General features: G+C 37.3%; 2 protein-coding genes across 3 annotated transcripts; both read right to left on the reverse strand.

Annotated features, from left to right (window-relative positions):
- Window positions 1-1,612: 1,612 nt before the first annotated feature.
- Window positions 1,613-7,872, reverse strand: TMED3 (transmembrane p24 trafficking protein 3). The gene is made up of 3 exons (XM_001368323.4): window positions 7,431-7,872; window positions 4,054-4,302; window positions 1,613-3,183 (listed from the first exon to the last, which is right to left on the reverse strand). The coding sequence occupies exons 1-3, from the start codon at window positions 7,614-7,616 to the stop codon at window positions 2,947-2,949; spliced, it is 672 nt and encodes a 223-aa protein (XP_001368360.1). The 5' UTR covers window positions 7,617-7,872; the 3' UTR covers window positions 1,613-2,946.
- Window positions 7,873-17,730: 9,858 nt separating this feature from the next.
- On the reverse strand, window positions 17,731-41,722 carry ANKRD34C (ankyrin repeat domain 34C). 2 transcript variants are annotated; one of them, XM_056806126.1, is made up of 3 exons: window positions 40,960-41,722; window positions 38,128-38,309; window positions 17,731-22,449 (listed from the first exon to the last, which is right to left on the reverse strand). In XM_056806126.1, exon 3 carries the CDS (start codon window positions 22,408-22,410, stop codon window positions 20,806-20,808), a length of 1,605 nt encoding a protein of 534 aa, XP_056662104.1. In that variant the 5' UTR covers window positions 22,411-22,449; window positions 38,128-38,309; window positions 40,960-41,722; the 3' UTR covers window positions 17,731-20,805. The 2 variants fall into 2 exon arrangements, with proteins under 2 accessions (XP_056662104.1, XP_007479354.1); XM_007479292.2 differs by having other exon boundaries at window positions 41,435-41,541.
- Between the last annotated feature and the right edge of the window lie 30,367 nt (window positions 41,723-72,089).

Genomic DNA, 72,089 nt, shown 5'->3' on the forward strand with positions numbered 1-72,089 from the left:
ATCATGAGGAAATATCCTCAAGATTGCTTCAACTTGGGTACTGCCAAATGAAGCAGCTAATCATTAGTGACCTTGCTGCTTGGGACCATCAGAGGATCTTGCTCAATCCCAGAGCCACAGATTGCCCAAGGATGGATCATACCACTCTCTGCCTCTTCAGCCTCTGCCATAGCCACCCTTCCCAGTCTAGGGATAATTCACAGAGCCCCAAATGCCTCCCTGTTCCCTGTGTTCTTTCTGGGTACCTCAAAGCTTCAGTGCTGGGAGGACCCCAGTATATAATCTTCTTGCCTCACTTAAAGGCCTTTTATTATTACTACTCTTGTATTTTTGTCTTATTCAGGTTGACAGTACTCATACCTCATCAGTACCCTTATTTGCTATGTAAATTACAAGTTTTCTGAGTCTTAATAAGCTCCTCTCTCTCTCTCTCAAAGGGTAGACTAATGGAGATAATACAGATATAAGCACTTTGCAAACTGTAAAACACCACACAAACCTAAGCTATTTTAGAGGGTCTGTTAACTTCATTTTGCCCAAGAAAAAAGTAGAGAAAACAGGACCACAAACCATAATTGTCTTCATTCTCAGAAGGAGGTGGAGTGGGATAAAGAAACTTCTTGGCCTGTTACAGCATCATAAGGATGGAGCTGGAATGAATCATATTCAATATAAGGAAGCAGAAGCCCAAAGGAAATTGAGTGACTTGTCCAAGGTCACAAGGGAGGCATATAAAACACCAGATGTGGAAAGAGGACTGAGGTCCTCTGACTCCAGAGTTGATGTATTTTTCACCATACCACACTTCATCCTCCAGTTTGTCTTACAAGAGGCCATTATATGGTTTCTCATCATATTAGTTGTCAATGTGAATATTTAGATGACTCAGTTTACCTCTGAACTTTAAGAAACCCCGTACCAAGCACACTTATTTTGTTTGAAAGTTAAATACCTGTTTGTTTTGAAAGGTTTCTCTATTGGGTAAAAGTTTCCTCTCAAGAAGTCCAGCTCCTGGGTTTGACCCTTGCCTTTAATTTGTTACAGGTGACCATTCCCTAATGCCATAGCTATTGACTGCAAAGTGGTTTATGCCCTGTTTATGGTTAGTCTTTGGAGGCTTCCTGAAAGATATAAAGAGACTCTGAGGTTCAGTATCTCTTTGGAGAAAGCAGCCAGCATGGTGTTCTCTCCCAGAGAGGAGCTGGTACTTAGCACAGGGCTTTCTCGCAGGGATGTGGTTCCCAGAGACTCAAAGCCTTTGGTTCTGTATAGTATTTAGCTTTTGACTCTGTGTAATGACTAAATGATAAGCCTATCCCTTATTCCTGATTAAAGAGTGGGTTTTCTAACTACCTGGAAGTTCTGTATTTATTTCCAACTTAACATAGTTATGAGAACTATGATTGTCTTAGCTCTCTCATGCATAAAAGGTTTTTCTTACCATTAGTTAGCAGTTCTGAAAAATGGTTTCATAACATAATAGAGAAAAATGTAAAAACAAATTTCTAGTCCTAACTGGTTTCCAAATTTCCAGAACATCACTTTTATAAAAAATAAAACTAAGAATTTTTAGGATACCCACATAAAAAATCACACAAACATTAGGATAATCTATTTTGCAGTATGATTTTTATATGGATCTTTTATAAGAACAAAGGCAAAATAAATTGAGGTTCTTTATTAAAAGTTTGAGGTCTATAGCCCTTTGCCAAAACATTCTTTGATTTTACTCTTACTTGATAACTTCCTATTCAGTAGTATAAGATACAAACTCTTGTCTTATAATAAAAGGGAGAAAAGTGTTCTATAAATGTATTAGCTTTATCACACCATCTTTAAAAAATAGGCTTCCATCCTACAAGAATGAAAAGAAATTAGCATAAAGCTATAGTACCCCTAAAAGAATGACCATTGGAAAAACTTATTTACAGATTAGGCCTGCAGTATTTCTTCTGTTATAAACTTTGGGGTATAAAGACTTCCAAAAGCACCAGGAGATATTTTCCTAGATGATTCCTGAGTGCTTCAATGAGGAATAATAACCTCCAATTTATAAAAGGAAGGAAGGAAGGAAGGAAGGAAGGAAGGAAGGAAGGAAGGAAGGAAGGAAGGAAGGAAGGAAGGAAGGAAGGAAGGAAGGAAGGAAGGAAGGAAGGAAGGAAGGAGCGAAAGAGGCAGGGGAGAGAGAAAGAGGGAACAGAATGAAGAGGAGAGATGAAAAAAGGAGGAAGGGAGAAACAGAGGGACAGAGAAAGAGAGAGGGAGGGAGGAAAAGGAGGAAGAGGAAGGGAAGAAAAGCAGAAGGAAGAAAGAAAAAGAAAGAAAGAGGAAGGAAGGAAGGAAGGAAGGAAGGAAGGAAGGAAGGAAGGAAGGAAGGAAGGAAGGAAGGAAGGAAGGAAGAAAGGAAGGAAGGAAGGAAGGAAGGAAGGAAGGAAGGAAGGAAGGAAGGAAGGAAGGAAGGAAGGAAGGAAGGAAGGAAAGAGAAAGAGAGAGGAAAGGAAGGAGAAAAGAAAAAGTTTGTTTTGTCATGGATAAGGAAAGAAAACTGAAGAGCCTTGAGGTTTAGGGCAACATTTGGGAGTGACTAAATCTGTGAACCTTGAGAATTTCTCAAGAGTGACCAGTTGCTGTTCCTAAATCATTGCTAAGTCCAGTTTCCAATCAGTTAGCCAGGTTCATTCTCTTCTTACTTGGCTCTATCAAATCAGAAGTACAAGACAGCACAAAACAAAGTTACTGGAAACATACAAAACAGCACTGTAATAATTTATAGTGGCTTTGCCTCCACACTGTCACCTGACTTTACAAGCCAACAGAATGTAGAGAAGATTGTATTTCTTCAAATTTTAAGAATTTGTAAAACTGTGCACTCAACTCCCTAAGTGAAAGGTATAGATTGAACTTCCTTCAGTGAGCAGGATTCAAGGAACAATATGTGCCCAGAAATTATGAGTTGACACCTCGACTAGTTGGTCTCTTTTCTGTGAAGAAGCTTTTCAGAAGCACCACTTGACTGATGCTGACCACAAACAGTAAGACCGTCTCCCCCATAGACCAGTAGGAAACACGCTCATTCAAGTCATCAGCCCGGTTCCGGTCCTGAGCTTCCCTGAGTCGATAATGTGTCTGAGATTCAATCACTGCTTTCAGAGCTTCATGAATAGTCACACAAGCAGACTCCATCTGGGAGGGGAAAAACCAAACAGATTTTAAAGCCCATAAATTACTGTCAACCTAAGAATCCACTGCAGAATGCAGTGACTCCTCTGGGAAAAGAGTGTGAACTAACACAGTAATCCATAAAACTTTTCACAAAGCCATAAGCTGTAAAATGATGGGAACAGGTGTGAACCAGTTTAAACCAATCAAAATTGTCCATAAGCAGGATGAATCTATTAGAATTGAATAAAATTATTTGGAAATCAGTTGCAACCAGTTGGAATTGCTCTCAGCTATTCAAAAACTGGTCAAGAAATAATTTAGTAAGAAAATTTCAGAATGACTGCATCTCTACTTTCTTCAATAATAAAGAAAATGTTAACATTACTATATTTCATATTTATTAAAGAGATATTTTTGGTTATAAAATTGTGAATTTTAATAAATCTTCCAACATAAGGAAGTTTTCAGTCCATCCTTTAAATTTTTTCCCAGCTTTCTCACCCATAAAACTAAAGGGATTAAGACAGATGATCCTTTCTATTCTAAGTTTCCACAGCTCTATTAATTTCCTAATAGTCCCTAATTGTAGACAAGAAAGGCCTATGAAAGTCTAAGATAAAATGAGGAATAAAGCCAACTCAACTATACTGAATGAACAGAGATTTCAAAGTCAGTGTTTAGCAAGATGACAACTAACAATAACTTCTGTTACAAGAAAGTTCTATGGACTATATTCGATGTCAAGGTGAAAGACAATATGATCCAGAGACTAAGAAGGCCTGGCCCTGGTTCTCTCTAATTCAAGCAAGTAGATTTTCCTGTCAGACAGGTAAACTAGATTACTGTCACATCCAGATAGGCTGAAAGTCAAACATGCTTACATGTACTCACCTGCGTCAATGCAGTGACTCTATTTCTCATCCCTGGGAGGATGGGGGGCTCATCTCCAACTAGAATGTCAAAGTAGACAGTTTTGTGGGAAAAGGTGGAAAACTCATTACTGAAGCAAAATTTGTAGGTTCCTTTGATCTCTGCTCGGTGAAAGAAACTGTCATACTGCTTCTTGGTTTCTTTGTAAATTGTCTTTCCATGGGGGTCTTCAATAAAGCAGTCTACATCATAGTGACCACCAGTAATGACCTGTTGACCACAAATGGCCCCAGAGAGTTGATAGTTACCCAACAGGACATCAGAATTTACTTTGCTGCAAAAACATACATAGACAAAAGCAATTCCCAATATGTTCTGTTGGTGCCCTTTAACAGAATGATACCCCTGGATAATGGTTCAGAAATAAGACACAGAAGATCAATAGCATGAGAAGTTTGAGATTGTGTCTCAAAGGAATTAGTCATGGCCACGAGTAATGGCTTTTCCTTTTTTCACTTTGTTCTATGTTCAGTGGGGAGCTTAAGGGAGATTATAAGGTCTTAGGTTATAGGATAAAGATTTAAATAGTAACATGAACCTACCCCCTTGGAGAAGCAATTTAAACCTTAAATCTAATTTTCCCCAAGGCTTCTCATTCCCAGAAGGAGAAAATAAGGCCAATTGGCATTTTAAAATACATGAAAAGCATTAAGAAAACAAATAATTGAACTAACAAATATGAATACCAATCAAATAAAAGCCATCCATATTTTCATGGAATTATAGTCTTAGAGGGAACCTTATACAAAAATCTAACCCAACTTCTCATACTGTACGAATGCTTTCTACAACACTTGAAGTGGAATGAATGCTGGACCTTGGGAATCAGAAGACCTAGGTTTGAGAATTGGCTCTGCTACTTCTTACCTGTGCAAGGCATTTAATCTGTTTGGGCCTCTGGTCTTTATCCATTAAATAAGAAGGCTGAATTAGATGATCTATATAGTCCTTTAATGTTGTACTTTAGTTATACTTGTTATATTTCAACTCTTTCATTTGGGACCAGAGTTACAGACATTTTGAATTAACATTAGTAATCCCGGATTTTTGTTAACTAGAAATCTCCTAATTAGACTTATTCTGTCTGATACAAGAAAGAAGAGATGGGACCCATGAGTAGAAATTATATACAGACAGATTTTTGACTTAATTTAAGGTAACAATTCCTAAAACTTGTGACTGTTTGAAAACAGAATGGGAGACAAACTGGAGGTATTCAAAGGAGGCTGGATGGGTCTCCTGCTAACATTTTGTAGAGGGGATACCTGCTTTAGGACAGAGTTTGACCAGACAATTAATGAGATTCATTATAGACTCATAGATTTAGAGTTGGAAAGGACCTTGGAGATCACTGGAGTCCAATTTGCTTCCTCTGAGTTACTATGATTCCACTTCATCCAAGTCATTGGGTGGCAGGGCGATTCTGTATGAAAAGAATTCTGAACTTGAAGTTAAGAAACCCTCACCTAAAATAAGGTCTCTGACAGTAGTCATGTGACCACAAATCAGTTTTTCTCTTTTTCCTCATGAGTAGAATGAAGATGATAATGAATACCTAAGTACTAATCTCACAAGGCTTCTATGAACCTCAAATTTTTCATATTTACACAAATGTTGTTATTGTCCTGAGAATGTTAATCAGGCATTTCACATGTTCTTGTTATTAATGTAGAAAAAAATCAAGTTTAGGCAGTTTATCAAGAAGTCTGCTTAAACAGGCTGACAAGAAAGAACAATACAGAAAAGAATTATCATGATTATGTGAACCTGAAAGAAAAAAGGCTTTCTTTTTTTACTCTGCTCTCAGATCTGACTTTAGAGCTTTAAACTATCTATACTTAGGATTGAAATACAAATTAGGAAGCTCTTGGGGCCCAAACGTCCTTCACCAAATAATTTCACACTAAAACACAAAGTTTAGTCTCCCCCACTGTATTGGAAATCATTAAGGTAGCACTAGGAACAAGAATTGTCAAAGAGACAGTCAAAGGCTCCCTCGTGTGGCCTTTATTATCACTGCCACTCAGAAGCTATATGATGTGAGCCCCCAAATTGGTTGTAGTTTAAAAGCATTGGATGTTAGATGGGCAAAAACCTTAGAGATCACTTCCTGCATTTCCTGAATGGGGAAATTGAGAGCTAGAGCTGGTGAAATGTCTTGCTTAAGGTTATAGTTCATTTTGCACTCTGGTTATTCCCACTTCTAACAGCTTTTAGGTGCTTCCTAAGTTTCACTCACTATTATTTCAATGAAAGTTTTAAGTTACAAGTCAATAGTTGAGTGGCTGTCTCACAAGGATGAAAACTGATGTCTTCAGAGTGACCAAAGCTGTCAAAACAGATATGAGATTAATCAAATGGCTCAAATGTCAAGAAAATATAAGAGGAAGAGATGATGGGGCAGAGCATTGCCGGCAACTGGTGCCAAGTGCAGATGGAAGACAGGCAGTATATGTGCGTGGGGCACAGCAAGCCAGCCAGGGCAGCTGGATCGTAGAGTGTGTGGGCAGCAATAAAACGAAGTGAACTAGAAAGGTAGGAAGAGGACAGATTGAGAAGGGCTGTAAATGCCAAACAGAGGAGTTTGCATTTCATCCTGGGTGTAATTGGGAGCCACCAGCGTTCACTGACTTAGTGAAGAGGAGCATGAAGATCTTGGCACAGCTAGACCTGTACTTTAAGAAAATTACTTTGGCAGCTGATTCATTGGAACCTGAGAAGACTACTGTGATAGTCTTGGCAAAGGGTAATAAGTCGTTGTTACAAGGGTAGTGAAAAGGGGACATGTGACAGAGATGTTGGGAAGTGAGGAATGGAAGATGATCCCAAGGTGAAAAGAACTGGGAGAATAGTGACATTCTTGAAAACACTAGGAGACATTGGGAAATGAGTGGGGGGGGGCGGGGTCGGGAGGGGAGATAAGCTGTAAGACGTTGGGCAAGTCACTTAACATCTATGGGTTTCAGCTTCCTCTGTAAATGCAGAAGTTTGAACAGATGAATTCGAAGGTCCCTTCTAGCTCTAAATTCTGGGGTCCTATTTTTTCTTGGAATGTTCCTGCAAAAAGACAGCCAAAAGCTGCCGCGTCCTTTAACCTCTAAATTACTTATCTCTATATAAGGAGACCAAATGCAAAAGGGGAACGGGGGAGAGGTGGCACTCTAGTTTCAAGTAGCACGGTCTTTTAAAGCGGCCCAGGTCTGCCCCCTCACTCCCACACACAGAATCCTCTTCTCTGAAATAGGAGAGGTTGCAGCCTAGATGGGAGAGCCCAGCTGCAAGGCAAAGCAGAAGAGAACTCGTCTCCCAAAGCCCTTTCCAACCCCACCCCGCCTTACTTGATAACCCAGGGAGATTTTCACCCCCTTCTCTACATCCTCGTGGAAACACTGTTTGGCGCTGTCTGGCAGTTCGAAAGTCAGCTGGGCGCATCGCAGCACCTCGGCCTGCAGCAGCAGCAGCAGCAGCAGCAGCAGCAGCCGCGACCAAAGCCCCACCGTGCCAGCTGAAGCCCGGGACCTCATGTTTCTGGGCTCGGCTGAGACTCCCAGGCCAGACTCAAAGCTGGCCGGCTATGCAGGCTGGGGACTCGAGGAAAGCGAGATAGGCGGAGAAGAAGCTCCCACCTCTTCCCGGGCTTCCTGTAACAGCGGCGGCGGCAGCAGCTGGAGAAGCTTTCAGCCCCCAGCCCTGACGTGGCAGTACACTAGTCCCTGGAACCTGGCTCTTCCGGACGGCTCAGCACGCAGCCGTGAGCCCGGGGCTCCTTTCTCTGGGCGGGACTGAGCTCTGGGCGGAGGCGGGGACTGGTCTGGCTGTGGAGCTGACCAGAGTTCCCATCTCTCCACTCTTCCATCAGTCAGGTTAAAGACTTGACCACGAGAAAAAGGCGCCTCCTTGGCCTTCCAGGGTCACCAAATTAGGCGACTGTAGCTCTGGGAAGGGGTCATTCAATCCAACTCTTTCCTTTGACAAATACAACCAAGGGTCAGGGAAGTTGAGGAACTTGTCCTAGTTCACAGGAGTGACTGGCTTCTCCCAGGAAGTGAATGAGGAGGTGAGAAAGAATTGGAATGAAAAGAGAACGAACGGGGACTGCACACATCCCTTTCCTTGCCTAGTACTGTCCCAGTGGATACCTGTACGTGGAGGCAGGAAGAAATAAGTTTGCCTCAATAGACCCCAGCTGTGTGAACCTTTCTGCCTCAGTTTCCTCATCTGTAAAATTGGAGTAATAATAACACCTACCTCCCAGGGATCTTGTAAGGATCAGGTGGTATACTAGTTGTAACACCTTTTGCAAACTTTAAAATGCTATATAAATGCTAGCTACTGTTTTCTCTTCCCTGGCTGAAGCTGGGAATGATTTCTTCACCCTGTGACAAGAAGGGGACAAATTGAACTGACAAAGTGCCAAGGCCATCTCATGCCTGATCCAAGACCTAGATATTCCCCTCAAATCATTTTGTACAGGTGTATAACATTTTCCCCAAGGTCCTTCAAGGGACCCGTTTTGTTGTTGTTGTTATTGTATCTCCAGTTACTGGTACATGGTAGGTATTTAATAAACTTGTAGGATTGAATTGAATTAAAATGAATTCAAATCAATGGCTTTTTAGCTCTGTTACTCCACTTTTGGGTCCTAATTCACTTTTACATCTCCTCAGGTATGTATGTATTTCCACCTATAAATGTAAAGGTAAATGTAACAGTTAAAGATTTGTCAGAATGAGGATTTGGTACCCTGACATTGACATGGGCTTTGTTATATTGTCATCCATTTCATCATGTAATAGAAATTCTGTAAACTCAGCTCAGAAGCCACCTCCACCATGTTTTTCCTGATTCTTTCAAAGAGAAGTGATGACTCCTTCAGAACTCTTGGCATGTTAATTTTGAATTTTTAATGACTGGCCTCTGGTATTTTAGTGTTACATGTATGCTTGCTTTATCTCCTTCTAGGACAGAGGCCAAGGTGTACTCATCTTTGAATCTTCCACAGTGTCTTACATACACAGTGGAGTTGAATACAATTGAATAACCAGAAGCAGACATTAATCCTATGTTTTATTTTGCTTTCATGCACTAGTCACAGTCTGTTTGCTCTGGGGCAGGCAGACACCAAAATAGAAGTCCTACATATATAAAAATATTCATAGCTGCGCTCTTTGTGGTGGCAAAAAATTAGAAAATGAGGGGATGCCCTTCAATTGGGGGATGACTGAATAAATTGTGGTATATGTTGGTGATGGATGGAATACTATTGTGCTCAAAGGAATAATAAAATGGAGGAATTCCATGTGAACTAGAACGACCTCCAGGAATTGATGGAGAGTGAGAGGAGCAGAACCAGGAGAACATTGTACACAGAGACCAATACACTGTGGTACAACCGAATATAATGGACTTCTCCATTAATAGCAATGCAATAACCCTGAACAACTCAAAGGAACCTATGAGAAAAACCACTATCCACATCCAGAGGAAACACTGTGGGAGTAAAAACACCAAAGAAAACCAACTGCTTGAACACATGGGTTGAAGGCATATTATTGGGGATGTAGACTCTAAATGAACATCCTGGTGTAAACAACAACATGGAAATGGGTTCTGATCAAGGACACAAGTAATAACCAATGAAATTGCACCTTGGCTATGGGAAGGGTGGGTGGAGAGGAGGGAGGGAAATAATGTGATTATTGTAGCCAAGGAATAATGTTCTAAATTGACTAAATAAACTTATTCAAATGGATAAAAAAAATAGAAGTTCTATCATAGAATACCTGCCTCTGGACATTCAGCAAGCAAGACATTTTTTAATCATCTACTTTGTGCCTGGCACTGTGTTAGGATCAGGGGGACAAAGAGAAAAAGAAAGGAGTTCCTAAAAGAGCCTAGTTTATTTTAAGGGAAGCAATTTGAAAAGAACAATGAGTAGAGAGGGAAGAACACTGGCTTGAAATCAAGGGGCTCTTATATGGAGATCTGTGAATTTAAAAAAAAACATTTTGATAACTGACTTTCAATATCATTCACTCCCTTTGTAATAGAGACTATATTTTATTTTATGCATTTAAAAACAGTTCATGTGCTTCCAGTCCATACTATCAAAGGATCCCATAACACACACACACACACACACACACACACACACACACACACACACACACACAAAACCCTTTCAATCTTGATTCAGAGGGCCAATGTACAATAATACTGCCCCTGATGCTTAGGACCTTGGACTTAATTAACTTCCCTGGCCCAAGTTTCCTCAACTGTAAAATGAGAAGGGTGAACTAGTGGGCTTTTGACATTCTTTCAGACTTTTGATCTATGACCCCAAGGACTCAAAAGTGGATCCCTATTAGGTAGTAATTAAAGGTAACTTCATTATCTGGTTCTTGGTTTATTTTTTCGACTTTTCCCATACCTGTCCTTTATGGGCTTTGTGTTCTAGCCAAACTGGCTTTCCTGTCATATATCTCAAACTCAGTAAATCATTTTTTATCTTCATGATTTTTCATAGGTCTTCTGCATCCCATGCCTAAAAGGCATTCCCTCTTCATTTTGGCTTCTTATAAGGCTTAGGAGATTTTCTAGAGTCTGATAGTTGCCCTACCTATGTCCTTCCTCAAATTATCCTGTATTTAACTGTTTACATTTTGTATCCTCCATTGGAATATATGTTCCTTGAGGGCTGAAATTTGTTGTTTGCTTGCTTGCTTTTGTGTTTGAATCCCCAGTGACCATCATAGTGCTTTGTACATAGTAGATGCCTGATCAATGTTTGTTGAACTGAAATTCAAAATCAATCCCATTTTGGATCATTATATGTCAGGCTGAGCTTATTGAGGCAAAACACTCCACCAAAAGTTCTGACAGATCCATGATGCTTATGTTCAAACTTCTTCATTTGTTGCCTGGTCTACATGTACTTCTCAGCATTTTCAATGTGACAAGAATAACAGCCTTGACATCCTTTCAATAAGGCAGCTTCATCAACTAAATAACAAAAATATTGAGTCAGAAAATCTACCTTGTTAACATAGTTCACTAGTTTCCTATACTTGTTTTAATGATCATAATGAAATGTTGTTTGGAAAGAGTAATAAAGCAGTGTCTTATGAAAAAGTTGAACATTATTTTGATCAATAGAAATTTTATGATAAAAAAGAATTACACTGAAGAGCTATTTTTTAAAGCCTTAGGGAGGAGAATTACAAAATAAAGAAGAAATAAAAAATGGAAACTGCTAGATGAAAATAATTTGTTAGAAACAACTGAACTTCAATAAAACTTTCCTTCTTCCTCTCTAGCAATCTCTAGCAACCTCGCTAGCAATACTGTTTATTTCTAAATATATTCAGGTCACAAGGTCATAGAAGAGTACATTTAGAATTGGGAGAGATCTTGGCTATCATTTAGTCCAATTCCTTCACTTTGCAGATAAAGAAACTGACTTGCCCAAAGTAACTCAGTAGTACTCATCAAAGTCAGGATTTGAACCCATGTCCTAGGACTGAAAATCCATAGCTCCTCTTTATTCATCACACCCCAACAATATTCCCCATCTTAAAAAAAAAAGAATAGTTATAAAATGCATTTCCTCAAAATGTCTACCTCTCTTACCTACTTTGGATTACCATGCAATTTCTTGCTCCCCAATTCATCAAATCTGTACACTTACTACTCTGGTTCTTTTTTGAGAAGTTTTGATATTCCCTTTTTTGTATCTTTCTCTTTTCCTAACTCTTCACTTGACCTCCTAACAAAACCCAGCCTTGTAACAAATAAATGCAGCTGACCGAAGCAAATCAATACTTTGTCCAAGTCTGAAAGTCCACTAAGGGGTGGGTAGCAGTATTGGTCATTGAATTGATCAGAGTTCTTAGACCTTTCAATATTGTTTTCATTTACCTTACTGTGGTCATCATGTAGATTGTCCTTCTGATTCTATTCATACATTCTTCATCATTTCATAGGAAGCTCACTTTTCTTTCAATACTCTGTATTCCTCATTTCTTAAAATGTAATAATTAGTTATTTTACTTGAATGCTACAATTTCATTCACCCAATTCCCTTATCAATGGCTACCCACTTTCATTTCTTTATTACTGTAAATATTTATGTATGTCAAATGAGATATTTGTAAAGCTTTTAGCACAATGCATGGCAGATATTATGTATTTAATAAATTCTTGTTTCCTTCCCTTACACTAATTTGAGAACTTTTCTCCTGTTTTTGTCTTCCTGATGGGGGTAGAATGTTATGCTTAAAGAATGTATACATTGTATTGACCTATCTAATGTTTTCCAGAACAGCTGAAACAATTCACACTTCTAGCAACTATAGTACATTAAGGTCCCTGTCGTCCCCCAATCCCCTCCAACATTTACCAATTTGACATTTTTCTCATCTTTACTGATGACTGATGGATTAGAGGGAAAAAAAATTAGTTGTCTAATTGCCATTTGTTTTTGTCAGCTGGGATTTGTAGCATTCTTTCCTAGGACTGTTTCAAATTTGTTGTTCAGTTGTATCAAACTCTTTGTGACCCTCTTTGAGAGTTTTCTTGGCAGATACTGTAGTAGTTTGCCATTTCCTTCTCCAGCTCATTTTACAGATGAAGAAATGAGGTAAACACATGACTTGTCCAGGATCATACAACTATTAAGTATCTGAGGCCAGATTTGAATTTAGGAATTCTCTTCTTCCTGATTTCAGGCCTGTCACTATATCCATTTGGTATCCTAGCTTCCTTGTTTCAAATTTATATTTGTCCCTTTGAAAACTGCCCGTTACACATTTTTACCATGTATCTACTGGAGAATGGTCCTTTCTTATAATTTCCTTATACATATATCTTGGGTATCAGATACTGAAGTGGTACACTTCATAAAGCGAGTCCGGACACCCAGAAGTTCAAATTAATGGAACCAGTATTTATTTATTAATCTACTGATTAATAAATATGCCTACTGCTCAGGACAGACTTAGTGAAAGCTGCGTCAGACTGATGTTATGATGCAATTTTTATAGGGTGCAAGATACAAAGCAAACAATGTTCACTAATGAGACATAACCTCAATGAAGCAAACAAACTTTATTGTCTAGAAGCCATATTCATCATTAGTGTGGAGTATGGGACATTCCATTGTATCTCTTATTCTAGCCTGACTGCTAGAAAGTATGTTACTTTCTCATGGATCCTGATGTATATTGTTTTGGTTCTGAGCTGACTGACCTTCACAGGAAAGCTCAGTTCTGATTTCTACTTTTCCCAGGGAGAAACAGGTTTTCTAATCAATCACTTAGTTTACCTCAGTTCAATACCTTTATACACATTTATCTGAGATATTTGCTTCTTATTCATTTACACATTCCCTTCATAATGCCCTGCAATGTTATCTGTTCCCAGCACTGCACTGTCCTATCATTTAAGTTACCAATTAATTCTTTAGTCTTTATCCTTAATGTCATTTGATATTGTTAGTCACTTATTCTTTTCAAAATTTCCCTTGTCCCACCACTACCCCAAACGCACCAAAACTGCTAACTCTTCTGCCTACTATGATTTGGAACCATGTTCTTCTGCTTTAGAACATGATAAAATATGAGTCAGTAATTCTCTTTTGTTCACCCTGAGCCTCATGACAGGGAATTTTCCTCTCCCTCCCTCATAAGCAATGAAAAAGAATCTGTCCTCTTTTATCCCCCTCTGTCTCTCTTACTCTCATTACAGTGTCAACCATACCACCTGCTTAACTAAGCCTGTGACAACTCATCCCATGAAGGATACTCACATCTAGGTCCATGCTCTTGAACTTTCAAGTGTCAGGCTTAAGCTTCAGTCCATTCTTGCCCTCAAGAGAAGGCTTGTTTATCAGTCAGTCTGATCTCAATCACTCAAAGTTGTACAATAGACTAATGCTGGAAATTTCTTCCCTAGCAAAGAACATTGGCTTCCAGATTCCTTTTATATAGATAGAAATGCTGAGGTCCAGAGAAATTAAAAAGAAAATTTCCTTTTTAAATTTTAGCAGCCAGGCCAACAGACTTAATAGCTGGCTTTTGGGGTGGGGGGAATCCCAGGGTTCCTACGGTGTTGATATATGTTATCTCAAGTTTATGAGGATTTGGGGGGGTGCTTGTTTGTCCTATTTAGTTATTGCTTTTTTAAAGTCCAGAGTCGATTTACCTCTGGTCCCTCATCAAGCTTCAGTTGGTGTCCTTAGGTGCTCTAAGTGGAGCCCACAGACAGTTCTGCCACTGCAACTGTGAGCAGCCAGTTGGCCTTCTCCTGTGGCAACAACCAGGGACTCCATTCTCCTGGTAGTGCCTACAGCTGACTGAGGCCCAGAAGAATTAAGGGATTTCCTCCTAGGTCACAGAGAGAGTTAATAAGTGTTCTAGAATTCAAGACTTTTACTTCCCAATCCAATGGACTTATCATGCAGTTACCACTAATCCAAAATCTTAGCATTGCACTATAATAAGAAGGTTCGTGGTAGATAAAATGGGAAAAAATGGACCCAGATGAATCAGAGATCAAAGATTTGAATTCCAGACCTGCTATTTATTGTCTGAGTGACCTGGCTAACAAGTAACTTAATCTCTTTGGCCATCAATTTTCTCCTTTGCTAAATAATAACTTTGAATTCTGTGGTCTCTAAAGTCTTTCCAAAGTATTAAAGCCCATAGTTTTACAGGTAAGGAAATTGAATTCCAAGGGATAAATTTTGCTGCTTAGACCAGGTATTATTTTATGACTTTCTATCTCCATGACCATTAATAATACTAAGCAGTGTCAAAATAATTTCCACAAAAGGGGGCAGCTGGGTAGCTCAGTGGATTGAAAGCCAGGTCTAGAGATGGGAGGTCCTAGGTTCAAATCTGGCCTCAGACACTTCCCAGTTGTGTGACCCTGGGCAAGTCACATGACCCCTATTGCCTAGCCCTTACCATCTGCCTTGGAGCCAATACACAGTATTGACTCCAAGGCAGAAGGTAAGGGTTTTAAAAAAATAATAATAATTTCCACAAATCATTCTAGGATAGGGAAGTTCCATATAGATTATATAATAAGCACAAAATTATAACTGTTTGTGATGATATGACACCCCACAGTACAATCCAACTTAAACAACAAAAAGATTTTCAGTTGGTTTGACTTTCAGTGACTTCACTTTAAGAGTAAAAGACATTGTCTTTGGACAATGGAACCCAGACTGAGAATGGCCTGGGGAGAGGGATGGAACTGTGCAAATGGACAACCTGAAGAACCAGTGTGCTGATCTGAATATGGTATTAACAGGATTGTGAAATACCCTTCTATAAATTTGCCTACATTAGTGAATTCAGGGCTGACAACTCTGTGCAAGAGTGCCATAAAGACACCTATTTCTCCAGGAAAGTTTGGGGTTTTACGACTCTGCCTTACTTTAGTCCTTGCTTATCTCATCTCCCTGCTTTTTCAACTTGTCTCTCATCTCAAGGTACGAAGTTTCAAAAATGTTTCCTCTGCTGTAAGGTTTACTCCTTCTGGGCACAATTCTTCCCTGACTGTCTGAAAAGTCCAATTAGTTCCATGGGGTACCAGTTCTATGATTCTCAAGGAACCCAACAGTCACTTGCTTGAATAGAGGACTATAAGATCACTCCCTCAGATGATATCCAAGCGGTATTTGGCAAATGAATGTACCCCATGTTGATATGTATGAATAGATATTAGAGTATATGTGAAATACTTGTTTTCTTTTGTTCCCTGAAATAAATAAGCCTTTTACATTCTACATCTCTCCATGGGGAAATGCTAAATGCTTGTGTTACACTTCCTCTTAAAGTAGCCAATGGATAACCAATTCCATACTAGGCTGTGATTCTTTAGTTTCCATACAAATTCGAGCATTTCTGCAAACTTGGGACGCTGAAAGAAATCTTGGTGAAATCTAAAATCTCTTGCTATTTGTAGTTATTAATTTAAATAAAAATGAAAATATGAATCATGCAGAATAAGCTCCTTTGAGCTCTTACTTAAACCCAAATGATTTCAACAATCAAGTGCAAAAGATGATAAAACATGGTCTATTCCTTCAAGGAACTTATGATTTTAAGAAGTGGAAGAAGGTAACAGAATATTGCCAATAATTTTGTGCATAGATACTTTGAATCTTTCTGCAAGGCTGCCATGACTTGCTGACATTTTAGTACTAACCAAACTTGGGCTTTTTGTGCTTCCTGATGAGAGAATCAAGGACAAAGAAAGTCACTTTGGGGGACTGAATAGTAACTAGTGCCCAAGAGTGGTTACTGTACATAAATATGGTTGAAAAGTATAGTCCTCAGAAACTTTGGGCTGCACTACTTTCCTTGCCAACTGTCTTCACCTTTCTCCATCTTTGCCATGAGAAAATAAAGATCATATTTACACAATGCCAATATATTCAGTCAGTTCTGTGAAACATAAAAATTTCTTGTAGACCAAAAGATAACTAAACAATTCAGTAAGAGGATTTTTACACACTATATGAACATTTTAGTCAATCATTATTTTGGTTCTTCCTGTATCATGTCATGTCCCCCCAAAGTGGTTTCACTGAATATTTTTTTCTGAATTATTCACCAGTTGTTTAAGGGCAGACTACCTGCTGAGAAAACGTGAGAGACAGGGGAATGCTAATCAAACTGAAAATGAAGAGCTTGATCAATCATAGGAAAGTTTAGCATCTTTTCAAAGAAATAATTAATACTTGGTGGCTCTTATGATCATTAATCTAAAATTTGAAGGGAACTCAAAGGCCACCTGGCCCAACCCACTCATTTCATAGATGAGGAAACTGAGGCTAATTAGAGGTTAACTGATTATATTGTGAGTTCCTTGAGAGCAGAGACTGTCTTTTGTCTCTTTTTCATATTCCCAGTACTTAGCATAGTGCCTGGAAAATAGTAGCCATTTAATCAATGTTCATTGACTGATTCATTGACTTGTCCAAGGTCACATAGAATTAACTATTTCTTCAGGTCAGATATTCCTGTCCCTAGTACACCACAACTTCTTCATGCCTTCTCATGCTGAGTATTTCTTATGTCTTCTTTGGTTCTTTCATATAGCCACAGTAGATAAAACTCATAATTCTTGATTAAACTGCCCATTTACAAGCTTAAGTGACTGTGTTTGTGACTTGGCTTTACACATCTCTATCCGTGTGCACTTTTGGTTTTTTTTTTAGACCCTTACCTTCTGTCTTAGGATCAATAGTGTATATTGGTTCCAAGGCAAAAGAGTGCTAAGGGCTGGGCAATGGGGGTTAAGTGACTTGCCCAAGATCACATAGCTAGGTAGTATTTGAGGCCAAATTTGAACCCAGGATCTCCTGTCCCTAGGCCTGATTTTCAATCCACTGAATCACTCAGATTTCCCCATCTGTGTTCTCTTACTTAAAACTCCAAGAATAACATTTGCTACCTATTACCTCTATACATTAAACTATATAAGGGCTACTGGTAGGATTAAGCAAAATGTAAAATATTGGTTTTTAAATTAGTTGGTTTTGGTCAGACAAGTCAATCTTATCTTACAAAAAAGATGGCATGATTTTGCAATTTGGTTTTCATTAGAAAAAATAGGAAAAGAAAGTTTAATATAGAAGAATGGCACTAAACCCTTTATTAATATTCTAGAAATGTCTAACCAGTTCCATGGATTACTTAAACATCATTTTTGCACACATTATAAAACCCAAATAAATAACATAATGGCATACAGTAGTGAATAATAAGCTCAAGCAGCACTTAGCACATACTAAGTCCCAACATATAGAATTTGGAAGCTCAGAACACAGCCTGTATTGCAAGGGCACCATTTACTCAACTGAATTCCTAAATAAGTTGAGGACCTGTTTTAAAAAAAGTGAGATTTCAGAATGTCTAGAAAATTAATGTAAGCTAAGAACTCTAGGCTTTCTATTCACCATCTTGAACTTGAGAGATACATGAAGAGGCCTGGAATTCACTATAACCTCAAGCATATTTATTCCATATTGACACTACAGTATGTAGGAAATGCAAATAGCAATTTTAAGGCTCTAAAAATAGACACTCACCTTTGATCTAAAAAGCATATTTTAATCTAGAATATACTTTAAGAGAATGTTCTTGTACCATGTTTAACACAGACAAAAACTGCTGGTTTATGCATTAACTATTATGCTGCGGTATTTTGTTGGTGATGGTTTGGAACAGTCTAGGTCAGCTAATGCATTTTCATGTAGCGATGGAATGTGATTGTGCTATCATGAAGGCTGCTTTATAAATATAGGTCAGAGGAATATTTGGCAGCTGACATAAGCAAAGGAATGACTAGAGAACATTTTCTACTATGTATCTGTGAAATCAATAATCTATTCTTAATATACAGTTGACTCTGGCTAACATTTCACCTGCATTAAGTAATATAAAATAGTCAGATGAACATTTAGACTACATTACTCTTCTGAGTATGCCCTAAAATAGCTATTCTTGTTAATAACTTACATTTATATTGAGTTTTATGATTCACAAAGTGCTGTCCCCATAACAATCATCTGAAGTAGGTAGTGAAATGTTATTATCCTCATTTTACAGATGAGGAAACTGAGGCACAGATAAGCCAAATGACTTGCCCATGGTCACACAGTCCAGTAAGTGGTAGAAAGACTCCTAAACCAGGACTCTCTCCCTGACACCACAGGCTGCCTCACTATTAAAACTTTATTTATTTATTTTTTGCTTGGGTCTGGTTATTTTTATAGCTAGACAGTATTACTTGAGGACTTAACTGACATTAACAACAGTGATGAATAAAGTGCTGTGAAGCATGTATTGTTAGAGGAGGAGCTGGGGACAACAGTTATCAGCACTCACTCTTTTTTAGAATTTTACCTTTAACTGATAATGCTCCTTTGCCAAAGATCCCACTGCCCAGTAATATTTGTTGCTTTAAAAGAAGAGGCTTCTATTGTTTGAGGTGTGTAGTAAACACCAGTAATAAACCAAATGATTTGAGTGGTTAACGAAACTCATGGCTCTCCTTTTTCCTTTTATTTAATTCCTTAACCATGGTATTTTTTTAAAACTGGGAAACAATTGTGTCCAAGCACCAAGTGGGAAGGTGTGGAAAAGAAAGACAACCAAGTAATTTTTCATCTGAAATCTGGTTAGACTACCACCTGGGATACTGAAGAAGAAAGGGGAGAAAGGGGAAAAAAAAAGCAAAGCACCATTTCTCTAGTGAATTTCATTCTGTTTTAGGGGAAGGGACAGGGAGAAAGCTATCTGGATTTACTTTTCATAGAAACAAAAATTTAGCTCAAAAGTACCCAGAAGTCATCTGTCCAACTTGCTCTTTATTACAGATGAGAATACCCAACCTAGAGAAATACCGAGGGTTGCTCAAGACTACCTACAGTAAACTGGAATTCTAACTCAAGACTTTGAGCTCCAGACTGGGTTTCCTACATCATCACAATATCTTGATTACTTATTCAAACAGATAAATTGACATTACTTGAGATGCCCTGGATAATAGAGGGGAGCCTAGAACCTAGATTAGGTAAGTACATAGGCTTCATTCATTAAATAATTATCAGTTCTACATTTGGTTTTGTGCCCTGCAGAATTCTTTAAAAATTTCTCTTAATATCATGTAGAATATTGAACACATGAAGTTGAGGATATAAGTTTATCAAGCCTCATTCTGAGTTTAGATATGTAATTCCCTAAATTTTCTTGTACCAAGATATTTTCTGAATGAAAAATCCTCACTGTTGGTTTTGCAGGAACTTCACCCCAGATTCTGCAAAATTATGAATCATACTAAAATAGAGGGACATTTTATAATGTTGTTATTGTGTAGGGGGAAGGGTCAGGACTGATAATAGTTTTGTATGCCAACTGATATATTAGGCTTGGGGGATCTTGGGGCATCATATGATCTTCCATATTGTTGAATCTGGGTAATTATGAGCCATTTTATAAGTCAGCTCTACCACAGTAAAACCTCCACTTTTCAAGATAATGACATGCAGCATTACAGCACTGGAATCTTTTTGAGAAAAGTTCAACTCTTTTTTTAGCATGGTCACAGAGACCTGGATATAGTACATAAGGGTTTTGTGTCAACTTTTTGCACATTTTGACAAAAGTTAAAGCCTCAGTTTCTTGTTAGGCACTTTATAAATTCCTTAAACTTGGCATAATTCACCCAGTCTTTGAAAGTCTTGTTTTCTTTCTATTTAACAAACAGAAAATGATTGGAGTTACTGGCTCAAATAACAATTTTTGAAATGTTGCTTTCAAAATTCAAAGGTTTTTCCATTCATAACAAAAACATTTTTAAACCATCTCAAAATCCAAATTACTGCATGCTACAGCGGACCATCAAAAAACCTAATGATGATTTCAATAATGGTGAAATAGCATCATACATGTGTATTATATATGTTATATATATATGCACATCACACATGTGTATGTATAGATGTAAGTACATAGTCAAATGTATATATGCATATACACATATATGTATCTATTCTGAAGCAGCAATAGAATAACATTAAGGAATATTTTTTGTGTAGCAACAATCTACATTATTTTACTGGTCTAAAATATAGTTCCTTTTACAAGTTTTCTGGTTTTTGTTTTTGTTTTTGGAAAAAAATCTGAAATATAGCTACTAGGTCACTATTTCTTCAAAATCTGATAGTTGCTTCATCTGTTCAACCTGCATAGAATATCTTCTGATCAGCTTCTTTTTATTTCTTAAATCAACTCTCTTTGGTGAATTTGGAGCAACAGGGACCATAGGTTTTAAGCCACTAGCAAGTGGAGAAGAAGGTTTACTGCTGGACCTGATATCAGGAATGGGTGGATTAGGATTCACATTTAAAGGTGGCAAAAATCCAGGCCTGGTATGAGAAATATGATCAAGTAAAAGAGTTCCAGAACCCCGTCTTTCCAACAAATTGGGGGGTCTGCGACGAACCGAGCCTGGGGAAGTGCTAGGCACCCCATCAAGAGATTCCCGAGAGCCATTAAATAAAACCAAGTGAGAACTGTTGAGTTTTTTCCTATCTAATGGTACTTTACTACTGTCAAGGGACATGGAATTTGATGAGTCACCACCGAGCTGTATATCTGAATCATAGTGACCATTTTCTAACCTTCTGAGAGAAGTTGAATCCTTAATGGTGGCTGATCCGGAGGTGGTGATGCTTGAATTATCTTGCTCAGCAGGAAGAGTACTCCTTCTGGCTAGGCGCTGATGAATGGGCTGATTTTTCTCATAGGCTGCTTTCCATGATGCTGGTGCAGAAGTGGATGGGATCTTCAAAACTTGATCATTAACAGTTGGGAAGAGAGTGGAGTCTTTGCCTTCAATGCTGTTATTCCTTGAGAGGGGTGCCCTTTTGGGGAAGGACAAGTCATTGATGCCCATGATGATTTCATCATCTGCACAGACGCTTTTGGTCTCTTCTTGATGAGAAGAAGCTGCTAGCACAGATGGTGCAACCAAGCCCCAGGGTTCTGACTGTAGCCTTTTCAACTGGGGCAAGCGGGCTCTTTTGAGGTTACCTACTTTTCTGGTGGGTGACAAAGCTTCACTGGGAACCTTTATAGAATGGCACCCACTTGAACGCCCTGAATGAAGGCTAAAGAAATCATCTTCCTTTTCTCTGGGAGGGGATCCCAAATTTGGTGTCTTTAATTCAATATCAGATGGGGACATGCACAAAGCAGGTGATTGCCTATCTTCAAACTTCGGTGAAGGTGGGATGTTAAGATACTGTTTAGTTGTTTTGGTGCCTGAAGATGATTTATCAGTAGTGATAATTATCACCTCCTTCCCCTTTGCCTTGCAGGCCTTTAGGAGATGTGTCAGAGTATCCTTGTCATCAGCATTAATGGCATAAACCAGAGCTGATGCTCCAGAACGGTCTTCTAAACTAGGATCAGCACCATTTTCCAGTAACAAGGAAACCACCTCTCCTCCAGCTTTCCTAATACAAGCATGGATCAGAGCAGTTTTTCCTGATTTATCCTGAATATTGGGGTCTGCTCTATTGTCTAACAGGTATTTTACCATCTTGGACTTACTGATGCTCTGTTGGTCTACATGCTTAGTGATACATGCCACCATGAGTGCCGTCTCCCCTTTGTCATTACTTTCATTAATGTAGGCTCCCCCTTCCAGTAAGAGTCTTGTTAGCCTAAGCCTTCCTAGCCATACAGCTTTTAAGAGTGAATTTCCATCCGTCCTCAGTTCTGTGGTTTCATCCATTTTACCAGATCCAGATTAATAGAAGAGTAGCAACCACACCTGGTAAGATAAAAACAAGGGAGGAAAATGTAAAATGGAATGGAATATTACTGCAATAAAAGAAATAACAAGTAAATGAATGCAAAGAAGCATAGAAAGACTTCTATGAACTGATGCATTGCGAAACAAGCAGAGCTAAGGAAATAAAATACATAATGTCTAATAATGTAAGTAGAAAGAATAGTAACCACAAAGACAGTTGAAATTAAATGTTGTCAAAAATCTTACAAGGGTACTAGATCTAAATAATTGGAAAACCATTAATTGCTCATGGGTAGGATGAGCTAACATAATAAAAATGACAATCCTACCCAAAGTAATTTACTTATTTGAGACCATATCCATCAAACTACCAAAAAACTGTTTTAAAGAATTAGAAAAAACAATAACAAAGTTTATTTGGAAGAACAAAAGATCAAGAATTTCAAGGGAAATAATGAAAAAAAAATGCAAAGGAAGGTGGCCTAGTAGTATGAGATCTTAAACTGTACTATAAAGCAGTGATCATCAAAACCATATGGTACTGGCTAAGAGACAGAAGGGAGGAGCAGTAGAATAGACTTGGAGTAAGTGACCTAAGTAAGACAGTCAATGATAAACCCAAAGATACCAGCTTTGGGGACAAAAATCCACTGTTTGACAAAAACTGCTAGGAAAAGTGGAAAACAGTATGGGAGAGATTAAGTTTAGATCAACATGTCACACCAAGATGAACTCAGAATGGGTGAATTACTTGAACATAAAGTAGTAGACAATAAGTAAATTAGGTGAACACAGAATAGTATACTTGTCAGATCTTTGGGAAAAGAAAGATTTAAAGACCACAAAAGAGTTAGAAAAAATACAAAATGCAAAATAGATACTTTTGATTACATTAAATTAAAAAGGTTTTGTACAAACAAAACTAACGCATCCAAAATTAGAAGGGAAGCAACAAATTGGGAAACAACCATTATAGCAAAAACCTCTGACAAATTTCTAATCACTCAAGTTTATAAGGAACTAAATCAATTGTACAAAAAATCAAGCCATCCCCCAGTTGATAAATGGGCAAGGGACATGAAGAGACAATTTTCAGATGAAGAAATCAAAACTATTAATAAGCACATAAAAATATTCTAAATCTCTTATAATCAGAGAAATGCAAATCAAAACATCTCTGAGGTATCACCTCACACCTAGCTGATTGACTAACATGACAGCAAGGGAAAGTAATGAATGTTTGAGGGGATGTGGCAAAATTGGGACATTAATGCATTGCTGGTGGAGTTGTGAACTAATCCAACCATTCTGGAAGGCAATTAGGAACTATGCCCAAAGGGCACTAAAAGACTGTCTACCCTTTGAGCCAGCCATAGCACTGCTGGACTTGTACCTCAAAGAGATAATAAGGAAAAAGACTTATACAAGAATATTCATAGCTGTGCAGTTTGTGGTGGCAAAAAATTAGAAAATGAGGGGATGCCCTCCGATTGGGGAATGGTTGAACAAATTGTGGTATCTGTTGGTGATGGAATACTATTGTGCTCAAATGAATAATGAACTGGAGGAATTCCATGTGAACTGGAATAACCTGCAGGAATTGATGCAGAGTGAAAGGAGCAGAACCAGGAGAATACTGTACACAGAGACAGATACACTGTGGCACAATTGAATGTAATGGACTTCTCTACTCATAGCAATGCAATGATCCAGAACTATTCGGAGGGACATATGAGAAAGAACACTATCCACATCCAGATGAAGAACTGTGAGAAAAGAAACACAGAAGAAAAACAACCACTTGATCACATGGATCGGTGGGGCTATGACTGGGAAAGTGGACTCTTAAAGATCACCCTAGTGCAAATACTAATAATAAGGAAAGGAGTCTTGATCGATGGCATGTGTTAAACCCAGTGGAATTGTGCATCATATATGGCAGGGAGGGAGGGGAAGGAAAGAACATGAGTCTTGTAAACATGGAAAATTATTCTAAATCATCTAATTAAATAAAATTTAAAAATAGAAAATTTAAAAATTTAAAAAAAAAACATCTTACAAGTATACTTGGCTCTAGAGAAGAAATAGAAGACACCTCCCTCTAATCCTTGCAGAGGTGGATAATCCATGAGTGTGAAATATTGCACATAATGTCTTATTTGGGGTAATTTTTTATAAGAATTACTTAATTTTTCCCTTCCTCTTTTAAAAAATTATTTGTATATTTATAGCAGCTGTTTGTTTGGTGAGAAAGAATTGGAAACTGAGTGAATGTCCATCAATTGGGGAATGGCTGAGAAAATTGTGGCATATGTTGGTGATGGAATACTAGTGTGCTAAAAGGAATAATGAGCAGTATGACTTCAGAAAAAGTTGGAAAGACCTACATGAACTGATGCAGAGTGAGACGATCAGAATCAGAACACTGTACACAGTAATAGCAATATTGTATGATGATTAAACTGTGAAAGACTCATGTACTCTTAGCTACACAATGTTCTAGGACAATTTTGAAGGGCTTATGATAAAGAGTGCTATCCACCTCACCTCCAGAGAAAGAACAGTTGGAGTTGGAATGCAGATCAAAGTATACTATATTCCACATTAGGTTTTTTCTCATTTAAGGTTTATTTATTTATTTATTTTCATTTTTATTTTTCACACTTCATTTTTATTTATTTTTTCCACATTTAAGGTTATATTTTGGGGCTTTGGTGTTTTTTTTATGAGTCCCCTCTGACAACAATGATCAATATGGAAGTATGTTTTACATCATAATACAAGTATGATCCAGATCTATTTGCTTACCATCTCTGAGACAGGGGATGGAAGGGAAAGAGGGAGACAAATTTGGGTCTTATCATTTTGGAAAAATGTATTTTGAAAGTTGTTATTAAATGCAATTTGGAAAACAAAATATCCTTGAATAAAAAAGAAAGATCTTGTACAAAATGCAAAAATAATTGTTATAAGGGATAATTCTCTAGGAGGGGTATAAGAAAGTATATAGGGGGAAATTTGGGTAATATAAAAACAATAGATAAAAAGAAAATTTTATTTTTAAATGGAAATGCTTACTTTTTTTTCCAAGAGTTGCTAAAAAACCCCAACTATCCATTTTCATGTAATATTCACTGCTTTTCCAGCAGATGTCACAATCTTCATTTGTTTGATACAGCTCTCTGAGTAGCTTTGTTGATAGAGTAAATTCTCCTTTCTTTAAGTTGCCCAACATCAAGGGAAAGAAAACATTTCCATTCACAGGTTTTTGAAAGAAAGACATATTTCTCGACTGGAGCTATCAAATCTGTACACTGTTATATGTTCCTTCATATCCCCAACAAACATAAGCTTAACATTCTCAAACCACCTTGTCAATTCTGAGCCCTAGTACTTCTTACATAAAGCGAAAGATGTGTGTGCCCATATAATTCATAAGGCAAATTCATTAGTATCTTCCCTGGCAGATCTGCATGCATGTTATTCTATATTTCCCTTGGTCAGTTTCCTCCAGATTTACTTTAATATAACCTACACTGTGAGAAAATAGTTTGAGTAATCTCAAAGTGTTCTTTCTCCTTTATTATACTCCGTTCACTTTAATATTGTTTCTTTGAGTATCACTCCTAATTCTAGATGCTTCCTGTTATGATGAAGATTCCACTTTTTCATTCCAAAGCCTCATTTATTTATTTCATGGAAACCTAGTTTCTTACACCTAATGTTGATCACATGTTCCAGTTTTAGTGGGTTAAAACAGATAATACTATCAAATAATTAAATATTTGAAAGATCTGTGATTTCATCATTGTCAACACATCCTTCAGTGATTCTGATCATAATTTCTCCATTGTCTTTATAAGTTGCTATAACAACAGTTTTTTTTTAAATCATTACATGGTGATGTAGTAATTGGATTTTTTGAATTTAGAAAGGTGATGCAGTCTTTTGGCAAGCAATATTCAAAGCCTTTCTACCATAGTAGGACCTGCCAGAATTTCAAAGTGTGGGCCTCACCTTAGAGAACAACAGTGCAAGCAACACAGAGGATATCCATTAAAGAATGGAATATGCCAGAAGAAGATAAAAATAAAGGCAAAGTGAAATAGTTAGGCTGTTCTTGAGTTGACATATGTACAGTAGAATAAGACATAGTGAACAGATTCAGTTCATCCTATGAATTATGGCTCATGATCATTGTTTTCTGAATGTCCAGCACTGGGATATCTGAGCTTCCTAAATCTTTTTAAAGACTTGAAGATTAGCTTTAAATAACTGAAATAAATGCACATTTTTAATTATATCTGGCTTGACTGCTCATATGAAGCTCTAGTTTGTTCCAACAACAAAATTTATTGGTGTTATAGAAAAAAGAAGTAAGAAGTAAGTAAGAAGTAGTAAGAAGCCTTAAGTTCAAATCTTGGCATTTCCTTTTGGGGTAAGTTACTTGGTGTCTCTTAGCTTTGGTTTCCTCATTTGTAAAATGGGAATAATAATGGTATCTGCTGTATATACTTAAAGGTTGTTGTGGAGAAAAGAGCATAGAAATGTTCATTCATTCATCTAATCATGGAAATGATATTTTTAAATGCCTTCTGTGTACAAAGCATTGCTTTTGGTTCTAGAAGAGAAATACACAGTTTAGATAATATACAAAACAAACTTTGTTAGAATTAGAAGGGGATAAATCCATAACTAAACTATATCATGGAAGACTATATGAAGATGGTGGCATTTCAGCTGAATTCAAAAAGAATTGAACTGAGGGAAGAATTCCATGTTCTCCAATCCTTAAAAAAAGTACTTTATTCTACCATCCCTTCAGACTAAAACCCTAATATTATTCCTCCATTTTACTGCCAAATTCATTGAAAAAAAATCTACATTCATTGCTTCCACCTCTACCCTCATTCACTTCTAAAACCCTCCCAATCTAACTTCTGATTTTATTATTAAACTGAAAATTTCTCCAAAGTTATCTCTGATTTCTTAATTGTCAAATCCCATGGCCTTATCTCAGTTTTCATCTTTCTTGACCACTATGCAGCATTTGATGATGCTGACTAGACTTTTCACCGCACCAACCTCCATCTTTTCTGGGTTCTCTTGACACTGATCAATTTTAGTTATCCTCCTACTTGTCTGAATCCTCCTTCTAAGACTCCTTCAATGGCTTGTTTTCCATGTCCTACCACCCAATTCTTTACTTTTTTGTATAAACTTATTTTATCTAAACTCTCCTTGATCTTGTATACATCCAAGAGTTCAATTATCATCTCTATTAAATGGCTCCCAGATTTATACGTTCAATGCTATTTTCTCTCCTGTGGTTCATGCCTACTAGACATTTCCAGTTGGATGTCCTAAAAGAATCACAAGCTCCATATGTCCAATAAGAACTCATTATTGCCCCCCCAAAATCATATTCCTAAATTTCCTAGTTATGTTGAAATCTTCACTTCCTTTCAGTTACCAAGAGTCATGCCCTAACCTCAGTATAATCCTTAACTTCTCACTCTCTCCTACTTCTCCTATCCAATAAATTTTAAGTCTTGCTATTTCTAACAGTACAATTTCTTTTTTGATCCATTCCCTTCTCTCAACTTCTCTAGCCACAATACCAGTACAGGCCCACATCCTCTCACTTCAACTATTGCAATAGATGCCTAATTGGTTTACCTGCCTCAGGCACTTTACTTTTCCTGTTCATTTTCTACAAAAATGCCAAAGTGCTACACTTCTAAAAATATTGACATCTTTTGCTTTTATGTCACTTTCAGCTTCTAATCTAATCTTCTAATTGGCCTCCCTTCTTCAAGTCTCTTCCCCACTCCAATCCTTATTCCATTCAGCTACCAAAGTAATTTTTCAAAAATGTAAATATAAATCAAAAATGTAAATTTTCAAAAATGTAAAAATGTAAAATTTCCCCAGTATTCTGACATTTTACTTCCTTCTGAACACATTGCTGTTACTGAATTGTTTTGGTCATATACAAATCTTCATGACCTCATTTGGGGGTTGTATTGGCAAAGATACTGGAGGTCTCCAAAATTCTGACTCTTAGAATCCTTGGCTTCCTTTAAGATTTTGCTCCTCTAGTACATCTACCAGGAGACATTTCCTGGTCTCTCCTCCCACCCCAGTTGATATTCATTCCCAAATTCCATCTATACTTAATTCAGCTAGTATGTTCATATATATATGTGTGTGTGTGTGTGTGTTCTCTCCCTCATTGGAATATAGACTCCTTTAGGTAAGTAACTGTTTTTGCTTTTCCCTTTGAATCCTTAGTGTTTAACCCAATGCCCAATATATAGTGAAACTGAATAAATGATTATTTATTGGTTGCATGGTTCATTCTTAGATATATCCTTTCCCTTCTTTCCTTTAAGTCATAGGTCTAACAGTATCACTTCCTGCTGAAAACACTTTACTCCCTCCTTATTAACCCTATGTAAAATACAAATGCATCTGTCTTATATTCAAAGCCCTTAACAATCAAGATCCCGGCTATATTTTCACACACATATTGTGTTTTATATACATATATATGGAATGACACACATATGTGTGTATATATTCACACACATGTTATTTTTATCTAATATGTGGTCCAAACTATCCTATTTGCTATTCTGTAGACATGATATTCCATTCCCTGTCTCCATGCCCTTGCATATGCTGTCCCATATAGCAGGAATCCACTCATTCTCTCTGCACTTCTGTATCTCAGACCTCTTACTTTTACTCCACAGCTTAGCTCTAGGACCATAACCCTCATAAGATCTTTCCTGATGCCTTCAATAACTAGATCATAGCCCATAAAAAAACAGTCATATTGACTGCATGTTCAATAAGTGTCATCAGGCAGTCAGAAAAGCCACTGTGCTCTTCAAGGATAGACAGTTTCCAAAATGAGAAAGGTAAGAAGATTAGAGTAGCACTGTGTATCCTCATCCCTGATCTAACCACATCTGGTCTCATCTTTAGTTCTAGGCATCTTATTATTTTAAGAAGAATGTCCATAGGAGAGCAATTAGTGTGGAGAAAGACTTCAAGATCATGGAACAGAAGACTATGGAGCTTTAACCAGACAAAGAAAGAAATTAATATCTGCCTTCAAGTACTTGGGAACTTTTTGTTTAAAAAGGGATTAGACTTCTATTTGGCCACAGAAGGGAGAATTGGAAGAAGCCAGTAAAGGATGTAGAGGAAGATTTCATCTAAATTTAAAGAAAAGTGATATCCTGACAAATCAAGAGGCAAATAGATATATCCAGAAATAGGATGATTATGGCGGGGGGGACCACATGTGAATTTTGGGGTAAAACTTGGATGATTTCTTGTTAAAGGTATTTTGCAGGGGATTATCAATCTACTATAGGTTGGATATGATGGCTTCTGAAATCTTTTCCATCTTTGAGAAGCTAAGATACTACATATTTTTATCAGAGTGCTAAAATGGGACTTCCAGAGGTACAGCCAAGATGGTGGAGTAATCCATATCAGCTCCATACCACCATGAGAATCCTAAAATATCACCTCAAAACAAAAACAGGAGTGAAAGAACCAACAAGGAGACAAATTGAAACAACTTTCAAGTAAAGAAAAAACCCCAAAGCAGGCAAAGAACAATTGGGCCACTGGGGCGAGAGGAGAGGAGAGCCAGCAAGAAGCTCTAGTAAGGAGGGAAGAACAAGCCACCCACCCCCACCACACGTCTGCTGTGTGAGGTTTAGGTATCTATACTCAAGCCAACATCCAGATCCTGAGATCCTGCCAGGGCAAATAGTGGTACAAGCCAACCCATACCCTTTGAAATTTTAAACCTGTGGAGAAGTTTGGAGTCCTAGTTCAGGGAATTCTAGTCTGGGCTTGAGATAAGATCTTAGTTCACACTTTGGGGTGGTTGATAGTACTGGGTACTAAGAACTAAATACTGATCTTTTTGCTTAAATTTCAGGGCAATACAATCAAGGGTGTGCCTGATTGGATCAATAGCTCCTGACCTGATCAAGGTCAGAGTGAGATCAAAAGTTTACAACTAAGCCTGAGACAGTCTTTAAACTATCAGCATCTTAAGGTCAATTGAATCACCAAGGGGAGAGGGCTTTAAGAGTTCTCAGTCCTCAGACCATCACATCATCCCCCAAAGTCTACCTATAATTAGATAGGGAAAATGAGCAAAAACAAAAAAAAAGCACCTAACTCTAAATATTTTTTATGGAGACAAAGAACAAGGTACAGCCATAGAAGGGGACAGTGAAAGCAAAGGAAACACACCCAAAGTCCAAAAGAAAAATATGAATTGGACTCAGATTCTAGAAGTCCTCAAAAAGGACTTCAAAAAACAATTAAGAGGGGCAGAGGAAAAGTGGGAAAGAGGAATGAAAGTGATGCAAGAAGAAATAGGTCAATCAAAAAAAAAAAAAGAACCAAAAACTGACAGAGGAATATCAGGCCTTAACAATCAGAATTGAACATCTAGAAACTAATGATTTCATGAGAAATCAAGAAACAATAAAGAAGAATCAAAGGAATGAAAAAATAGAGGAAAACATAAAAAAGCTTATTGAAAAAATAACTGACCTAGAAAATAGATCTAGGAGAGATAACTTGAGAATTATTGGACTACATGAAAGCCATGATCAAGAAAAAAAACTTGTGGACATAACATTATTAGAATTTATCAAAGAAAACTCCTCAGAGGTCCTTGAACAAAACAATAAAATTGAAATTAAAAGAATTCACAGATCACCTCTAGAAAAAAATCCTCAAATGACAACTTTCAGGAACATAATAGCTAAATTCAAGAGTCACCAAGCCAAGGAAAAAATACTTCAAGCAGCCAGAGTGGTGAAATGACCAGATCTATACATGTAGGAAGGATTACTTGTAGTACTTTAAGTGGGGAGTAGAAAAAGTACAGGGGGGAATCAGTTAAAAACTGCATTAATATTATTCATAATAAATATTGCCATGGTATATATATTTATGGGGGAAGCTAGAAGTAAAGCCGATAGAACACTGGGCTTGGAATCAGGAAGACATCCTCATGAGTTCAAATCCAGCCTTAGATAACTTATAAGCTGTGTAACTCTGGACAAATCAGTTAACCCTGTTTGCTTCAGTTTCTTATCTGAAAAAATAAGCTGGAGAAGTAAAAGGCAAATCACGAAAAATAAGAAATAATTGAAATGACTGACTAACAACAACAACAATTAATATAATGCTTATAGAGAATGAAGGCCTATGCTGAGATGGTGAAAGTAGGAAAAGAAAGAAGCTGATGGCAATTAGAAGCACCACAGAAAAGGAATTGAAGGTGCTTGCTACCTTTATTAATATGAAATTGAGGAAAAAGATTAAAATGACTCCTGAGTTTCAAACATGGAAAACCAGGGGAATAGAAGTACTACAAACAGAAATACTGAAGACAGAAGGAAAATTAGATTCAGGGCAAAAGAAAATAACCTATTAGCCTCACTCTTCATTCCATCCCATTATCATTAGATTCTAAACTATCTCAGAGTTATTGGATTTTCCCCTCATGTTTCATTAAGTTCACTCAATTTGTCTTTGTTTTCTAATCAGGAAAGATTTCTGCTGGTGGATTCTAAATGCTGCTGCTATAGCTTCTTGTGATTGTAAGTAAATTTATTTATTTTTTTGCTTGTTTGCTTCTTTTTTGAAAACCCTTACCTTCCATCTTGAAATCAATACTGTGTATTGGTTCCAAGGCAGAAGAGTAGTAAGGCAATGGAGGTTAAATAACTTGCCCAGGGTCACACAGCTGGGAAGTGTCTGAAGCCAGATTTGAACATAGGATCTCCCATCTCTAGGCCTGGCTCTCAATCCACTGAGCTACCCAGTTGCTCCCGGCTTGCTTGCTTCTTGACAATTCTACATTGAAATATGTTTCTTAGAGAAATTTAATGAATCCACCTGCATTAGAACACTTTGAAATTATGTTCTGAAGGGGAAAATATTTTTGTAAAAATACATTTCCATCTTAGGAAAATGGGAGAGGTCCCCAAGCCTAAAGTTTTTAATTCTTCATACTGTACTATGTGAATTCCTTATTCAGCAACAACAGCTAAGAAGGGACGGAGGTGGGAAAGGATGCCATTCTGGTAAGTATATGTAAACTCAGGATCCCTTTCTTGTCTAAAGCTTCTGAAACAATTCTCTCCACAATCCATGAGTCATTTTGCAACCTGTACATGTTTGTTTCCTTACTATGCCCTTCCAAATTGAAATGCCTTAATTGATTAAGGGGGAAACTGGCTTGTGTGCAGAATCAAATCTTTATCACACTGACATCAGTTCATACAAAAATGTGCTTGTTTGATGTTATTACCTGTTGGTTTTATTACATTCATCTTGTGATTTTCATTCAGTGACTATTCAAATGGAAACACAGAGCTCTTTCTCCTACAGCCATGTTCATTATTATTTTGAGGATGCCTACTTATCTCCCCACTTCCTTCTGTTTCCAATTTAAACTGCTTATCCACACTTTGAAAGCTCTCCTTTGCTCTGATCTGCTTTTTTTATCTTTTGTCTTTGTCTGATCTTTTAGATTCAGACATGCTCTTCTCTGACCAGTGGACTATTTCCTATCCTACCTCCATTGCATAATAAAAATTTGAAACATACACATATGCACAAAATATGATCAAGGACTCTCTTTTGCTAAGGTATAATATTTTTATTAAATATAGAATTTTGAAGTTCTCTTATTCATTAGTTCCTCAATTCCATTTTGTAGCATAGCCAGATACAATTAGTACTAAAAAAATTCTGCTGGTTTGACTATTTCTAAGTTTTGACATTTTCTAATTCCCTAAATACTATAGGGACCACATGGAAATATTTCATATTTTCATCTGGAAACAGCTGCTTCAGTTGTCTTCAGTCATATCCAACTCTTTGTGACCCCATCTTCTTGGCAAGGATACAGGAGTGGTTTGCCATTTCCTTTTCCACCTTATTTTACAGATGAGGAAATGAATACAAACATTTTATGGATGAGGAAACTGAGGCAAACAGAGCTAAATGACTAGCCTTGGGTTATATAGCTAGTAAATGTGAGACCAGAGTTGGATTCAGGAAGATGTCTTCCTGACTTCAGGTATAGAGTTCTATCCACGGTGCCAACTATCTACCCAAATGTTATGTTAAAGGAAAAAATTATTTATTAACATACTTGAAGCTTAAGAAAAAGGACAAATAGTATGTTTCCTTGTCTATCATACCTTCTTCAAGATTCCCCTTTGACAGGAAGCCTATCCAAAATTATTTCATAAGCCTCCAAAATGACTGGAGAGAACACTGTGCTGCTTGATCATAAGATGTTCAGCAATATCTTATTCATATTCCTATAAGAATATATTCGTACTAACAAGAATCACTTTCCCAAAGCAAAGATAAACTTATTGTACTCTTGCCCCACTCCTAAAAAGAAATAGTTATGCTTTTTCTCTATCTGAATAACTTCAATTTTAGAGACTAAAAGGGCAGACAGAAACCATGTATAAAGTCGAATAATCACTTAAGTGAATCAAAACTATCTTAATTTGTTGCATTTGGTTTTTTTCTTTTATGATTTCATGGTCTCTTTTGAAAACTGAGAGACAATATGGCATAGTGACAAGAGCCTTTGTGTCAATAGGACCCAAATTCAAATCCTAGCCATGTAGCCCTTAATATGTCACTTAATCACTCTGTTCCTCAGTTTCCTCATCTATAAAACAGAAATTGATACCTACATTATGGAGCATGAAGATTATATAAGCTGATAGATAGATGTATGTATGTATATAGATAGATAGATAGATAGATAGATAGATAGATAGATAGATAGATAGCACTTTTCAAATTTTGATTTGGTAAATAAATGTTAGCGATATTACTATAATCAATGATACATAGAAATAGCCATAAACTAGTGCTGGCAATTATTATTCTAACTAGGTCATAGAAATTTAGATCTGAAAGGGATCCTTAGAAATCATTTAAGCCATCACACTTATTTGACATTTGAGGAAATTGAAGCTAAAAAAGTTTAAGTGACTATCACAAAGCTGGTTGATAACTGAGAACTTCTTTCCTAAAATGTTTCTAATACCATCTATATTATGAGAACCGCTTAGTTAAATTTCTCTGAGTTCCATGCCCAATTTCAAATTATCTGACTTGGCAAACTAGTTCCTTCCCAGCCCCATTCAATACTGCAAAGTAGCCAATGTTTGCCTTTGGTACTAACCAAAATCCCTTTTTGAGTTCTGATTCTTGTCTCCATTTCCTCCTACAAGTCCTTAAGCTGGGTTCTATTCTTAAATGCCCTGCTGTTTGTTGAAGTGTACACCATTCCTGTGTTCACTTATAAAGGAATGGAATGCAATGGAATGGAATGATAAAGTATGTATTAAATACTTATCATGTGTTAAGCACTTTGCTAAGATCTCTGTCTATAGTATAATGCCCAGACAGTCCTTACTCACAAGAAGTTCATATTCTAATCAGAGAAGCAACATGGGGCATGTAAAGACTAAAATTCTTTTAAGAACCAAAGGAATGAATACTGAGTGAATAAATGGTATGGGAAGTTAGGGATATCCCGTTAAAATGAGGAGAATATGTTTTGACAACACTCCTCAAATTATTCAGCCTGGACCCAGTGATGCAACCCTAGACAGCCTGAGGTCTAGTCCTGGCTATTCCATTTTAATAGCTACTTGACACTGGACAAATCACTATTCCTATCTCAGAGAGTTACTGGGAGGATTAAGTGAGATACCATGGTAAAATACAACAATAACTATCATATTCCCAATATTTTGCCAAGTGCTTTCCAAATATTATTTTATCCACAAGAAAACACTGGAAGGTATTATTATCCCCATTTTGAAAATTAGAAAGCTGAGGAAGACAGGTATTAAGTGATTTGCCTGTTTTCACACAGCTAATAAGTTTCCAAGACTGGATTCAAAATCAAACTTTGTTGATTCCAGGCCAGACACTATCCACTGTACACCTATCTGCATCTCCCCCACCAAAAAACAACAACAGCAAAAAAAAAACTGCTTTGGAAATTGTCAAGCATTGGGTCCCACCATCTTTGTCAATGAATAGTTCTGTGACTTTAGTTAATTCTTTTAATGTCTCTAGACCCCAATTTCCTTTTCTCTAAAGTTAAGGAACATTTCCTTATAATCTCTGAATTTCTTTCCAACTCTAATATTCTTTGAGTTTTGTCAATTTAATTGTTATATAATTTTTCTTACCTCTAAGTAGACTAGAGACATTAGAAATCATCTTTCTCTTTACTCCTCCCTATACTATGATTCTTTAAGTTACAGTTACAGTGTGTCATTTTAAACTTCTTTGATTAGTACCTTAGTAGAATTCAAGAGATTTGGATATTGAATTTGTTTCTTCCTCTGTTAGCTTCCCTATAGAAAGAAATATTAGAAATGAGGAAAGAGATACAATCTCTCTGGAGTTGGAAATTTTTCCTAAGTATTTCATTATTGGCTATTTTCAGGATTCCTAGATGAGATATGCCAAACAAAGGGCCACTAGAACCAAATTAAAATGTAATTGGGAGGGGACAGGTGGGTCGTTCCATGGATTGAGAGCCAGGCCTAGAGATGGAATGTCCTAGCTTCAAATCTGACCTCAGACACTTCCTAGCTGTGTGACCATTGCCCAGCCTTTACCACTCTTCTGCCTTAGAACCAAAACAAAGATTCCAAGACGGAAAGTAAGGGTTTTTAAAAATGTAATTGGTAACTTAAAAAGTAATAGAACATGAATAATAGTAATATGTGTTTTTCTGAGTTGGTTTCCAAGCAAATAGACGATGCAGTGACTAGACAGATTCATCTTCATGACTTCAAATCTAACCGCAGACACATTAGCCTCAGTTTCCTCATTTATAAAATGAATTGGAGAAGGAAATGGAAACTCATTATAGTATCTTGGCCAAGAAAACCCCAGATAGGGTCACAAAAAGTTAAACATGACTGAACAAAAGGCACCAAGTCAATATGCTGACTCTAGGGAACCTTTCATATGGCATAGTGACTCCTTATTTCTATTTGAGTTTAATACCATTGCCCTAGAGAACTAAAAGGTAATGGGCATAGGTCTTTATTGCTCTTATTTAATTTCTAAAACTCTGAATCCTGAAATACATGGTGATTCAAACTAATGAGTATTGTAATAACAGTCTTTCCCATCAATCTTGTATTATATAATGGAATGACTGTTAGAGTGTGAGACAGGGGACTTATGTTTAGATCTTGTCTTTTGCCACTAGCCAGCTACAACTTAGCCGTAGGCAATTCACAATCACCTTTTTAGTGTGTAATAAGGATGGATGACTAAATGAAATGACCTCCATAGTTCCATCTATCTAGAGAACTATGATCTTATGTGTATACCTTACATATGCAGAGTGTTCTCTCATAGATTAAAAATAATTATAATCATGAGAGCTAGCACTTTGAGGTTGGAAAACACTTTACACATTATCTCATTTTATACTTACAAAAAACCTGTGATGCAAATGTTGTTATTATCCCCAATTTAAAGGTGAGGAATGGAAGAAAGAGGTTAAGGGACTTGTCCAAAGTCAGACAGCCAATAAGTTGTCTGAAGTAAGATTTGAACTCAAATCTGCCTGACTATAAGTCCAGCATTCTATCCACTGAAACGCCTACCTATTTCTCATTATTACATTTGATACTATAACAACTCTTATGAGATAGTCATGACACGTGTTCATATCTTTAATGAGAAAACTGACTCAGGAAAGAGAAATTCAATTCAACATTCAAAATGACTTGAATTTAACTTTTCTAAGCTTCAATTTTCTTATCTATACAAAAAGGAATAAGAATAATTTCTCTTCCCCTTACAAGGTTATTATTATAAGGTTGTTGTAATCAATGTGAAAACATTCCATAAGCTAAAAAGTTATATCCATATGTTATGTAATAACATAAGATCTAGTGATGGAAGGAACATCAAAGACGAATATGTCTATGCCCTTCTTCCTCCATATGAGAAAACTGAGTCTGGAGGTTGTAAATTGCTCAAGTTTACACAGAAAGTAATCATCAACCCAAGTCCTCTAACTCCGAGGTCAGTATTCTTTCCATAGCACCATATATATACATATGCACATACATAAATAGTACATTTAATTATATGTTTCCATAGATAATTATAATTGATTACACCATAATCTTACTACAATGCTATCCTTAGGTTCTATATCAAATGAAGTGAAACTGAATTCCTTAAATGAATTCTAAACTATGGAGGCTTTCCTTATTAGTGAAACTCTAGTGTCTTGTCATTACCATAATTCTTTTCCTCAGAAAAATGAGCATTTTTAAAACCTAAACATAATTACCTATGTAACTCTGAGATTAGTTTTCATGCCTCAGGATTGAATATAGAGATTATTTTGTTTTGGTAAATTGTAATTGTTTGGGCTTTCAATGTGTATAAACCATCACAAATTTATGGAATCCATCATTAAACAATAAAACTTTAAAATATGTCTGTCAGAAAGTCTTAATCTATTATTGTTGTTCAAATAAGCCTTACAAAAATAAGAACCCAAATTAATAAAATCTGGACAAAATGATAATGGATTTAACTATCATGAGAAATTACCTCAATGAACGTCATAACTGGTGCTGACCAAACAGCATTATCCCAGAGGATACAACATGGCAACCTTTCCTCTTGTCTTTCCACTTCTTTCTATGTGACCTGAGAGTGGTTGCTCCGTTTAGTACTCCAGGTTTCTGAATTTTTCATTGACAGTAGATTCTTCATTTTTCATAATAAGTATTCTAAAAAAGAAACAAATTATATAAGAAACAACCCTCATCATGACTGAATTCTCATCCCCAATTCTTCAGCTTACTTTCTGTGCATTTCATGTCACCAAGAGTAAAGGAAGAGAAAAGAATGGAAACCATTTATAGGTAGAAGTATGTCAGCAATTAGAAGTCTGGAAGGATTGTGGGCCTGAATCAGAAGAATTCTCATGTCAGAGATTTCTTTTCAAGCTTGATAAAAAATCCTTTTACTGCTCACTGCTGCAAACCTACAAATCTCATTCATGGGGTCATGACAAGAAGCAGCAGATAAGCCATGGGTTAAAATAAAAGTTAAGTTTAGAAGTTGTGAGCTAAAATTAAGTCAGCATTTTAAATTTAGCCTTTTCAAAGTTTTGTGTATCCTTAAAATCACATTGATCTGTCATAAGGACAGCAAAACAGTTCACATGATAGTAAGCATATCAAATGTGCCAACACAAGTGAATACAATCAGCAGAAGAATCATGTTAAGATATCACAATGGGTCAGAAGGTATCTTAGTCCTTCAATAACACCAACAGTCACATAGGTGCTACTTCAAATGAAGATAAGAATACATTTATATTCAAAAAAGTCCCCTACTCACACATTGAAAAGTTATTAATTCATGTGAATCATACTTATTTTCACTGATATGTTAACAACATTTCCAGAGCTTTTGATAATTTTTTAAAACTTTCATGTATCGTGGCAGCTACGTGAGTCAATGAATTGAGAGCCAAACCCAGAAGAAGGAGATCCTGGGTTCAAATTTGGCCTCAAATACTACCTAGCTACATGACCTTGGGCAAAGTCACTTAACCCCCATTGTCTAGCTCTTACTGCTCTTCTGCCTTGGAACTACATGAATATAATTGATTCTAAAATGGAAGATAAGGGTTTTAACAGAAAAAAACCCTCATTCATTATTTCATATTATCCTCCCATCAGCACCATGAACTAAGTGTCATTCCTTCTTTGCAGCTAAGGAAAATGATACTGAATGAATTTGAAACTGTCCAAAGTCACACAAACTCTATAATGGTAAGACTGAGTCTAGACCAGTTTACTCTGATTCTTGCCAAAGTCCTCTTTCTTGGACATTTGGCAAAGGAACATATTCCGCTATATCAACTCATCCCATCCTGACTTGCCCCTCCCATTTATATTCCATTCACTCACATTTTCTGACATATACCATGTTTCTTGAGCAAAAAGTAAAATGACTATTAATTGGAAAATTAAATAGCACATTTATTTGTAAATAAATAAACAAGCATGATTTATTTAATAATATTGAGTTGTCCACTTAGACTATTCAGACACCCCCAAGGGTGGCCAAAAATGGAGTATGCCATAGAACCGATATGGCTTGTAGAAATGATCTCATAGAATTGTCAGTCAAGACCCTTCAGTCATTTGAGCAATAATGTACATCATGCTAGATATTGAGCATTTTGAACTGGTAGGAATTTAAATAGAAAACTTTGTTGATGCTGTTGTTTTTGTTTCTGTTTAATTGGAGGTTTTAGTGGCTCTTAACAAGCAATTTAAACTTCCATATAAAGAATTATATAACAGTTTGGATGAAAAATCAAATTTAATATGAACCTTCTGGTCATTTTCAACTTTTCAGCACATTGCTAATTTGTCTCAGAAAAAGAATTCAATGTGACTTTGAAGAGGCAAAGTGGAAGTAAGACTGGTTCTGGAGTCAGAGGACTTGAATTAAAATCCCACTTACTGCTTGTGTGACATTCCCTGCCCCTGTTTTCCTCATCTATAAAATAAGAGGGTTGAACTACATGGCCACTGGAATTCCTTCCAGCTCTAAATCTAGGAGTCAAAGCTAAGGAAACGTATTGAGAGCCCAGGAAACATAATCTTATAATTAAGCTCTTGCTGAAACTTAGTAGTGCTTTTCTGAGCAACCTTTTTCTAATGCAATGATGGGAAGTAGAGGGGCAGGGGTAAAGAGGATGTTTATCCAATGGGTTTGAAGATTTTTGAAATCGAGTTCAGCGGGTTTTTTCTTTGTTTTCTTTTCCTACAATTTTAGAGTCTTTCTTAATGAAGTTAGATGCGACATTACATGGTTAGGTCCTCCCCCTTAAAGAAGAAAAAACCTAATTAAATGAAAATCAGCAATCCTCTGGAATCCCGGGTCTCTGCATTGAAGGGGGAGATTGTGTACCTGTCCGCGGTCCTGAACTCTGTCACTTAGGGTTTTCAATGTTGTAACAGGATCTTGGGTGGATATGTGTGGGTATACAATGTACTGTGGGTGTCGATATATGCCTCCCAGGAGGCAGAACGAGTGGGCTTGTTCCTTAGTATGTTTATGCGTGTGGGCATCCAGGGCGTTAGGGACTTTCCCAACCGTTTCACGTAAAAATCCTGTCTCCCACCCCACTGCATGAACTCGGACCACAGTTGAACTAGAGGCAGACTCTGGGTACAGAGGATTCTCCCAAAAGAATCCTAAAAGACCACCCACACATCCAAGACATTTGTCCTCTCTTGCCTTTCCTTTCAGAAAGACCCCACCCTCTCACCCAAATTTTAACCTCCAACCCCCAAGCAAAAAGAAAAGAAAAAGAAAATGGGGGGGGGGGCTTTTGGAGAGGGGGGTCTCTCTTACCTTACTTGGAGCAATTTTTTTGGTGAGGCTGCCTTGATCCATACCCTGAGTCAAGCGTCTATGCCAAAGATTAAATCTTGTGCCAGGATAGGGATGGGGTTATGAGGGAGGGGCTCTCAATAAGCTGAGAGAGCCAGTTCGCTTCCCCACTGCCTTGGTTGATCGCTAAGCACTGCTTGGGGGCATAGTCTGGCCGAAGTGGGCAGAGCATCAGCTGCTTTCCAACTGCTTTCCCCAGGCTTTGGCAAAGACAGAAGGACTTACCCAGAACTTCTCTTCCACCCTACCCCCCACCCCCACCCTGCATTTGGTGAATGAAATGTCAGAGTCAGTGACGTCGAATCACTTCCCTTTCCCCACAACTGAGGTGTATAGGGGAGGTAGGATTTGGAGCGGGCAAAATGTAGGAAGAGAAAAATTGTTGCCCAATTGATATTTCTTCTTCGATTCCTGTAATGCAGCCCCAGTTACCTACCTTCCCTTCCTCCCTCCTTCCCTCTGGTCAGGCTGCTGTGGAGCCGCCCGCGCCAGAGAGAAGCAAAGCTTCTGCTTCTGTTTCCTGAGCCCAGAAGAAAGCAGTGTGTGGGTGTACTGGGGAGGAAGGATGGAGCAGTGGGGGATGTCTGTACCTGCAGCAACAAGAAACACTGCCTGCCCTCTCTCTCTCTTCCCCAATACTGGAAGTGCATTGGACTTACTAATTTAGAATAATGAAAATCATTATAGAATCTCATAGTAACTCTTTATTTTACAAATTGGGGAGGGAAAATGCAGCACAGAAAAATTACTTATTCAAAGTCATACAATGGCAATGCAGATTAGAATTTGAGTCTCAGACCCCGTACACTAAACTTGCCTCCCCTAGATTTCAATAGATTTCCTGGAATATGTGGCCACAAGTAAGATTGGAGGCAATGATGCTATTTAAATTTTAGTTTCTATTATTATTAATGATTATAAACAATAAGGAAAGTCGTTTAATTTCCCAGTGGTCTATGTAACTGTTTAAGACTAAGTTGAAGAGCAGATGCCAATTTTACTGGTATGGAGTGCCTTATTTTTATGAGCTTCTTGAACTGATGAAATCATGTTAAAGTTTGTTTTGTTTTGTTTTCTATGATAATTTTTATTTCTTCTTATAAGAATCATCCATTCAGATCTTTGCCTATTATCAAATCTTTGACCACTTGTGTTTGGTTAACAGTTCTTAATTTTATGTGTATGTCAATTATCAATTAATTTTGAAGGATTTTTTGAACAATTTTTTATCAGAAATGCTTGATGGAAATATTTTGCCAGCACATAATTTCATTCTTATTTTGGATAAACTAATTTTGCTCATGCAAAAGCTTTTTAGTTTTATAAATTAAAATGTTCTCTTCTGCCTTTTATAATCATCACTGTTCCATGTCTTGTTGTGAGTTCTTCCCCATCCCCGGTTGTAAAACATGTTATCTTCCATTCTCTCTTTTTATGATGTAACCTTTTGTATATAAATAGATTATTGATTCATTTGGTCTTCATTATTATATCTAGTATAACATGCCAGTCTAACCCTATTTACTGTCCATCTATTTTTATTTTTTCCCTAGCAGCTATTATTGAATAAAGACTCTCTTCCAACAAGAAGTTTCTATTAGATTTTTTAACACTTGAATATTGTGCTCATTTGCTTCTAGGTCTTGCTTATCTAGTATATTCCACTTTTCCATTTAACCAATAACATTTTTGATACTGATTTATAACATAATTTGATAGCAAATGATGCTAGAATACTTAATTCATACTTCATGTTCCTGTGTTGGTGTGAATGTGTTAGAAGATCAAGGAAGTTCCCTTTAAGAGTTCAATTTTATGATGAGCCTTTTGAATGTATCATTCTAAATAGACTGTAAAAATCTCCTTGTCACAGTGACTAAAAATATACTATAGTTAGAAAGTTTATTTGGAGCTTCCTCAAACATGAGTTTGATTGAAGATGGCCTCAAGTTCAATTTGTTGACTAGACTTTAGGAAGAAGAGAATCTTATTGTACCAGCTACCCCAATATAAATGAGACTTCATTGTGGAGTCAGGTTTTCTTTTACCTTTTTCCTTCTTTCACCTTGGAGAGATTCTTAGTATGCACTTGTTAGGGAAGGGAAGGAGGGGAAAAGAAGAGAAAGGGGGAAACAAGCATATTTTATGTGTTGAGAATTATACTAAGCACTTTCCAAATATCTCATTTGATTTCTACTCTGGGAAATAGGCCCTTTTATAATTCTCATTTTACAGTTAAGGAAACTGAGGCAGAAAGTATTTAAGTGATTCACAGGGGCTGTCTGCTACTATCTGAGATCAGATTTGAATTCAGGTCTTTCTAACTCCAGATTCAGTGATCTTACCATCATAATACCCCAGTGGGGTAAGGGAGATGCTACATTTGCTTACTTGTGACTAAAAGAAAGTTTCTAGACCCTAATATCATGGGACCTTTTGCTTTTTTCTCCTTTTCTGAGAAGTAAATTTAAAGATTTATGTTTTTTCTCATGTCAAGACATAAGCAATAGACAAAAAGTGTTAGAGTTCAAGGTCAAATGGCAGGAGCAGGCAGAAGCTTCTCCAGTTGACCCATGAAAGGGGTCCCAAGATAATTTCATTTCTGGCCCCTGTCTCATTATTAGATTGTCATTAGATTGAGAACTCTTTGATAGCAAGGATTGCTTTTACGAGTCTAAGTTATTTGGATGGTTTTGGCCCAATGGGAAGAGAATCACATTCTTGAGAGGGAAACTCAACTCATAAAATGGCACTGCAAGTCTAGGGGCCAAGAAGACTAACTAGTCCCTTTGAAAAAGAAATTTAATAGAATGTTTAGATGGTTGCCTCCAATTAACAGCCCCATGTTCAGTTCCCTCTGAAGGAAAACTAACTCACAAGTGTCACTTAATGACTTTAGGACCCCATATTATAATAGGAATTATCTGAAATGGAGAGGAATTGTTCTAATTGTCAATAGGTCATTGTGAATCACTGATGTGTTTTTGGCATGATTTGGGGGCTCTTTTGAGTCTTTTGTAGATTTTGTGAAATGAAGGTGGCCCTATGCCAAATAAATATATTTGCTAAGATAATATCATCAGTAATATGGAAGAATATTTATTTTCTACAAACCTCTCCAACTTAAAAAGTTTCATAAGGAGCAGCTGGGTGGGTCAGTGGATTGAGAGCCAGGCCTAGAGAAAGGAGGTCCTATGTTCAAATCTGGCCTCAGACACTTCCTATCTGTGTGATCCTAGGCAAATCACTTATCCCCCATTGCCTAGCCCTTACCACTCTTCTGCCTTGGAACCCATACACAGTATTAATTCTAAGACAGAAGGTAAAGATTTAAAAAAAATAAAAAGGTTTCATAAATAATTATGGACCAGGTACAGAGCAAATAAAGCAGAATGTACAAGATAAGAAGACAGAAAGCCTCATGGTGTAAAAATCTTATGAAATAGCACTGAATAACTGTCATACTTCAAGCTCCCACTCAGCATTTCCCTCTCCTTTCCACATTAACTTCAGTCAAAAAAAAAAAACACAGACATAAATCAGGCTCTATCTGTCAAAGGGCTGGCATTTCTTCTATTATAATGATTCAACATGAACTATCCCCTTTTCCCTCCATACTCTGTATAGGTGAACACTACAAAAAAAGGCAGAAGATACTGATATGCCTGCCCATCTACATAAGGGAAAAAGAGAGAAACCAGAGGAAGGAAGACAATTACCATCTTGTTAAAAGGAAAAGAGCTTCCTTACAGAGTGATAATTAATTTGAGCAGGGGTCAGCAGATTCTAACGAGGCCCCTGAAAGGTAAGAACTTTTTTTTTTTACTTTTGTATTGTATTGAAAAATGTAAAAAACATTTTTAGCTCCCAAGCCATACAAAAAGAGACAGAGGGCCAGATTTGGCCCTGGCCAGTTTGCCAACTCCTGGACTAGAAGATCTGAGTGAGATGTACATTTTCAGAAATAACCAGCATGTTGATTTGTTTGAATTGACTGCACTTATTTGCACTAGAGAAGACTTTGGGGTAGGGGTGGAATAGAGAATTAATACATAATAAGAGTAATACAAAAAACAAGAAAGAAGAGAAAAAAATCAATTAAATATTTAAAAGAACTTCTGACCAAGATAGCTGCCTAAATGCAACCTTTACTCAAGACCTACACCAGGAAAAATCCAAAATTCACACCAAATCAATTATCATATCAAGAAATCCAAGATGAAAAGGTGGTATATAACTTATACCATAGGATTACAGCAAGCTGTCAATGTACCTGTGGAAAGTGGAGAAGCTTTAAAAAGAGAGAGACTATAGAAAAGTGACTTGGGAATATAAAAAATAAAAGACTGAAAGACCAAAAGTCTAAGAAAGGCAGCCTGAGTGTAAATGTAAGTCCCAAGGAAATATACCAAAGAGAGATTCATTCATACAGAAAGGAAAAGGAGTACAAAGAAACATCAGGATAGCATGTTATACTATTGTACTATATAGAGAAATGAACCACAAATCCCTGATGAAAAAGACAAATTTATAGATTGTCAATGATTAAAATCACACAAGAAAAAACTATATAAGATTCAAAAGAGAAACAAATAATTTAAAATAAGATATTAGGAATTAAATTTTCAAAATAGGCCTTTAAATGCAGAATTAAAAAGAAAATCAGATAAAAAATATAATATATAAAATGAAGAAAACACACACACACAAATGAGATTTTTGAAGGTAAAAATGCAGAAATCTTAGTAGAAGAGACTTGTACCAAAAGGTAATGATAAAAGTAAAAAATAGCACATGAACTCTCTAGAAACCAAAACTGAAGACTAGATGCATGGGGATAATCTAACTAACACTGATCTCTTGAAAAAAAAGATGAAAAATAAAAAGGCCTCCATACCACTTTTGGGGGAAAATATAGGAAAATTCCTCAGAATTTTTAAATACAGGTAACAAATTTTACACTTAAATAACTTTTTAAAAAGCTTAATCATTGGTAACAGTTTTTAATATGAAAAATTCTAAAATGAAAAGCTAGGCTTACTTGCAATAGAGAAGCATGAGAAGCTTTCCCAATAATGACAGAGGTAAAACAAAGATACTCCTTTCCAATTATGCCATTTGACATAGTTATAAAATGCCATCAATAACATTAAGGCAAGAAAAGAAATTAAATGCATAAACATTCACAAAAGGAAAAGATAGTTATTGTTACTTGCAGATGACAAGATGATTTTCATAGAAATTCCTGGAGAACCAGACAAGAATCTTTCAAAATAACTACAAAGTGCATAAAATATTTTGAAGGCAATCTACCAAGACAAAATGAAGTTATAACACTCATGGCTGAATAATGCCAATGTAATAAAAATGACAATAGTTACTAAATTAACTGGGAGGGAAATCAATGTAATACAATACAGGTGGTATTATGAGAACTGTAGCCCAGCAAATTCCAGCCATTGCATGGCCTGTGTATGACCCAGAGAGGACAGCATTGGGAGGAACTCAATCCAATAAGGTCCAGCCTCAGTGGGAGAGTACAGACCCCAACACAATACTGCATAAGCAGCATCTGTACAAAACAACTCTAAACCTCCCCTCAGCAGGACAGCCAGACAAACTCTGCAGAGTGCTCAGTTCAGAATCTGAAAAGCATCTGAGGATATTTCAGGTACTGAAATAGGACACAGTAGAAGTTTGAAAAAGTACTCCTATCTCAGGAATGGAGTCAAGTTTCAACATATAAGAAAAAAGACCCCACAAATGAACATAAATCAGAGAAAAATCCTGACACTAGAAAACTGTTTCAACAATAGAGATGAACAAAATTCAAGTTCAGAAGAGGACAGTAATACAAAAATCAAGATGTGTGAAGTCCCAAAGGAAAATGTAAAAGGATATTAGACCCAAAATGAGCTCTTGGAAGAGTTTCAAAAGAGCATCAAAAAAACAAATAAGAGACTTGGAAGAAACTGATGGAGAAAAATGGACAGTTTGGTATAAAAACTCACTGAAGAAAACATATTCCTAAAAAGGTAATACAAAACTTCAGACAAGAAAATAACTCCCTAAAAAGAATCCAATGATCACTTCCTGAAAGAGATCCAAAATTTAAAAATGCCATGCTTGTTATAGATAAATTCCAGAACTCTCAGGAAAGGAGAAAATACTGAAAAGAACCAGGGAAAAAAAGAATTCAAATATTATGGTGATTCAGAATTCACAAAATCTAATGACTTTTAAATTGAAGGCCTGGAAGATATGGAATATGATATTACACAAGGCAAAAGATCTAGGCCCATAATAAAGAGTTACCTACCCAACAAAACTGAGCACAGTTCTTTAGGAGAATGAACATTTAATGAAATAGGAGACTTCCATGCATTCCTGATGAAAAGAAAATTTAATGATCAAATTCAATGTTTAAGAGAAGCATAAAAAAGTAAATATAAAGAAAAAATTCAAGGGATTCAATGAAAAAAATGATACCTGGTATACATAAAATTATACTGGTAGACATATTTATGATACAAGAGATGCTTGAGGTACTTAAGACACATAAGGAAATCAAGGATAATGAGCAAAGTAGCAGGATAAAAGCATTGTTTGGGAGTGAGAGAACATGGATCTCAAAATGTCAGAAAAGATTATTAAAATTATACTGATGTGTATAATTTTTAATTAAATTAACTTGAAGATCCTAGTGGTTACTTTTTGGATCTAGACAAAATAACTAGAACATCCATTTAGAAGACCATAAAATATAGAATCTCAAGAGAAAAATCAAAGAAAGTGGAGGAGGTAGCATTACCAGACCTCATATTATATTATAAAGGAGTTATAATAAAAAAAATATTTGGCACTAGTTTAAAAACAGAAAAGTAGATTGGTGGAACAGATTGTATACTCAAGAATCAAATGCAATACAGTGTTCATTAAGCTAGATAACATTAACTATAACTATTTGGGAAAAGATTTTTTATTTGACAACTTCTTAGAAAACTGGCAACTGATTTAACAAGAGAGAGAGAGAGAGAGAGAGAGAGAGAGAGAGAGAGAGAGAGAGAGAGAGAGAGAATCTCAAATAACATACAACAATAAATTCCAAATGAATCATCTACTACTTTGCTGAAGAATTCTGGATTATCCAACATTCTGGAACTTCACCCTCTCGATTCTATCATTCCCAATCTGAGACCTATTGTTACCTTTATTGATGAGTATATCTTGTGATATAACATACATCATACATTATATCTAGCATGCCCATTGAAATAGAATAATAAACTGAAGAAACTATTTCTTATTGAAATAGAGAAAGATAAACTGAGGGGAAACTGTTTCTTTTTTTTTCAATGACTGCTGTCCTCTGGCTTTTTACTAGAAAGAACTGCTACAAGGGACCTGAGGCTGCTTATTTGTAGTGGATGTAGGAAGGAGAAAAGCTGAGGGATGCCACACAGGGATACTGATACACAGGGGAACTGCTTATAAGGGAATGCTTTGGGGTCTGCTCTGGGGTTTGCCTACTGATTCCTACTGATGGCTGATGGATCAGTATATCTTTCTAAACCTCCTCCCCCCTTCACTCCCTCTCTTCTCCAACCTGCTCCTCCCTTGTGTCCCTCACCTCTCAATTCTTCTTGAACCCTTTGGCTTCTTTTTTCCTCCCCATCCCCTTGAGTAAACTATAAAGATTCTCTTTCCTTTCCTTTTCCAAGTCAAGGGGTTTATTGGAATAACAGGATGGGAAACTGAGGTGAGAGGGATGAGGATGTCCCTAATCTAAATGAGGATTATGAGGATTATGAGGGCTTGGGAAGTCACAAGAGTGACAGAAGGGACAGTCAGAGATGGAGGGCAACAGCCCTTTAAAATCTTCTTACTTCTTCTTCACAAAAAAAATCAGCAAGGTCTCTCAGCTTAACCCCAAGGAGAAAACAAAGTCCAAAGTCTCTCTCAGTTTCTCCTGGCCAGCTCAACTCTCTCCAAGAAACAACCAACTCAAAAGCCAAGTTTCTCCTTCTTGTCAACTTCAACTGTCCAAAGCCAGAGAATTTCAAAAACCAACTCAGCCCCACCAGGGTCTTTCAGCCAGCTTTCCCAACCTCCAGAGAGAAAGAGAGTGACTCCAAATCCCCTTCCCCTGTCAGCTCAAACTGCCAGCTCCTGGGAACATTCCTTTTTGTAAACTCCTTTTAATTGACAGATAGCTCTCTATTTTCTTGCATCTTGGTTTATAAGTTCTCTCTCTCCCCATGTCTCTACTACAATCCCCCCTTTTATTAGAAAAAAATGCAACTTGCATTTTCTTTAATACTTACCTTATAATAATAATCCTATCTTTCTTAACTGTTTGCTATCTGAGATATACTCTTACCCCCCAAAAAATAACAAATCCTAAACTCATTTTAGCTGTTCTATCTATCTAAATGCTAAGCTAATAATGGGTCATAGGAAAATGATTTAGGTAGGGTAATTACATGAACATAGTTTTCCATAACAAAATAAGTAACAATGTCCAAATCATCTCAACAATGTCAATAACATTAAGAATATGCAAATATTCTAATTACTAATGCCTATAAATTCACTAAGTAAAATTTCCTATCACTAATGCTAACCTATAATCATAATGCAATCTAACTACTAAACTTCAAAACTTCTATGTGTCTACTTCCTTTAAGCCTTAAACAAATTTACTAGGCCATCACTATTGTTAGTAGTTAGATTGTTAATAAACTTACTCTAAAAAGTTAGCTCTTTAGTAACTTAGTAATTTAGTACAGATTTACATATGTACATAGGATCTATGCAAAATTTACATGTGTACATCTTTGTAAATCCTTGTAGATTCCTGTGCAAACTCATGCAGAAAAGAAAAACTTTGTTTGAATTTCCCACAGAAGTTTCTAAGCAGTGTGTTGTATACTTACTAAGCATGTTGTATACTTACCCAATCCATGAAATATTTTACTTTGCTATGTAGGATGTGTGTGCAAATGTATGTGATGTTCACGTGTACGATGAATCCTTTCACATCCTCACAATCCAGAGTTCCAAAAAACAAAGTTCCAAAGTCCTTCCATGTCCAGTCATGTTGCTTGTAGAAATTCTCTTCCTTTACACTCTGGTCCTTTGTTTGGTCTGCATGTCATTCGCCATCGTCCAGACTTGATTGAAGACTCGTGTTCTTCAAATCAGGATCCCCTGGGACAATCAGGAACCCAGAAATACACAAACAATGCATGTGTGTGAGATTTACACGTGTGTGTGCAAGTAAGAGTGAAAAGTTACTTTTGCATGGAAGTAAGTTGAAATCTTCGTGCATGCAGAATTCATCAGTCTTTCTTCATGCATGGGGGTAGGCTTTGCCTTTGTTTCTCTTCATGCTTGCAAGTTAGCTCAACTTGTATTTTTCTTCATGCATGGGGGTAAGCATTATGCCTAAGAGTATAATTTTCAATTTTTTTCATCAAGGAGGTCTATCATATGGTTACTGTATGTAGTTTTTGCATGGTTATAGTGTGCATTACTTGGAGATAGTTCTTTTTGATTTGTTACTATGTCAAGCAGAGACTATTTTATATTTTACATTGAAACTTTGTTTCTTTGTGGCTGCTACTCTTTCAAATGCAAGTTTCCTTTTGTTTTCTGTGTTAATGGTTGCATATCTTCATGGGTGCTATCCTTTCATTATTTTAACATATGCAGGGCTCTCTCTTCTGAATTCTGGTGGCAAGTATTCTCCAGGGCTTTCCTTTGTTCTCAGTAGGCTTACATTCACCAGGCTTCTTATTTCTTCTTGGGCTATTTGTTGCTTTTCATGACTAGGACTCTTTTCTCAGATGTCATCAGTAGATGTGTCATCACTGATGATATGATCACATTGTTATGTCTAGTGAGATATCGTTTCAGATATAGTTTCATATGAAATATTATCTTCATGGTATACCCTCTCTCTCTCTCTTCCTTCCCCCCACTAGAGACTATTTTAGAGGTAAAGGTTGAAAGATATGGATAACCTTTTTTTTCCCTCAGTTCTCAACTGAGGAAAATATCTTGCTGTTAAAGTCATGTTACAACAGATTCAACCAATGTGAATCCATGATTCTCCAGCATTCTAGATGTTTGTGTCTGTCCTAGTTATGAAGTTGGAATATTGCTACAAGTTTAGGAGTGTTCAAGATGTTGAATGACTACTTCTTCTTTTGCTGGAATAACTTATTTCCTCTGATATCCCAAGACTAGTCTTCATTCACATAAGGTTTAGTGTAGAATGTTACCCTATGGAACTCCAACTAATCTTGGTTTCACTGTTACAGGGTGAATGGTTCTTGTCAATATGTTTGAAATTAGAGACTAGAAATGAAATTTTGTATCTATATCTCCTCCAGTTCTTTGATATGTTTCTTAATATTATTTTTCCCACTCAGAGTCTGTATCCATGTAGTTCAACTTCTCTATAAAGTCATTTTCATTATCGACCCCTAAGCTTCCAATGGTATACAACTTGTTCTATGCCCAAAGAATAATTCCTCATCATTGTATTGGTATGAGTTTACACATCCCCTTCTTTGTCTACCTCTTCATAAAACTTATAAAACTGATAAGGCATTTATTCTATATCATCTTCATCTATTATAATTACACCTTCTGGTATTCCTTCAGATCCAGTGTCTGACTCTAAATCACTGAATCCAATCACTATGGTATTTGTATCTTGCTCAATGCCATGTGAACTCTTGTCAGATGTTGGTAACTCTGGCTTTGCATTGTGATCTAAGCCTAAGTCACCAGCTTCTGTGTTTCTCAAATCAGTTTCTGGATGTGTCTCACTATTAAGCTTTAGATTTTCACTTTGAATAGGTAAACTAGATGGTATGGGGTTAGCTTCTTCTTGAAGATCTTGTATACTATTAATAATCATAGATCCTACTCTAACACTAGTCTGAACTTCATCTTTAATTCCATTGTCATTTGACTGTGTAGAGATAGGAATCTTTCCCTCTAAAGTATTTTGTTCTGGGAATAAAGATTGTACTTCTGCATTTCCCCCTGAACCATCAGTAATAGCATGTGTGTCTTCATATTGCCCCCCCCCCCCACAACAACATGTATTTGTTTCTGACTTGGTAGCCAAGGTGTTCATAAATATTGACCCATTGTCTATGCCCTTGCTACTCTCTTCCAGGTGCATATGTAACCCAGTTAATTCTTCCTGATTTGATTCATTCCCAATGAAATCTTCAATGGAACATGAAACTAAACCATGGCAGTTGCTCTGGCTAGATACCCCTGTGGCACATAGAACATTGGCACTAACTGAATCCTTGGTTGTTACTAAGCTTCCATTCCATCCCCAGATTCAAATTTAACTGATATGTCACCTCCACTACTTTGAATATGATAATTATTTTGTCCAAAAAGTAATGTCAGCTCCGTTATCAGTTAGTTTTTCCTTATCTATAACACTCACTGCTGGATGGAAGGTACTACCTTCTGGGTTCAAACTAGATGCATTTACAAAGGGTACCTCTTCCATAAAGCTCTGGGAGAATTAACTAAGTTTGGTGGGACTTCATCTGTGAATGTTTTTAGAGCCTCATTATATTTATCAACAGTAACCTTTAGAGAATTGAAATTATGGCTCTCTGTGTCAGTCACTAACTTTTTCCTGAGTTCCTGTGACTTATTCTTTCTTTCCCTTTTGCATATTCAATCCCATTATTCACTCTACACTGAAAAACATTTTCTAGGAATGATTTGAATTCCTTTATATACTTTTCCTGTGTGGTTACTATATAGATCTTATCAAATTCTCTCATCTCATTTGCAATTTGAGATGTTATTTCATTAATTTCTGCCTCATTTTCTTTAATCTGGCTCTGCCTTTCTCTTTCTTCATTGCAATGGCTATCATTCACAGAATCACTTTCTTACACCAATATTACACTATCTCCCCAGTTTCTTCTATTATTTTTATTTGCAGCCTCATTATTACTATTTCTTCTACCTCCAAGTGTCATACTAGGGTCCTGGTTTCATAATTCTGTTCTAATCATATCTGAATACTTTGGCTTTGCACCAGTTTCTATTGTCTTTTTCATTTCCCGCAGATGTGGAGCTTCCTGTGAGGACTTTAACTTGCAGTGTGAACAGCAAGTGGATTTCTTATACCTATTTCCTGAATTATGTTTGTCTCTGTTATTACTATCTTGTTTCTTCTTCAAAAAACAGTTTCTAATCAAGTGCCCTTTAAGGTGACAAAAGAAACACTCCCTAGTTTCCCTTTGCACTGATCTTGCCTGGTAACTAGGTTTCTGGTAAACAGGCTTTCTGTATGTTCTGACCATGTTCAAATTTTTTAATTTCTTCAATTTCCTTCTGTTTCAAATACTTTTCAGTCCTCTCTAACTTTTCCTTAAGGTCTTGAACTTCCTTACTCTGATCTGAATTGTTTTCAAATAGGTAATCTGCAGATTCTCTCAATTCAATTAAGGAAACTGAGTCATATTTAGGGAAATAATTCTTGAAAAATGTCCTCAAATTGGGTGTGCATCCCTTCAGAAATCGTCTACATACATGGCCAGCTGTCTCTTCATTATCTGCTTCTAAACCTAAGATTCCTCTGCCATCTCTGACAGACGATCTGTGTATGTGGCAGGATGTTCCCCTGTATCCTGCCTGATCTTATCAAATTTGGACCATGCACTAGGTTTGGAACAGCATTGCTTCATGGTTTGCAATAGATCCTCCCTGCACCATTTAAGATATGACATGCAGGTTAGATTAGCAAAGTCCAAATCCTTTCTTTGTTCTACAGTAGGCCAGCTTATCAAATTGTTTTCAGATCTAGTTGTCTCCACAAATTTCCTTTGTTCATGGGAGCTGAACAGTTCTGATAAAAGAAATTCAACATCCTTGAAATCTGGATCAAAGGTACAAAATGCCCATTTAAACTTATGGACTTTAAAAGGATTGTCCACAAATTTTGGAAAATGGCATTTAATGGACTCAAGTTCCTGATGAGTGAATTGTCTATGGGCCTTTGAGTGAATAACACCAGCATTATTTGTTAGCTTGGTGACTTCCTTCAATGGGCAGATTTCTCAGGGTCACTAGCAACCTGGTTTTCCTTTTCATTGCTACCTTCAGTTTCCTGAGGTGCATTCTCAGATTCCCCATTGTCCTTGCCCATAACTAGATCTAAACCTTTTTCTTTGATGAGTTGTTCAAACACTGCCTTAATCATCTTGTCTAAGTTGTCAAATGCCAATACCTTCTCTGCTTTAAGGGGAATCATGAATCTGAAAACTTTCTTTACTTTGGATAGAGTCTGCAACACAGCCATGAAGAGTACATGTACTTGGGCCAGGACTTGCCAGAGAACCAATTCATTTTGAAAAGGCAATTGTAGCACAGTCATTGTCAAGTTTCCTACATAATCCACACTCTCCACTACCATTTGAGTCAGTTTGCTGTATAGAATATGGTAAACCCAAAAGCAGGTGATGGCTGCCAAAACCACCACACCAAAAACTACTTGTTTGTACATCTCTTGTCTATCTATTCTTTCCTGCCTGTGGGATTGTTGGGTATAGTCAGACTAAGGGTGCCACTTGAAATAGAAGAGTAAACTGAAGAGAAACTATTACTTATTGAAATAAAGAGGTAAACTAAGGGAAAACCTGTTTCTTATTGCAATGACTGCTGTCCTCTGGCTTTTTACTAGAAAGAACTGCTACAAGGGACCTGAGGCTGCTTATTTGTAGTGGATGTAGGAAGGAGAAATGCTGAGGGATGCCACACAGGGATACTGATACACAGGGGAACTGCTTATAAGGGAATGCTTTGGGGTCTGCTCTGGGGTTTGCCTACTGATTCCTACTGATGGCTGATGGATCAGTATATCTTTCTAAACCTCCTCCCCCCTTCACTCCCTCTCTTCTCCAACCTGCTCCTCCCTTGTGTCCCTCACCTCTCAATTCTTCTTGAACCCTTTGGCTTCTTTTCTCCTCCCCATCCCCTTGAGTAAACTATAAAGATTCTCTTTTCTTTTCCTTTTTCAAGTCAAGGGGTTTATTGGAATAACAGGATGGGAAACTGAGGTGAGAGGGATGAGGATGTCCCTAATCTAAATGAGGATTATGAGGATTATGAGGGCTTGGGAAGTCACAAGAGTGACAGAAGGGACAGTCAGAGATGGAGGGCAACAGCCCTTTAAAATCTTCTTACTTCTTCTTCACAAAAAAAAAAACATCAGCAAGGTCTCTCAGCTTAACCCCAAGGAGAAAACAAAGTCCAAAGTCTCTCAGTTTCTCCTGGCCAGCTCAACTCTCTCCAAGAGACAACCAACTCAAAAGCCAAGTTTCTCCTTCTTGTCAACTTCAACTGCCCAAAGCCAGAGAACTTCAAAAACCAACTCAGCCCCACCAGGGTCTTTCAGCCAGCTTTCCCAACCTCCAGAGAGAGAGAGAGAGAGTGACTCCAAATCCCCTTCCCCTGTCAGCTCAATCTGCCAAATCCTGGGAACATTCCTTTTTGTAAATTCCTTCTTTTGATTGACAGATAGTTCTCTATTTTTCTTGCATCTTTGTTTATAAGTTCTCTCTCTCCCCATGTCTCTACTATACCATCTTGATGGCACATGTATATAGTGGGGGGGGCTGGCCCGCAGCCCTCCCATGAAAGGAAAGATAGAAGGTTGAACTTGGGGGATGGATTTGAGCCAAGGAGATGGGTGAGAAGCAGGCAGACACACACGTAATATTTAACAATCGAGCTCCACAGAATAAGCCCACCACTTAACTATCACGAGGACATGATACCATTAAGTAATTCTAAATTAACAACACATGGTTACAGGAGTATAGAGATTAGCTGAGAGGAAAACCCGGTCCTTTAGAGTAAAAACTCTAAACCCAAACCACTTGGGCTTAAGGTTAGGATGATAATAAGGAAAGGTCTTTAGAGAGAGAAGGAGAGATAGAGAGAGGAAGTTAAAGATGAGCTTGGCCAGAGGCTAAGCTCCAGGAAAGACAGAGACAGGTGAGAGGTGATGAGGTAAGGGGCTGGCTTTCTGTGGACACTCCTATTTTATTATTATTGAGATGAAAATGTACACAATACATATGGATGGTACATAGTGGATTGCCATTGGTTAATTGTAAATAACGACAGATAGGGGCACGGTTTGTCTCAGCCAGGTGAGCACAAAGAAACCTGAGTTCGCGCCTAAACCTGGCGGACACTGGGATCAAGGGTCAAAGGCTTCACTTGCCATGCCATGCGCAGGACTGAGCATGCTCTCTCCTAAGACAATCTTTACATTTTAACTATTTCCCTTGACCATAGATAGGTGTGGACTGCTACAGTGTATATTATCTACCCCTGATTTCTAGCACCATAATTGTAATCAAATCAGCATTGCCTTTGCAATGGAAAAGGGATTGCCAGTCAACTCCCCTGTGGCTCATCTAACCATTCTCATGAGAGCCTAAAGAGAAAATATCCCTCCTTTGCCACCATTTCTCTATATGTGTCCTACTATGAGAATTTTAGTGTTTCTATGACAGGAACTCTCTTTAGGGTTTTTTTTTTAATTTTGTATTCATTTTCCCCTCCTCCCCAATACCTAGTATAGTGTTTGGCATGTAGTCATCCTGTCAATAAGCATTTATTAAGTACCCACTGTTTGCCAGGTATTATTCTAAGAAGTAAGCAAAGTTTTTGCATGTATTTATTTGTTCAAAGAAAAGGTAGACAAAGATATATGCGGTGTCCAGGGAGGACTAATACCTTTCCTGAGAGGGTTTTCAACTTCCCCATCATCTTTGGTGTCCACCTATCCCCCAGCTCTCACCTGTAGCCGCAAAAAGCTGTAGCATTCCCAGTAGCCACATCTTGGTAAAACCATCTTGGCAGACAGGTTAAGCTACATGTGGGTAAGTAACAGGCCTCAAATATGTCTGCAAGTAAGTGATTGTCTGTGAAGGGGAAAGTACGTGAAGACTTCTCCTTTGGAATGAGTGGATGAGAACAATTTGTTCCGACTGTCATGGAGGTTGCTAAAGCAGGCACTGTGGAATGATAGAGTTTGGTGGCACATCAAAGCCACCAAGGTCATTCACTGAATTCCAGGCTACCATCACTTACCTTCATTTTTGTCTCATTCTTGGACTTCAATGACTGTAAAATAGGGAATAAGACCTGACTTTATACAACTAGGTCTCATTTAAATCCAATCAATGGTCAAGTCTGTGATGTCATTGGTCCTCTTTGAAAATAAAGAATTAACAACAACAGACAAGGTAACAAAAGAAAACAGTTAATTCCATTTCTTTGGAATTGAAAAGTTATTGCTCTAACAAAATCAATGTAGCTAGGATAAGGAGGAAAATAGTTGAATTGGGAAGAGGAATCCTTTGCATCAAATATATCTCATTAGCATTGATATTTAAGGGATTAATGCAAATATATAAGATCAAGAGCTATTCCACAATAGAAAAGTTAATTGTAAACTGTAAGCAAGTAAATAAAAGACTGTGCTAAATCACTAATAATAATAAAAATGCAAATGACCTCATCTTTGAGATTTCAAAGAAAAAATGTTCTTTGAGGATAACTTTTAAAATTGAATGCAGTTTAGGTAAACCCAGCGTTTAATATTTGCTGGCACAGAAGCTACATTTCTATTTCCCTTGATATTTCTGACTTTTTACTAATTGCTTTGCATTTTGTTATCATTTTATCTAATTTGTGGTAATTTAATTTGTGTGACAAAGTCAGTACATGAACTTACTTGGTATCATTTTAAAATAATATTGATATGACTTGGCCTTTAGCATTTACTATATCTTTAATTATTTTTGGTTTTTCAATATTTCTATAAGTATTAAGTGTAAGTCCTATATGTACTTGGGTAGGTATCCCAGATATTTTATGCATTTTATATTTTATAGTTGTTTTAAATGAAATGCCCATTTATATCTATTTTCATGACTTTTATTAGCACTATACAGTATTATTGGTTTTTTATTTTTTGCTCTTATCCTGCTACTTTGCTGAAGTTATTGTCTCAATTAGTTTCTCATCAATTCTCATGGTTTTTCTAAGTAAAATTTCAAACTGCCTACAAACAGAAATAAAGCACTGGACTCAGTCAGAAATTCACATTCTGCCTCAGACACTCTGTGAGCATGGATAAATCATTTAATCTCTCTGAACCTTGTTTTTATCATCTATAAAATGAGGATAATAATTAGAACTACTTCATAGGGTAAGGATGAAGATTAAACAGGATAACATGTAAAGTGCTTTACAAACTTTAAAGTTCTTTGTAAATGCTATGTATTATTATTATTGTTATTACCCTGTAGCAATATTTATTTCTTAACTTATTTTCCTGTCTGATCATTACATCTAGCAGTTCTTGTATTAAGTCAAATATCAGACTTAGAAGGAATTTCTGCATCATATTTGATCTTGTTGAAAAAGCTTCTGGTATTTCTATATTACAAATGATGTTAGCACTTGTTTCTATTGGTTTGATCATATTTTAAGAAGGTCTCTCTATTACTATCATTTGTATCATTTTCAACAGAAATAAGTGCTTTATGCTATCAATGTTTTTTTTTTACATTTGACCAAATGATCATATGCTTTTGATGTTTTATTATTAATCATTAATAATGCTCATTATTTTCCTCATGTTAAACCTCCTTAAATCCTTGTGTAAATTTAACTTAGTTTTAGTAAACCCATTGAACATTAGCAAAGAGACTCTACCTATTCTCAGTCTCTTTACTAATCTTGAATTTAAAAATTTTAGCATCAAAATCTATCATCCAGAATCATGTTCTTTCCTTTATACTACTTATGTCTCATTATCAAAACTACTGGTTTCATAAAAAGTAGTTTGATAGAATGCCTTTTTCCCTATGTTTGAAAACAATTTATATAAAATAAGAACTAAACGCTTTTTAACTGTTTGAGAGAGATGACACGAATCTTACTGGATTGGGGAGTTTTTTCCCATTTGCATATTCATTAGTAATTATGATTGTTTAATCAATTTCTCTTTCTTAAATTGGATTATTTGGGATGTTTCTATTTATTGTTAATATCAGGGGCAGCTGGGTAGCTCAGTGGATTGAGAGCCAGGCTTAGAGATGGGAGGTCCTAGGTTCAAATCTGGCCTCTGCCACTTCCCAGCTGTGTGACTCTGGGCAAGTCACTTGACCCCATTGCCTAGCCCTTACCACTCTTCTGCCTTGGAGCCAATACATAGAGACAAGACAGAAGGTAAGGGTTTTTTTTAAAATGGGGTGTATGGGGTGCTCAGGGAGGGGTAGTATCTCTGGTATGGAGGGCTTGTCGTGCCCTCATAGGGCAGCTCTCCAGCCTCTGACCCCCACCTGACATCAGCGCTCACTTGTGGCTCCCAATAGCTGCTAGCATGCGGCAGCAGCCACACCCCAGGCAAGGGCTTCGACAGGCCAGCTAAACCTTGTGGGGGTAGCCATCGGGTCATCAACCCCTGGTGAACCAGGGTTTTGCTCACCCAGCATGTGAAGACTGCTTCGGTGGAACAGGTGGAAGAAATCAATAAGAAGGTTCAATGGCTGAGATGGCGACGCAGCAAAGCACTTTGGAGTGCTTAGGGTGTGTTGGAGCACAAAAGACAACACGGCCATCCAATGCAGCTGAGGAAGTCTCCAGATGTAATGACTTTTCGTGCCACTGGACCCAGGCTTCCAACGCCGAGAGAGTGGGACTGTCTCTGTGCATTGACTTTTCCACTTAAATCTCTTTCACGTACAATTATCTTTGTGCACACTCATCTATCCTAACCCCGTCTACCCTCTTCAAGACCTGTGGCAATGGGGGAGTGATAACAACAGGTGGAGGTGACCACTGGCAGTTGTAGTCACGATCCTGCATGTAGGTGGCCCACGGACCAGTGGTCACTCGGCCCTGTAGGGCAGCAGGGACGTTCGGCAGCATCCTGGGTGACTGAGCAGCCCTCTCTAGGACAGCATTGCTCACCCTAATCAAGGGAGGGGACTAGAAAAGGTGTCCCAAACATAGCCTGTCTACAAACACCACAGCTGGCAAGTCATTCCTTTAAGCGGTCGAAATCAAAAGGAACAAAATACAAAGAAACTCCTACTAGGAGCATGGAACATCAGAACATTACTTGATAGAGAGAATACCCCAAGACCTGAGAGAAGAACAGCTTTAATCGGTAATGAACTGACACAATATAACATCGATATCACAGCCTTAAGTGAAACACACTTACCAGAAGAGAGATCACTCAGCGAACCCACCTCTGGATACACCTTCTTCTGGAAAGGTAGAGCCACAAATGAAGACAGAATCCATGGTGTTGGCCTGGTTATCAAGACCAGTTTGCTCAAACAGCTGCCAGACTTGCCTGTGGGCATCAGCGAGAGTCTCATGAAGATCCGTTTACCTCTCAGCAAAGACCGGTATGCCACAATTATCAGCACATATGCCCCAACACTGACCAGCACAGAGGAGACCATCAAGCAGTTCTACTCTGACCTGAGTGCCATCCTGCACTCAGTGCCCACAAATGACAAGCTGATACTACTGGGAGACTTCAATGCCCGCGTTGGCCAGGACCATGAAAGATGGAAAGGAGTGCTCGGCAAACACGGCGTGGGCAAAATGAACAACAGCCAACTGCAAATGCTCAGAGTTCGAACTCACCATCATGAACACTGTGTTCAGAATGGTGAACAAATATAAAACAACGTGGATGCACCCACAATCAAAACAGTGGCATCTCATTGACTACATCATTGTATGCCGGCAAGGCATCCAGGATGTAAAGATCACCAGAGCCATGAGAGGAGCTGAATGCTGGACAGACCACCAATTGGTTAGAGCGATTCTTCAAATGAACATTGCACCTCACCATCCAAAACGCGCCCAGACAGTTCGCGCATTTTACAAGGTGAGTCGTCTTAGTAATCCATCTTATTTGCAAACATTCCAGTCCTACCTGGACAACAAGCTGTCTGCCAAGGGACCACTCATTGCAAGCTCAACCGAGAAATGGAACCAGTTCAGAGACACAGTGAAGGAAACATCAAAGGCAGTCCTAGGTCCCAAACAACGCGACCACCAGGACTGGTTCAATGAGAACAACACTGCTATTGAAGACCTACTGAGCAAAAAGAACAAAGCCTTTATGGAGTGGCAAAATAACCCAAACTCTGCTCCTAAAAAGGACAGATTCAAGTCTCTCCAAGCCACAGCGCAGCATGAAATCAGGAAGATGCAAGACCGATGGTGGGAAAAAAAGGCAGAAGAAATCCAGCGCTTTGCTGATACGAAAAACTACAAACAATTTTTCAGTGCCTTCAAGACTGTCTATGGGCCATTAAAACCCACCACCACTCCCTTGCTATCCTCTGACGGTGGCACTCTCATAAATGATAAAAAAGGCATCAGCAACAGGTGAAAAGAACACTTCAGTCAGCTTCTCAACCGTCCCTCTTCAGTTGACCAAAGTGCCCTTGACCAGATCCCCCAAAACCACACCATTTAACAACTTGACATCCCTCCTTCAATAGAGGAAGTCCAAAAAGCCATTCAACAAATGAGTGCAGGCAAGGCACCTGGTAAAGACGGGATCCCAACCGAGGTGTACAAGGCCTTAAATGGAAAGGTGCTCCAGGCATTCCTGACAAGCATATGGGAAGAGGAAGACATGCCCCCAGAACTCAGAGATGCCTCCATCGTAGCCCTATACAAGAACAAAGGCTCACGAGCAGCCTGTGACAACTACAGAGGTATCTCACTACTTTCCACTGCTGGAAAGATCCTCGCCCATGTTATACTCAACAGACTCCTGTCATCTGTTTCAGAGCAGAACCTGCCTGAATCACAATGTGCCTTCTGACCAGATCGCAGCACCATCGGCATGGTCTTCACGGTGAGGCAAATGCAGGAAAAATGCCTTGAGCAGAACCTAAGTCTCTACATTGTCTTCATAGACCTGACAAAGGCGTTCGACACAGTGAACAGAGACGCATTGTGGGTAATCCTCATCAAGCTCAGTTGCCCAGCAAAATTCATCAAATTGATCCAGCTCTTTCATGTCGACATGACAGGGGAAGTCCTATCTGCTGGAGAGACTTCCAATCACTTCAACATCTCCAATGGCATGAAACAAGGCTGTGTCCTCGCTCTGGTACTATTCAACCTATTTTTCACCCAAGTATTACGACATGCTGTGATGGATCTAGACCTGGGCGTCTACATCAAATACTGACTGGATGGCTCACTATTCGACCTTCGCCGCATGACTGCAAAAACAAAGACAACAGAGAGACTCATCCTGGAAGCTCTCTTTGCAGATGACTGTGCTCTCATGGCCCACCAAGAAAATCATCTCCAAACCATTGTGGACAGGTTCTCCACCGCAACAAAACTGTTTGGCCTGACTATCAGCCTCAGCAAAACAGGGGTGCTATTCCAACCTGCACCAGGGAGGCCAACTAACCAGCCGTGCATTACAATTGACAGCACGCAGCTTTCTAACGTCAATACTTTCAAGTACCTGGGCAGCACCATCACCAACAATGGGTACCTAGACCATGAGATCAATGCCAGGATCCAAAAGGCCAGCCAGGCACTCGGGCGGCTGTGCTCCAACACAGAGGTGTAAGCACTGCGACGAAGCTCAAAGTGTATAACGCAGTGGTCCTCAGCTCGCTCCTGTAAGGTTGAGAGACATGGACACTGTGCCGAAAGCACATGAAACAGTTGGAGCAATTCCACCAACGCTCCCTCCGGTCAATCATGAGGATCCGATGGCAGGACCAAATCACCAATCAGGAAGTCCTCGACAGAGCCAACTCCACCAGCATAGAAGTAATGGTCCTCAAAACCCAGCTACGATGGTCTGGACACGTCATCCGCATGGACCCACAGTGTATACCAAGACAGGTATTCTATGGTGAACTGTCAGCTGGATTCAGGAAACAAGGTTGACCAAAGAAAAGAGTCAAGGATCAGCTAAAGTCAAACTTGAAGTGGGCTGGCATTACTCAGAAGCAGCTGGTAAATCCACATTAACCATGCCACCACCACCTTTGAAGATGAACGATGTCATCGTCTTGCTGCTGCGCGTGAACGCCGACACCAGGCCACAACCGCATCTCCAATAACAACTGGCATCCCATGCCCCATGTGCCACAAACTTTGCGCCTCAGTCTTTGGACTTCAAAGTCACATGAGGGTACATCAATAGATGATAATGCACAAAGACAATAGTCATTCTCGGTCACCGAGCAACTACCACTAGCAAATAATTTTGTAGACATTTAACCATTTTCTTAAATAACATTTTTGGTAGCTTATAGTTGGTTGTAGGGCTTTCTAATATTTCTAAGTGTCAGATATTTGGATTGTGGTATGATCAATGTGGATTGGATGTGTTGGAGCAGAAAGCCAAAGGATGGCATAATTAAATTTAGAAGGAACCATAGAGATCCCTTATTCTAACCTCTTCATTTTGCTGATGAGGAAACAGGCTAAGAGAAAGGAAATGTCTTGTTCTTTTTCATTTATAATTAGTTTCTTGATTTCTTCTTCCTACTATTATAAGATCCTTAATAAAAGGGTTTGTGTGGAATGAAAATTTGCACACAATTAGAAAATGGCACAGCCAAAAATGAAACACACGTCTTCTGATAATACAGGGAACTTTCCACAGGACAATGATAATCAAATCAAACCACTTTGAAAAGTTTGACCCCCAGTGGCTAGTGACATAGAGAAAGATTCATGGGAGCTTATTTACAAATTTATCTGCTCTGTGTATAGATCCTATATAAGTGTCCTCATTCCCTCCCCTCCGTCAACCAACATTCATTCTTCCTGTAAGAGTTCCCAACCACTCCTTTGTCAAGCCTCTATCACATAGCAGTGGCTTATTCAGGGTGTACCTACTTGTTCTCTTCACATCCACTTTATTTAGGAAGCAATGGATAAATGAATATTTATATTACATGATTTTCCAGTACTTCTACGCAAATTCTGAATACCAAACTCTATCATTGTCCCTCCTTCTTCCAAAGCCTATTTAAGTTGTTAACTTATCCTTGAAAATATTTTCTAATATCTATGGATGAGATAGTTTTCTATTCAAAATTCTAATAACTCTTTTCCTCAACCTTCCCTTCATACTTATTTCACTCTCCCTTGTTTTATAGTTAAATCTGTTTTTCTTTTCTCTCATTATGAGATCCTTGAATGCAAAAGCAGACCTGTTTTGATTATGTTTTGATTGCTAACATTGATTTTATGGATTTACTGGAAGGAAAGGAGATAGAAAGAAAAGAGGGGGGAGGGAGAGATAGAGACAGAGAGAGAGAGAGAGAGAGAGAGAGAGAGAGAGAGAGAGAGAGAGAGAGAGAGAGAGAGAGACAGAGAGAGAGAGAGAGAGAGAGAGAGAGGGAAAGGGAGAGAGAGGAAGAGAGGGGGAGGGAGAGGGGGGAGAAAGAGAGAGAGAGGAAAAGAGAGAGAACAACAATAAAAGTAAATTCAAATGATTTTGGGTTGGTAATCAAGAAGAGAAGTCTATAAGAGGAGGGAAACTGGAATCATTTTTTTTCAAATAAAAGACTGCAGGAATCTAATGCTTGTTTTTCATTACAATATAACTTCAAGGAGGAGAATAAAAGCTTAACAATTGTAATTTCAAATCTTTTTTTTAAACCCTTACCTTCAGTCTTGAAGTCAATACTGTGTATTGGCTCCAAGGCAGAAGAGTGGTAAGGGCTAGGCAATGGCGGTTAAGTGACTTGCCCAGGGTCACACAGCTGGGACGTGTCTGAGGCCAGATTTGAACCTAGGATCTCCCATCTCTAGATCTGGCTCTCAATCCACTGAGCTACCCAGCTGCCCCATAATTTCAAATCTTAATGGACTAAGTTAATCCAATAAATAGAAAAGATTCAGAGACTATATCAGAAAATGGAACCCATCAATTTGCTATTATACACAATCTACATTTGAAATGTAAAGACAGAATTAAAAATAATTTATGAAAGTATCACCTATCTTATAGAATTGTTATACAAATATAATGAAATAATATGTATAAAGCCCCTTGTATAATGCATATTAGAAGAAAATGTGCTATTAAAAATACATTTAATTATAAGAGAAACAGAAAGTAATGAGTAAAGGATTTATTTCTGAAAAACTAGAAAATTGACAACTTGATCACAAAATAACAAAACACAAATATTTTTAGAAAGAAGAAACTGAATAAAAAACCTGTTGAACTTCTTCTATTCAGGTATTTCCTAGATTTTCAACCTTGAGTCAAACAAAACAATTCTAATATGTCTTCCTTCAAATATTTAAAAACAACTCTCCTTAGACATCGCCCAATTCATCTCAAACTCTTCTTTCTAAACTCACACTTGTTGTTCTCTACCATTGTCATTTCTTCCAGTGTTATCACCATATTTTTTGGTGTTTGAGCCTTACTTATTTGTTATCATCTTTCTCCAATCCAGTGTTTCTTTTCCCTTTCACATTGCTACCTGATTAATCTTCCTAAAATGTTGCTTTTACCACTCCATGGTTAAAAAATTTGCAATACTATCCTACAATATATCATTATCTGTTTGACTTCCATGACCCTCCATTGTCTTACCCAAAGCAATGTTTTCAATGGTTTCAAAGTTATTACTTTTGCAGGTAAGTGGTGCAGTGTATAGAAGTCAGAAGGACCCAGGTTCACATTCAGTTCCACTTACTAGCTGTGTGAACCTAGCCAAGTCATTTAAACACTTTTTCTTCCAGTTTTCTCATCTATAAAATGAATCTAGTAATATTTATCTTACAATGGTATTGTGAAGAACAAATGAGATAATAATTTTAAAATGCTTAGCACAATGCCTGACATGTAGTTAGTTGTTTTTTATTACAGTTATTTCACTGAACTCCCTGAAACAGTCAGAATATCAGAATCAGATTTGGGGAGTTTAAGGGACCTGAAAAGTTACATAATCCAACCTGTAACTTTTGGCACCAAAGACTTGTTCCTTCTATGCCTTTGGTGATTCTTTTACTACATCTTCTTATCTACCTGAATCCTTTTTTATAAATGTTAGTCAGTCTTATTCTGACTTCTCTTCCCCTTTCAAGGCAACCTTTGATGTTCATGTTAACCTATTTTACCTGGGTAAAAATGTTTTGTGGGGAATGGTTCTTATTCATATTCATTTGAATTGCTTCAAAATTGCTTTAAAAATATTTTCTCAAGTAGTCCAGTGATTTCTAAATTACCTCTTTTTGATCTGTTTTCTAGGCCAATTACTTTAAATATGAGATAACCCATATTTTTTTGTTTTCCAGAGACATTGATACTTCAATCACTATTTTTAGGTCAAATTCATATTTCAGATCCACCTAAATGTACTATTATCGAAGTCGCCTCTCTGTGTTGGCCATAAGGACATAATTAAACACTCAATTACGTGTTTATAATGAGCATCGCTTCACTGAAAGAGAACTAAATGATCATATTCTCAGACTTTGGGATGATTCTGTTTCCCTCCTCTTCCCTTTCCATTCCCAAATTCAGTAAGACTCAGAAATCTTGTCCATGAAAGTACTCAGGAAATTTGATATCAACTGTGCCACAGGTCTAATTCTCATGGATTTATCTTAAGAGAGAATTAGAAAACAGAGTCAAAGAATTTCAGAATTAGGAGGAGAGAGAGAGAGAGAGAGAGAGAGAGAGAGAGAGAGAGAGAGAGAGAGAGAGAGATTCTGAAAAGGGAGGAATGCATTGACTGTGGAGATGCAACTGCTGAAAATTGATCAATAAAGGCAGCTAGGTGGCCCAGTGGATAGAGTACCAGGCCTAGAGTTTGGAGAACCTGGGTTCAAATCTGGCCTCAGACATTTCCTAGCTGTGTGGCACTGGGCAAGTTACTTAATCCACATTTGCCTTTAAAAAATTTTTTTCCAATGGCAAACTTTTACTAGTACTCTGCAAAACTAAAAAGCAGAATTCAAATATTATGCTGACTGGTAATCTTCTTTCCTGGAAAATGCTTTTCTTCATATATTTCCTTCAAGGATACCTCATGATGTCCTCCCCTTTAGTTCTATATACTGACCCCATTCCTTCATAGATCTCATCTCCTACTGAGCTGAAGTCTGGACAAAGGCTCCTTCATTTCTCTACTATAGGCTTTTTCATTTAGAGGTATAAGATTTCGAGCTAAAATACATCAAAGAGATTATATAGCATAATACCTTCCTTTTGGAGATGAGGAAATAGGGCTAGCAAAGTTAAATAACTTGTTCAAGGTCACATGAGAAATAAATGATGGAGTCAGGAGTCAAATTCAATTGCTCTTATTCCAAATTCATATTTTAATTAAATTAAAATTTTAAGGTTAATTAGCATATATTTTCTCTCCCTCTCAACTCCCAACCCTGCAATGGAAAATAAAACAACAACAAAAAAAAACCCATATAACAAATATTAATAATTAAGCAAAACAAACAAATCCATAATTGTTTCCACTTAATTTTTCTGACTCCTCCATTCTTTAGTCCCAGTGCCCCATGCTCTGATATGACAATATGATTTATGCTTTTACAAAATCATTGGTCTACTCTGAGCTCTCTGAGAAACCAGAGATGAAATCATAAGATCATAGAGCTATAAAGGACTTCAAGGCCATCTAATCATTTTTTTTTTCATTTTAAAGATGAAGAAACTGAGGACCAAGGAAGTTAAGTATCTCACTAAGGTCATATATGGGGTAATAAAGATGGAATTTGAACATAGGCTTTTAATTCCAGAGCTGTTACTCTTTTCACTATATGATACTTCCTCCTCTTTTCATATTCTCATGAGATGCCAGCTTGTTTTACAATGTGTTTCCTATTCCAAATTTCTAAAGTTAAAAAGGCAAGACTTACCTTTTTGAGGAATTCTAAGGTCATTCTCTGATGGAATGATTGAATATGAATGAAGATGCATTCCTAAGTAACTATAATGCACAGGAAAAATGTGATAAGGGCAAAGGAGAGGTCCAGACAAAGTAGCATGAGAAATTTGAAGAGGGAAAGATTACTTTTTTCTCTGAGGGGATCTAGGAAACTTTTGTGGAATAGGTGACACTTTAAAAGGAAAGTAAAAGAAGAGAGAAACTTTAATAGAGATGGAAATTAGAGGCCATGCCAACTATAGGTGATCCTTCTTGATCCGATGCCACCTCAACTTAGGTCAGTAAGTATATCCACATCCTCTCCACTAGTAACCTGGACTCTACCCTTGGATCCCTCAGTTTTGATAGATCACCTTTTGCCTTAACATGTGGGATACCCAATCTTCAATCTACTTCCCTATCATTTCTTTTCCAGTTCCTCTTCCTACTTTTTGCTCCCCACTATGTATTCTTTTTTTCATTTTTGAAAGTAAGCTCTTTAAAAGCAATTATGTTGCTTGCTTGCATTTGTATATTCAACGTCTATCACAATGCCTGACATTCAATAAGTGCTTAATAAACCTCTCTCTTTCTGTCTTTCCTTCTGTCTCTCTGTCTTTCTCTCTTGCTCTCTGTCTCTGTCTGTGTTTGTGTGTGTGTGTGTGTGTATGTGTATGTGTGTGTGTGTGTGTGTGTGTGTGTGTCTGGCTTTCTGTATCTATTTTTCACTCACACACATACACATTGTGATCACCAAAGTACTAGATAAAAAAGTTGAGAGTTTTTGGAAATGTGTTCCTTCTTCCATATTCTTAAAAATAGTATTATAGAAGATAGATGAGAGCATGACAGCTAGGATTCCTGCTGTCAAAGATAATAAAAAACCAGCCTTTGGCACATACTGTCTTTCCCTTAAAAAAAAAAAGAAAAGAAAAGAAGAATTATCAGTAGGAGAAGAAATTGTTACAATTAGAACAGACCTGTGAATATCAGGATGGAGGCTCAATGAAAGAATAGCTTACCCTGAAGGAATGGGGTCAGGAACATACTGATCTAGTGGGAAGAGGGTCATTGAGAACATTGACAACAAAAGTTATACAAAGAGAAACATATTCCCAAGAGGAAGAATACCATCTCAGGATGTCTTTGAAACCTACCTCTAATTTGGACAGCCAAGTGAGAAACTTTTTTTCCATCTCTGAAATTTCAATAATAGCATCTCCATGGGAAATATATTTTTATCCCTTTCTCCCTCCTGACACCTCTCCCATCCTCGCCCTTCCCCTCCCCTGCTACCTACATAAGCCATGGAGAAAATGTGGTGGAAAGAGAACTGAAAGTCACTTTCTTTCTTTAGGCCTTGATTTCCTAATATGCAAATTGAAGAAAGGATTATTTTTTAAACCCTTTCTAGTTATAGCATCCTAATATTCAATGAGTTGTTGTGTGTCCCTTCCAAAAGGAGTCAGGAAATCAGGAGTTAGGACCATCTAATGCTTTGGAAGATACTGTTTTGGGAAAGAAAAAAGAAAATATATGTACCTTAAAAAAAAGAATGAGTTATGCAGTTCTTAGTGAGTCATGGTCAAATCCTTCGTATGTTCCTCATAATTAGTTACCAGAAGATACATCTCCCCAAGGGCTTTCTGATGAGAAAATAGTCTATTAGTATCCTCTTCTTTTGTTGAGAAGAAAGAGAGAAGGTTCTATTCAATGGAACTCATTCATTCAGACAAACATTTATTAAGCCCTTAGCTTGTGCTATATTCACTGTACTATGTACTGGGAACACTGAAATAAAAACCAACAGAGTCCTCCTCTAGAAGCTTCAGATTTATTGAAGTAGGGCTGGAGGGGCATGGGGGATAGGATATGACATTCACAGATTAGTATATGGCAGAGGAAATGTTAAGAAAAAAAGAGTCCAGGAAAAAGCAAAGAACATATTCCTTCCTAAAAGGAATTCCTACATTGGGACATATTCCATTTCACCTTGACATAGAGAGGTACATATATAAATCATTTCTCTCTCATTTAGTCTAATTGGCTACTCTCACAACTGAATTTTGTGGGAATTTCTGTTTGGCAAACTTTGAATCCCCAGGTTTGTTCTCCTTTCTGAATACACTGACAAAAGCTAGCTCTACTCTAATCAATTAAGTGTTATGGGTGATTGAGATAATTATGCAGCAAATTACTGAAGAAAATTTCACTTAACTTAGTGATTTTTAGGGAATGGACTAATTTGCCCTTTCTAGGCCTCAATTTCTCCATCAGTTAGAAGAAGTAGCACAATATTATCTTTTCTCTCTTGCTAAATAGAATCTTTCTTGCCCTAAAATGAAATGACCCAATGGTGAGACGTTCTTAGATCTGGTTTGCTTATATGACAAACACATGGAATATTAGAACTATAAGGAAACTCAAAGTTCACCCAGGAAAAGAGTCCTGAGTATAAAGTTCTACTGTAGTATCTGCTAGGAAGAACCCTATCACATTAGCCACTGGAGATATAGATTCTTAGCATTCTGAGGGACATTCTCACTTTAATCATAATAACTCATATCTCCATAGCCTTTTACAGATTTGCAAAAAGCTTTGTTCACAATACTTCTTCAGGTTGGTAGTTTGAGTATTATTATCTGTATTTTACAGATGAGAAAATGGATGCTATAAAACGTAACAATTTACCCATGCAGCTAGCAACTGTTTGAAGCAGGATTTTCAGTCCAGAACTTCTGACAAAAAATCCAGCCTTCTTTCCATTATGCCACACTATAGTGAATCTTGGAGACCCAGGTGTTTCACATTTCAAAGGAATGAAACTCTAATAGTAGAATTTAGAATATTGAGACAAAACTAGGTAGGGCAGATAGGAAGCTTCATTCAGTGCCCTACCACATAAGAAGCCAAAATTTAAGGTAAGAATTCTAAAATTAGAAGTACATACTTGACAGAGCTGGCATACAATTTTACTAATAAACTCTCTAAAAATAGATCCTAAATAGCAGACTTGTAATGTTCTAAATGTGCATGATGATTTTGCTTCATATAATAGCCATTCCAGGAAAAACATTTATACACTGGTTGCTATGTAACCCTCATCCAAAAGTATTCTATTAGGGGAGTGGCTTTTAAAATTTTGGATTTTAAAATATTGAATGCATATATGCAACTGTCCCAGGTTCCTTTTACTTTTAACAGATTTATGCTGATATGAAAATCATGCTTGCTTAGATAATTCTTTTTCTTGAAATTAGATTATAGGTGATCTTTGATTTCAGATTCACCATATTCTTAGAGAGGGAACCCTAAAAATGTCCAATCCACTGCCCATGCTCTGTTGCCTTAATTGGTTCAAATCATCTCGTAAGAGGGTAAAGATGAAAGAAGTGAAGGCAGCATTGAATCAGTGCAAGGACAAAGTGAAAAGTTATAAACTATAAAGAAATAATATAATCATTTAACAAAACAGTTAAGAGTCATATTTGCCTGTTTCTTTCTTAACTATTGTTGAAATGGATTACAGTTTCTTATTATAGAATGTTAATATCAAGCCATTACTTGATTATTACTTAAGACTGGTAAATATTATAAATGATTATACAGGACCCTACCATTTGTGAAATGGTGAAATAAGCATCAATTGAATGGTGAGAACTCATGCTTCAGGTAAAGAATGGAATCAAAGGTATCAACTCACCAATAGTGGCCTTCACCCAAACTAAATTAAAATATAATAGGGAAGAGTTTGACAAAAATACAAAATAAATAAATAATCTTGATTTCTGGTTTTATAAATCAATATGCAGCCTGTAGGGATCCATTTCTATTTGAGTTTTTTGCTACTGTATTACATAACTATTAACATCTCTTTTGATTCTAAGACTCTATGGTTGTAAGTACTTGTATTCATTTTTTCCTTTATTCTTTCAAATGAAAAGGCAGTGTGATAAAGTGGTTTGAGAACTTGCCTTAAAGCCAGGAAGACTGACTTCAACACTTACCAGCTAAGGGATACTTAGCAATCCACTGACCCCTTCAGTGTTTTAGGTAACTCTCTAAGAGAATTAATGGCAGAAAAAC

The sequence above is a fragment of the Monodelphis domestica genome, chromosome 1, assembly GCF_027887165.1.
Source record: "Monodelphis domestica isolate mMonDom1 chromosome 1, mMonDom1.pri, whole genome shotgun sequence".
Classification (NCBI taxonomy): Eukaryota; Metazoa; Chordata; class Mammalia; order Didelphimorphia; family Didelphidae; genus Monodelphis; species Monodelphis domestica.

What these genes read in the sequence shown, in the direction of transcription:
- TMED3 (XM_001368323.4), bottom strand. Translation starts at nt 7,616, where the DNA reads ATGAGGTCCCGGGCTTCAGCTGGCACGGTGGGGCTTTGGTCGCGGCTG. An exon ending in AAATCTCCCTGGGTTATCAA is followed by an intron (nt 4,303 to 7,430) that starts GTAAGGCGGGGT and finishes TGTGGTCAACAG; the next exon opens with GTCATTACTGGTGGTCACTA. An exon ending in GAGTCACTGCATTGACGCAG is followed by an intron (nt 3,184 to 4,053) that starts GTGAGTACATGT and finishes TTCCCCTCCCAG; the next exon opens with ATGGAGTCTGCTTGTGTGAC.
- ANKRD34C (XM_056806126.1), bottom strand. Translation starts at nt 22,410, where the DNA reads ATGGATGAAACCACAGAACTGAGGACGGATGGAAATTCACTCTTAAAA.